The 71,378-nt window shown below is 42.4% G+C and overlaps 5 protein-coding genes across 5 annotated transcripts; 4 read left to right on the top strand and 1 right to left on the bottom strand.

Moving 5' to 3' along the window:
• The first annotated feature begins 1,661 nt into the window (after positions 1 to 1,661).
• Positions 1,662 to 10,022, top strand: srgn (serglycin). The gene is made up of 4 exons (XM_083759675.1): positions 1,662 to 1,925; positions 3,769 to 3,913; positions 7,324 to 7,496; positions 7,844 to 10,022. Exons 1-4 carry the CDS (start codon positions 1,871 to 1,873, stop codon positions 7,909 to 7,911), a joined length of 441 nt encoding a protein of 146 aa, XP_083615801.1. The 5' UTR covers positions 1,662 to 1,870; the 3' UTR covers positions 7,912 to 10,022.
• A 2,179-nt stretch (positions 10,023 to 12,201) lies between these two features.
• On the top strand, positions 12,202 to 28,583 carry vps26a (VPS26, retromer complex component A). The gene is made up of 9 exons (XM_083759734.1): positions 12,202 to 12,294; positions 14,603 to 14,752; positions 16,702 to 16,777; positions 21,671 to 21,827; positions 22,350 to 22,514; positions 22,967 to 23,073; positions 24,460 to 24,561; positions 25,276 to 25,385; positions 26,040 to 28,583. The coding sequence occupies exons 1-9, from the start codon at positions 12,292 to 12,294 to the stop codon at positions 26,154 to 26,156; spliced, it is 987 nt and encodes a 328-aa protein (XP_083615860.1). The 5' UTR covers positions 12,202 to 12,291; the 3' UTR covers positions 26,157 to 28,583.
• A 1,259-nt stretch (positions 28,584 to 29,842) lies between these two features.
• On the bottom strand, positions 29,843 to 32,864 carry saal1 (serum amyloid A-like 1). The gene is made up of 2 exons (XM_083760160.1): positions 32,666 to 32,864; positions 29,843 to 32,374 (listed from the first exon to the last, which is right to left on the bottom strand). Exons 1-2 carry the CDS (start codon positions 32,713 to 32,715, stop codon positions 30,826 to 30,828), a joined length of 1,599 nt encoding a protein of 532 aa, XP_083616286.1. The 5' UTR covers positions 32,716 to 32,864; the 3' UTR covers positions 29,843 to 30,825.
• Positions 32,865 to 33,495: 631 nt separating this feature from the next.
• On the top strand, positions 33,496 to 51,684 carry supv3l1 (SUV3-like helicase). Its single transcript, XM_083792079.1, has 16 exons — positions 33,496 to 33,886; positions 37,937 to 38,014; positions 38,608 to 38,715; positions 38,820 to 38,934; positions 40,193 to 40,361; positions 41,396 to 41,507; positions 42,969 to 43,046; positions 44,407 to 44,498; positions 45,084 to 45,264; positions 45,614 to 45,707; positions 46,585 to 46,704; positions 47,239 to 47,338; positions 47,502 to 47,582; positions 48,174 to 48,350; positions 49,766 to 49,914; positions 50,802 to 51,684. The coding sequence occupies exons 1-16, from the start codon at positions 33,625 to 33,627 to the stop codon at positions 51,244 to 51,246; spliced, it is 2,361 nt and encodes a 786-aa protein (XP_083648205.1). The 5' UTR covers positions 33,496 to 33,624; the 3' UTR covers positions 51,247 to 51,684.
• Positions 51,685 to 52,650: 966 nt separating this feature from the next.
• Positions 52,651 to 69,182, top strand: LOC310854670 (hexokinase HKDC1-like; the record flags this gene model as incomplete). The annotated part of the gene is made up of 17 exons (XM_083759345.1): positions 52,651 to 52,713; positions 53,932 to 54,094; positions 54,444 to 54,601; positions 55,779 to 55,901; positions 56,219 to 56,314; positions 59,252 to 59,351; positions 60,002 to 60,185; positions 60,787 to 60,942; positions 61,774 to 62,007; positions 62,358 to 62,499; positions 64,285 to 64,447; positions 65,703 to 65,842; positions 66,354 to 66,473; positions 67,343 to 67,438; positions 67,708 to 67,807; positions 68,533 to 68,633; positions 69,006 to 69,182. 17 exons carry the CDS (start codon positions 52,651 to 52,653, stop codon positions 69,180 to 69,182), a joined length of 2,316 nt encoding a protein of 771 aa, XP_083615471.1.
• Positions 69,183 to 71,378: the final 2,196 nt, after the last annotated feature.

The raw sequence follows: 71,378 nt of genomic DNA, 5'->3' as shown, positions 1-71,378 counted from the left end.
CACACACACACACACACACACACACACACACACACACACATACACGCAGGGGTTAGATGGTTGCTCCATTATGTTGAAGTAGACAGTCCAAACATCACAAATCAGTGAATCACAGGCTCATAAACTCTGTCACTGCCAACTGTGTGTGTGTGTGTGTGTGTGTGTGTGTGTGTGTGTGTGTGTGTGTGTGTGTGTGTGTGTGTGTGTGTGTGTGTGTGTGTGTGTGTGTGTGTGTGTGTGTGTGTGTGTGTGTGTGTGTGTGTGTGTGTGTGTGTGTGTGTGTGTGTGTGTGTGCGTGCGTGCATGCGGCCGTGTGCGCTTGCGCTTGCGCGACGTGTGTGTTCTCAAACTTTATTATGTCAAAGACCCCCACATTTATATTTGGCTGTGGACCCACATCTCTAAAGATTGTTGGGACCCCCAAAGATTTGAGTTCAAAATGTTTGCTTATAAAATATATATATTCAAAGATTTTTCACAAATGTGCATGATTTTTCAAAATATAAAACCATAACTTTATCTTATTCCAACTCCAAACAGCCAATAATCATTTGCAACCAGCATTTTCCATGCTGTGATGTTGGTGCCATAGGAGAGATAACAAGCAAAAGATAATGAAGTCTGTGTGTTGGTTTGCCTGGATTGTTGAACTCCTACAATGACCATAATGCTTTGGTGCACTTCCCCTCCTTGTGGAGAGGGGGGAGGCTACGTGGAGGTGTGACTTGTAGTCAAGGAAGGAAGTGAGACCACATTTTCATGACAGATTTTGGCATGACTAAAATATCTAAAAACATATATTACACACATACAAACCCCAGGAAAGTGTTTCTTGTGTCCTAAACAATCATTACAATAAGATCAGGTTGCAAAAGTGGTGAAGTGGCCCTTTAAGTAATGCAGATGTTTAGCAATAATTTAACTCTTGAGAGTGTAAAATGGGTTCATTTGGTTTCATTTTACACTCAAGAGTTAAAGATCTATAAGGGTCCATTTGGTTACCAACTCTCCTTCATTTAGTTGGGGACCACCTGGAACCCCCTCAAGGACCACTGGTTGAGAACCACTGCGGCAGCGGTGGCTCAGGGGTAGTGGCCGGATGGTAATTAACCACAAGGTTGCCAGTTCGAACACGGGCTCCCCCAGAGTTAGTGTCAAAGTGTCCTTGAGCAAGACACTGAACCCCTAATTGCTCCTGATGTGCAGGTTGGTGACTTGCATGGTTTCCTTCGGCATCGGTGTGTGAATGCAGAGTGAATGTAATGCACAATCTATGCACAAGCTATTGTACGTCTTTAAATGTTCTGATTAATTGAAAGTGGAGGAGCTATACTAAGAGGATAAAACCAGAAAAAGCACTGAGACTTAATTGTTTACATAAGGGTGACAGTCAGGGTCCTCCATTTTCAATTCATCTGAACATTTAAAGACACAAATATACACTTCTATGAGAAAAAGGAAATCAAATAAAATCATCAAATGACAGATTTGGGGTAAATGTGTTCTTCTTTAAGAGGATGAGGATCTTCATCATTACACAAGAATTTAAGAGATGCCTATCTCTTAAATCCCCGACACAAACTGTTCTACCTGACAGGGGCGGTATAAAAGTTTCCACAAACGGATGTTCACACTTTCTTTCTACCCAAGACGATTTCAGGAAACACTGACGCATTAAGAGAGGGGCTGAGCTATTTAGGGGGAGTCTGGGGGGAGTCCGACTCTGTGCACCAGACCAGAGAACGCATATTTCACACCACAGCAGAAGGGAAAACATCGATTAGAGGAGGGATCGTCTGGGTTTTTTTTTTAATTTTGTGGGCCTGAATTGTCCTTTTCTCATTTTTGGGATAACAAATTATCGTCTAAAATGAAGATGATTTTGTCACTCGCTGTCTTGTGCCTCGTCTTGAATAACGGTCTGGGTAAGTAAGTCATTAACACGTACGCTCATTAAACGTTCCGTTTTATATGAGGGGCGTGTTTCATGTATATAAATATTAGACTATACGGAAGTGTCAAAGAAAATGTTTTGAAGGGACTCTTAAAAACTTTTATTTTTTCTTTTCTCCCCTTTTTATGGGATATATGGCTATGGGGGCTAATTTGGGGCTATATATGTAAATCAGCAAACAGGTCTATAGCCTGTGGCGGTTTGCGTCTGTCATCGTTGTTTTAAGTGAATCACAACTTTACAAGTGAATTTAAGAAAATGTTAGACCTAGGTTTTTCTTTGTTTAAAGCTTTGCAAAATTGCAAAGATTTGTTCTTGAACGTTTTCTTCTTGAACATTTTGTACTGTTTGAGTTTTTGGCTTTTGGCCATATAACACTTGGATGTGAAAGTATAGTTTATGACGCAGAGTCCATATCCATTAGTGTGTGTATGTGTCACAGTGTGTGTGTGTGTGTGTGTGTGTGTGTGTGTGTGTGTGTGTGTGTGTGTGTGTGTGTGTGCGTGCGTGCGTGCGTGTGTGTATAATATAATACAAATGTATAGACTATAGGCTATAGGCTATATTGAGTAGGCAAATTGATAGGACTTGTTTTTACAGTTTAATCCCCAGCTTTGTTATCATGACTTAAAGTTGTGATGCATATTGTGATCTTTGTTTCTTGACTTTGTGTAGTGTAATTTGCATATTTAGCCTGCTTTTAAACCTGAGTTTAGAAGCTTATGGAATTCTTTCTTGTGTAGGCCTATAGGCTACATATACCTAACGAAGAGCATCACATTCACAGCACATTTTAATGTCAATTTGTGGTAGGCCTATAGGCTATAGTCTATATGTAGGCCATTCATCTTCGTCATCAACTTCCTATAGGGGGGAGTTATTCTTATCTCATCAGAATAAACCCATAATTATCAGCATGACAATATGGGTTTGTTATAACTTATAATTAATTCAGAATTAAAGCAATTGGCAAGTTGCCTATAATATCTTGAATTATGGGGGCGATTTTCAAAAACTCAAAAACTGTTCAAAGATCTGGAATCGAACTAGCAGCCTTCAGGGGATTGACGAGAGTGACTTCAAACAGCATTGTTGCAACAATCATTTTACTATCATTTGGCCATAGTCCATGATGAACAAAACCATTTTAAGGCCATTCCACATCAATGTAACTCCTTGCAACAAAACCGTGTTAAGGCCATTCCACATCAATGTGACTCCTTGCAACAAAACCGTGTTAAGGCCATTCCACATCAATGCAAGACTAACTAGGTTGTGCAACAACTTGCAACTAACGGTTACGATTTGCAACCGGTAGTTGCAAGTAGGCTACAGGTAGTTGCAAGGGTACAATTTGCAACTTGCAAAGTAGTTGCAAGGAGTTGCGACGTTGCAAGGTGTTGGTCGTGTGGACTGGCCTTTTTTCTTTTTGGCCAAAAACAGTTTGCATGAGATTGTATTTTAACTGTTTATGTTTATCATGTGAGTGTGGTAATATGGTGTAGCCTATGTAAAATATAGTTTTTGTGTGTGTGTGTGTGTGTGTGTGTGTGTGTGTGTGTGTGTGTGTGTGTGTGTGTGTGTGTGTGTGTGTGTGTGTGTGTGTGTGTGTGTGTGCTAATGTCTTTCCCAAGAACATTTCTTCAGAGTTTGTCAGTTCGATGAATAGTTGCATGACTCTCTAACGGTTAGAGAGTCTGTGTGGTTATAGACTCTAACCACACAGAGCAAAGAAGGTAAACTGAACTAAACAGAACTCTGTCTGTCTGTCTGTCTGTCTGTCTGTATCTCTCTCTCTCTCGCCATCTCTTTAGGTGCTCCACCTCCTGTGGGCAGGTATATGTTTTTGAGGTGCAACCCCAGTCAGGGCAATGCCAACTGTGTCCAGCACAGAAGTCCAGAGATGAAACTGAGTCCAGACCTGCCAGCCAGACTGCCTGCTGCAGCTGCAGATTATATGTATGTACTTGTGTGTGTGCAGTATGTAGGCTACTGTATGCGTACATAGGCTGTCACGCGCAGATTGGCTGTAGACACATTCATTTAACATTGGGAGTGTAACCAAATGGACCCGCTTGTTCACCCAAGACAGCTCGGTTCGCCCCGTTTATGCCGCACCAGGTCGCGAAACTTCTCGTCTTTGCATTGACTTTGTATGTAATCGTGTCACTCTAACCATCCAAGTCTGAACGCACCTTTACACTTTCAAGTTTCAAGTTAAACGAACGCTGAGAGCTTTATTTATTCACTTTATTTATATAGCACATTTTACAACACAAGATTAACAAAGTGCTTTTCAAAACTTTTTAACTAAATACACTAGCTAAAAACACAGAAAAGCAACAGCAAGAACACATAGTAAAAATCACACCCGTGTGAAGTGAGTGGTGCAACTCCGTGTGGGGGTCCCTGGGGGGTCCCCGGTAGTTCAAGACCCACAGGAACGCACACAGGGTACTGGCCCGGCTCCAGCGAGCCGCCCAGTGTCCGAAACGGTTGAGAAATGACAGAGTTACCGTGTGGGGGTCCCCAGGGGGTCCCTGTACTGTACTGTACTGTACTGTACTGTACTGTACTGTACTGTACTGTACTGTACTGTACTGTACTGTACTGTACTGTCACACCCAAAATCATACAGTTAATATGTGTGTGTTGGGCTGCGCAACAGTGACACTTGGTGGTGAAAACCAAACGCTATTTTCGTGTTCGGACACAGCCAGCCAGCCAGGACCCAGGGACCCAGGGACACACATAGCTGTCTGTAGGAGTGGTTGCACCACACAAAAACACAAACTGAGACACATCACTGAAAAATGCAAGACGCAGCAGCGTCAGCAGACAGTAAAACTAAAACACAGACCATAGAAACTCTCAGCCAGGGTTAAAAGCCAAGGTGTACAGTGCACTGAAAATTGGCTCAGTCGAGCAGTATTTGTTTCAGATCTCACTCCATCATTGACGAGTCCAGAAAAACAAAACATCTACTTTAGTGAGTACAGTATATATTCAGATGAAAGCACACAGCCACAGAGTGTCTAAATGACACTGGAGTTGTCACCTTGGTCAGCAGCAAGAATCTAACTACAATGTCGGTGTACACTGTACAGTAGTTAGAGCCTGCGTGAGTGTGTGTGCAAGAATTTGTGTGGTTTGAGGGAGAGACGTGTGATGGGGGTAAAAAAGAAGGGTACTAGTGTGAAAGAGAGGAAGTGTAGAGAAAATGCGAGAGTCAGATAATGATCACAGGATATGAGGGAGAAGTAGAACCAAGGTAGCCTTTAAGCACTGATCAGAAATCAGAATGCTCTTTCTTGTCACTCAAGCTTTCTGATTTTCTTAATTTGTTTGTCCCATGTTTTTGTGAAGATTAGAAGTTGATGACTCATGAGGCATGATCTTGTTATTATATGTCTGGAAAGTAAAAAATGTAGCTTGTAGATCTGCTTCTTTCCCCTTTCTTTCTTTTTTAAGAAAGCACACCATTTTTCGGTAATCGGTATGTGTGAAAACACTGAGAGGAATTTCCCAGCCAAGCATGTAGTCTTCTAATCACACTCTTCCATCTCACTATAATAATGTTTAAAAAAGGCCTTTCTATAGATTATTATTAGATCAAATCAGAAAACGTTATCAGCTTTCCTTGCTGACGTTATTGCGGCAACACATAGATCAGTGTGTTCTTTTCAGTGTCCATGAAAAGAAAAAGGACATCCCTAAATAATGTATTAATAACAGAGCGGACAAAGAAACAACATTTCTGCCTAACCAGCCTTCGTCTGGTATACTGAAGCAGTGTGTCAACTCAAAGTGCAGGGTATAGGGCATTGTCAAGTGGTAGAGCTCACGTCAGTTTGTGAATGAAAAAAAACCCCAGGGTCTCCGCCCTAGTTTGCGGTTATAACTGAACACCCATGGTCTGCGTCAGAAACATCAGCCATTATTCAGATCTCATCTCATGAAAATCATTAATTATATAGAAAATAAACCCACATGCCCACAGACAGTAATTGTCCATAAAAAATATACCAGTCACAAACATATCAGTCAGCTAACCAGCATATGCTAAATTAAAATGCAATTAATAATAAAGACAAGACATGTTACAGGAACGGTTTAAGGTCGAATTAATGTTACAGTGCCCAGCATTGGCCATGTTATTGCGTGAGTGAAATAAGCCCCCTCCCCCTCCTCTCTCTTTAATCTAATTGTAACATGTTAAACCCACACCGTATGAAACCTCCTCCCACATTATACACGCTTAAAAAGCTCCAGACTTTCAACAGTAGCGCTCCCCCTACATTGTAGCCTGCCATGAACAGGAAGCCAGAGGAAGTATTGAGAGGAAGTGGGACGTGACAGCTCATGGCCTGTTGCTCTGCTCCATTGTTCTGTCCTGTGACCTGCCTGTGTGTGTAAAAGTTACTGTAGACTACTAGCCCTATATTCCCACCCAGGACTGAGAATGAACAGATTATGTGTAACAACAGGGTGGATACATAATTCAAATACCAACATTGGCAAATGTGATCTCTTACTCTTGAAACGGTGTCTTAAACCCTACTCAAAAAGAAGGTAGGATGTCCGCCCAACGTTCTAGAGCTCCCAGTAGTATTTTTATTTAGAAGGATTCAATGTTTCGGCTCCTTCGGGTCTTCATCAGGATGATTCCTGATGAAGACCCGAAGGGGTCGAAACGTTGAATCCTTCTAAATAAAAATACTACTGGGAGCTAAGGCTGTCCCCGAACATGCAGGGTTCGAACCTTCGCTCGTTAGGGTTGGCACTCGAATCTTAATTAATGGGCTTGAACCATTCAGGTTTTGTATTTGTTTTAATATTTTTAACTCAAATATTTCTCGTCGAGAAATATGCATAATAAGAGTACTATGTTCATGTTGTGTTTACATTACATGTTTAGATGTTATTAATAATCAGGGGGGCACACAACCGATGCGCCAGTGCGCATACGTCGTCAAAATGTTTTCTGAGCGTAGATCAAAGGCATGCAAGGCGCATTTGCGCACCAACATCTGAGACAGTTATGTAGAGAAATCTGACAGGCATTCAAAAGGAACTCAAATGTGATGTTAATGTCCTGTAAGTAGACTTAGAAATAAAACTAGTGTTGATCACCCTCATTCCGAACATTCTGTTTCAACCAAATCAGTCGATTACAACAACACTGAATGAGAGACACGGCTGAGCCACAACAAACAATTCAGTCCTACCAAATGAAGTATGCATATAAGTCCCTAGTGTGTATCACTCCATACACTTCCTGCCACTGGAAACACTGGTTATTTACAAATACATTTAGACGAAATAAGTATGATTATACTTTATACTCAATTACATGTGTTTTATTCTAGGGAGGCGGAGCCTGTGAAGGAGGACGAGGAGCAGATGACCGAACCAGAGCAAGGTTCTGGTGGATTTGAGGGTTCTTCTGATGGATATCCATTCATGGCAGACCGGGCGTTACCTGAGCCTGAGGCTGGTTCCGGTGGGTCCTTGACGGTGAAGGAATCAGAGCCAAACAAAGGTATGTATACGATTATTATCAATTGGCTATATGTATCACACTGTCTTCTACATTCTCACATCTTCTTTACCGGTCAGAATGCAGACAACAAACACAACCTGCCGTTGTTAGATGAATCTAACGTGTCTGCTGCTATGATGTTGCTTGACAACCATGCAGAGTTAATTGTATACATACTGTAGTACACAGTAAAGTGCTCAGTGTACATTTATCCATGTGTAAAGGTCCCTGCACTTTTTTCGATTTTTTTGCAGCGGTTTTTAGCAGCGGTTTTCCAAAAAACGCGTCCAATCTGCAAGTATCTTAACTCTGAAATTAAATCAACACTCCTTGTTTTTCACTTGTAGTTATGTTTGGGAGGAGGACAGCGATGCCAGCAGCCCAGGAACTGAGGGAGGACAACCTACTACTGTAGAGCGACATGCATGAAAAGTTGAAAACACACACACACACACACACACACACACACACACACACACACACACACACACACACACACACACACACACACACACACACACACGCTCAAAGTTACAAATGGATAAATTAATACTGGGGACTTTACTGTGTATAAACAATCTAAATTGCCTCGCGGGGCAATTGCTAGTTGAGGCAGGTCACATTTATTTGTTATAAATTCGATTAAGTAATCGAATAAATTAGCCCAATTTACCAAAAGCAGAGATAAAGTATATCCCACCAGAGGGAGATATGTCAAAAACAGAGGCATATAGACCCCCCCCCCCTCCAACCCTGTCTGCACAGGCAAAAACAATGTCATACATTTTATGTAGCTGTGAGCTACAGTATTAGTTTTAAGTTGTGACCTGTATTCTCTTTCACCATTGCTGAATGTTGTATAAAGAATATAATGGAATATTCATTTTATAAGTTAGTTATGGAATATGCTTTACCTGTGCAATGAAACGATGTGCCTTTTTTTTCTATACTTTGCTCACTGTGTGCAGCAGTGGCTTGCAGCTACTATTTTCAGAAGAGCCCCCGGCCTAAACTACCCCAGATAGAATTGATCTAACTCACATTTTATGTGAGCAATCACTTTGATTCTCCCACATACCGGTAGGTGGATTAGACCATGTTTTATAATGTACCTTCCGGACAGTAAATGTAATTAATGTCTACAGTAACTTTACTCCAGGGGCTGTAGAAAGGGGCTTGAAAGTGCAGCTTTCCTGACAGAAGTGCATTTCAACGATAATTCAGTCAACTAAAGGCCTTAGCAACTTTTAACTTTCAATGTTTTCAAAAATAACAGACACAAGACACAAATAACAGACACAAGCTTGTGAGCTTGTATGTATATGGGTAATTTGAGCGTCATGATGTGACAGCTTGTAAACTTGGATGTCGGCCATTTTACAATCTGTTGTAAGTATATAGGGCTTATGTGGTATTAGAATGCTTTTAAAGGGATAGTTCAGATTAAGCTGTATGAAATACTTGCCATTAATATAGTGGTTGCAAGTTTGCAACTGTATTCATTGATTGCCAGAGTCCAGTGGTGGGAGTTCTGCTCTGGTTTAGGTGAAATATTAAGTAGTTCCGGTCATTTTGTGGGGTGCACAGGGGGCCACGCATTTGTATTGTTGACATATTTCTAAAATATTAGTCAACTTTCGTTCATTTTTTACCTCTCTATCACACGGAACTATGTTTTTTGTGTCCATATCACTACGCCCAAAAAATAGTTCCATGTGGTAGAGGGGTCAAAGTTGGACAAAAGTTGCGCTAATATTTTAGAAATAGGTCAACATTACAAACGTTAGTTTTGTGAATTAATTTACTTTTACTGCGTGGCCCCAGTGCCCCCCACAAAATGACCGGAACTACTTAATAAAAGAGCAAAACTCCCACCACGGGACTCTGGCAATCAATTAATACAGTTGCAACCACTAAATTAATGTCAAGTATTTCATACAGCTTAAGTTCAAAACATCTGAACTATCCCTTTAATGCCTTTTGACATGAGCATTTTAACTACTCATAGCCTATATAATTAATTTGGTTGTCGTCAAAATAGCCGATATACAACAATACAATGTGTTGAGATGTGACGTGTTGTGCCTATTTTCAGGATCAGAATGCTGTGATCCTGTGGTTAATATTATGGAATATTTAATTGAAAGAATGCTCTAGTAAGTGAATTGCAAATGTGGATTTTAATTCTGAATTGGCCCTTATGTGCCTACAGTTTTATACCTGTATGACTGTGAGTGGTTAGCTTGGAATTGTGGCTTTCATATTGTAGCCCAATGCTTTGTACATTATGGAAGTAGAAATGTTTTTATTGCAGTACTTAATATTGATAAATGGATTGTGTAATCTATTTTTCCAAATAAAGGGAATGTGTTTGCAATGCAAGTAAAAAGTTCAATATATAAGCAATATAATAATACTTTTCAGTTCATAAATTTGACAAATTATCATCCTGCACCTCTTTGTAGATTCTGAGTAGAAAGGAGTATGTGATCGATAATGCAATAAAACATATTTTCATCCTCTTAACTGTAGGAGACGTCATATTTCAGTGGGTTTCTTGTGTACTGTATTGTGTTTGCAATTATACAGTACGCACCAAGACAGTACAGGTAAAATAATTTACAGTCTATGGTCAAGACACAAGTTTTTTATTTGTTATGTCCCCACAAGTGAGAATGCGGATCTCTATATAATGGCAATATTTCGTACCCAGTTGAGTCTATAGCAGCACGCTAATGCTGTACTGGAGCCAAATTCTTCATCGTGCATTTGTTGTATCACATTCATGCTGTGATCTGATCATGGATGAGATAAAAGCCCTGTGGTATGGCTGTGATATACGAGAACCAACAACAGGAAGTCTTACTTCGCAGTAGCAAACCTGGCATGCAGCAGCACAACATGTGCCCTAAAGCAGTGGTTTTTAAACCGTGGTCCGAGGACCACCAGTGGTCCTTGAGGTGGCTCCAGGTGGTCCCCAGCTAAATGATAACCAAATGGACCATTATAGATCTTTAACTCTTGAGAGCGTAAAATGAAACCAAATTGAGCCGTATAAGGGTCAATTGTGGCAACCACACTTTGCAATTTTTCAAAATTGCGACTTTTCTAGTTTTTATTGTCTCCACCAGGCCGAAGGCATGGGGAGAGAGCAGAGGCGTCAGGTTCCTATAACGGCGGTGGGTGCAGTCCCCCCCCCCCCCCCCCCCCCCAGCGGCTGCGTTGTCTTGTGAGTGATGCATAGCATCGAGAAAGTCCATGATTGCACTGTAGTTGGAAAGCACCGCTTGTAAAGACGCAGCTCTCACTGTCCAGGCGTCCAGCGTGTTGGGCACAGAGGTTTCAACGCCGGCGCATCGTCGTCCTGTAACGCCTTAAACGCAGCCAGTCGCTTTGGTGAATTTATGATCAATGTTATTAGGTCACGAATAACTACCATGAAATCACGACACACTTTGATGTTTTCGACAACATCCTGCACTACTAAATTCAGGACATGTGCGGTGCACTGAATGTAAAGAGCCCGAGGCTCCAGCGCCTGCATTCGGGCTTGCAAGCCTGTTTTGGAACCAGCCATGTTCGCTGCACCATCATAACACTGTCCTCAGAGTTTACTTATCGGCAGTGAGAATCTCGTCAACACGTCTTGTAACAGCAGGAAAAGTGCCTCGGATGTTGTGCTCGCCGTCTCGTAAAACTGGGGAAGGGACATTTCAGTGGACAGTGGGTGCATGTACTGCATATTGATATTGGCTTATTATTTTGCCTGTGGGTGCTTCTGCTCCTGAGCACCCGCAGAGTTGACGCCGTTGGGAGAGAGTATGTTTTGCACTCCGTCCATGTGTCCGTCCTTCCGTCCGTTATCATCTCCGGCACCGTTAACCCGGTCGATGCCAAACTTTGCACACACACTCCCTGGATGCCAACGATGAACCTCTGCCCCACATTTTCCAGAACGGCCTGTTATAGTGCCACCATATGGCAGCTTTTCACATTATTTACCTAAAACTGCACCGATCTGCGTGAAACGTTGCATGCACACTCCCTAAAGGCCAAGGACAAACCTTTGACCTGCATTTTCCTCATCTGCCTTTTATAGCGCCACCAGGAGGCCGACTTTTGTATTTTGATATTACTCCTCCAGATTCTGTCCAAAAATCTCACAAATCGTTACACAGTATCTCTATAGTCATGTGCTTAAGTCGGATCTGTCTAATATTTCATATTCCATCCTAATTGGCTGTAATTGGCTTTCAAAGTTAGCAAGATTGTGCAATTTACGTGAAATCTTTCACACATTTTCTTACTAGGCTGAGGAATATATCCCACCCTTTTCACATTGGCCTGTTATAGCGCCACCAACAGGTTGATTTTTGCAAAACACATTTTTGGGATAAAAAGCAAAATGCTTCAAATCATCTAATTGCCATCAAAGGCGTATGAATAAATGGCACCCTTTTCACATTGGCCTATTATAGCGCCACCAGGAGGCCACAACCTGACCTGGCTTGGTGGAGACCTGTGCCCTGAGGGGCACTTTTTCTAGTTTTTTGATGAAATTGTCAGTATAAATTTAGTCTTTAGTTTTAGTCATCATCATGGCTCGTTTTTCCTCAGTGAAAAAAAGACCAATTTTCTTTTTTCCGTCGACGAAATCAGAGCAGAGCCTCCGCCCTCTCATATGACTGAGGTCACATGAGAGTAAAATCTCACTACTGTCACAGCAACACACTGTGACTGGGCTAACGGGGAGGCTAACTGCTAGCTTCAACTGTCTGGACACTGTTCGGCCGACATGGTGAGTCTACGGAGGACAAACAATAACCAATAATAACCAGTGCGATTCGTTTTTATTCTCATTGACACTATACTTGTGACTTTCACTTAGTAGTGTTTAATAATAACACGTCCTGTGGTGTAATGTACCAACTAAATAAGTAGCAGAGACAGCTAGCAGTCACAGGCCGTCTGCTTTTAGCTAGAGCTTGTTGTCATTAATGCACTAATAATCCCTCTTGTTAATTGTTATTGGTAAAATGGATGTCTCACTATTCCATCTTGGTATTGATTGATTGATTGAAAAATTGTATTAACAGTTTGGACTAGAGAATGGGTACAGTTCAAGGAAAGTGCAGGTCATTACAAAATCTGCTAGTAAAACCAGAACAAGCACTATAAGACTTGTTTACAACAGGGTCCTCCATTTTCAATTCATCATTAAATGCTAGTTAAAGTTGCAAATGGTCACAACAACAGCAAATGAATGCGTGTTCTTGTTCAATTGACTGTCTGGGCTTTAAGTAATTTGGCTGATGTAAAGCTGCCTGTCATAGCTCATGATGCGCCACCTGTCATTTTTTAATTTACAGTGTGTATATAGTGTTGGCAAGTTGACATAAAATGTCATCGATTATTAATGGCCGCAGTGACTCAGATAATGACTAATCAATATATATCTCTACAGTACAGTATAAAGCGCACACAACATCTTAAATCAGTGGTTTTCAACCAGTGGTCCGTGGACCACCAGTGCCCAGTGGTCCTTAAGAGGGTTCCAGGTGATGGAGAATTCAGTTGGTAACCAAATGGAACCTTATTAGATCTTTAACTTTAAAGGAAATAAAATGGACACTTATGGGTCCATTTGGATCCTAACCAACAACAACACAATACTCTTAGTTTTTGGAGGCTAAATCTCATCAAATGGTGGTCTGTGGCTCAAATGCCAAAAAAGTAATGGGCCTTATTTGAAAAAGGTTGAGAGTTTCACTCACTGACTGGGAATCACTTACATATACAGCAGTTGGCTCAGGCCGTATTCATTGTCTTCAATTATCCTTTTCCCCTGAATTAATATCTGAGAACCCATAGACATAAAAAGGTAGACGCCTCTTCCAGCTCTGGGGCGCGTGTCTCTGTTGAAGGCAAAATTGTCCAGAGATTCCTTGCGAATATTATTTGGAGGGTGAACTAGTCTCTCAATCATGTATGATTCATACAATCAAGTAATTCAAGTCATTGTCCTGCTTAATTGCTCGAGCGACGAGCATGCATGTGCTTGTCGGCCTATCCCCAAAACAAATGGCTAGTGGGCAATGGGCATGGAGGTGATTGTCATATTAGTAATAGTATACAAGATTCAAGATTGCTTTATTTGTCATTCTTTCCAACTGCAGCAGCAGAAAAAAACGACATTATGTTTCTCCTAGTTAAAAGACAACACAGACTCATACAAGAATAAATATATCAAGTGCAAGACAATACTCTGAATATACAGTCTGACAGACAGTAATAATTATTATAACTGGTTTTGGCAGGGTGTATGTATGGGTGTATGTCTCAACATTATGCTGTTGGTGACTCAAGACAGTTTTGATCTTGTACACAATGTCATTTTTGACTATGGGTGCATTTGGAAATTCGCACTGAGTGCACTGGTGTGCCCTCTTGTCGTTCGTTTATTCAGTTCACTCGGGCCCCTTTTCCACCGGTTGGTTCCCAATGGGAACCGGTTCAGTTCTTTTTGGTTTTTAGTCCATGAGCCAGAGCTCCAAAATGTAAACGTTAATTATGAATTGAGTGGGCAAAACCATACCTATATTAGATTGTTATCACCATGAAACTTCCCCAATTGAGTACTTACACGAAGACAATGATTTATTGTATTACAAATTTTACATTTTTGAATATGCAAATGAGGCATTATGTAGGAAAATATGCAAAATAATCGAAAATATGAAAAAGCTACTACTGTGGAAGGGTTATCATGTATTTATTTACTTGTATTGATCCTATAAACAATTTAATATAGTGTATAGTTCGTCCACAAATGTTGGACCTCTGGCTCATGGACTAAAAACCAAAAAGAACTGAACCGGTTCCCACTGGGAACCAACCGGTGGAAAAGGGGTCTCGGTGCGCTCTATGACGTCACCACCCAGTGCTCTAAAAAAAACTGAGCAACTATATGTTGGAGAGGAATCGAGGATTATAGTTGTGTCCAGTAGACATGCTAGTGAATATTCTACTGTTTTCTATTCTTCTATTCTTCCATAGTTTCCTGGGGGGGTTGTTAGTTAATATACTACTCTTTTCTATTCTTCCAGAGTTTCCTGGGGGGTTTGTTCGGGCCGGTATGTGAGATAGACGTGCTGCTGAATGATGCTGAAAACAGGAAGACCGCCGAGCTGAAGACAGAAGATGGGAAGGTTGAGAAACACTACCTGTTCTACGATGGAGAGTCGGTGTCTGGGAAGGTACAGTACAGTATGTTGGCCCTTAATTACACTGGTTCTGAATGTGGGCCCCTGGGGGCCTCCAGCACTACTCAGCTGATCCTAATGGAATCTACGCGCACACACCATTTTGGAAAGAACTTGGACCCCTTACCTACTTCCTTCTGGTCAAACAGAGTCAGGGTGGCCCGGGATGACCTAGTGGTCCAGGCACCCAGGCTGCTATTGCCTGACAGCATGTCGCAGGTTCGACTCCCGATCCTGACGACCTTTGCTGCATGTCACTCCCCATATCTCTCCCCATTGCCTGTCAACTTACTGTGTAGTAATAATGGCAGAATAACCCTAAAAGAATCTTTAAAAAAAGAAAGAAAACAGAGTCAAGGTGCTCTGCTACACCAGTGGGTCTCAACGTGTCCTTGAGTGGGTTCCAAATGGACCCGTATGGGTGTGTAACTCTTGAGAGTGTACAAATTGATCCAAATGGACCTGTAAAGGCCTATTCATACTCCAGTTTGAGGTGATGGCTTATCACTGCGGTGAAGTTTTCTAAAGGTTAGAAAACTACAACATCACTCGCTGCGGTGACACATCTCTCTGTTTTTACTGTCAGACAAGTCCTTTCACTCTGGGCTATCACCTCGTCCACTGATTGGTCTAGAAGTTGGGTCCCCATGGTTTTGCAGACACAGGGGCATAGATATAAAAAAATATATAGATGCCTCATTGGCCGCTGCAGTTCGTTGGAGCGACCTGTCTCCAACGGGAGGAGGAAGTCAAGTAGAATCTTGAAGGCACATGCCTCTGATTGGCCTACTGAACGTCCCCTTCTGTTCTTCCGTTTTTCTATGCTTCGCAAGGAATCTCAGGAAAGCTTGCCAATGCAATCGCCATTGCCTCCATGTTGCCTTCCTTTGAGATAAAGGCCCTAGAGACCTTTATATGTCTATGCATATTGCGTATTTCACATCTGAACCAGAGGGAGGCGGGTTCAATGCTTAAGGACATCACCGCAAGTATGATGGCCTCGACTCATTATGAAGGTGACGGTGATAGGTGAAGGCGATAACTTATCACCTAAAACTGGTGTATGTATGAGTCTTTAGTCCATTTGGTTCCATTTGTACACTCTCAGAGTTATAGGGGTCCTTGAAATTAAAACGTTTGAGAACCACTTCATTAGTATCATCAGTAACACCTGATTATAGGAAGTAGAGAAGGGGCCCGGAAGTAGGAAGAGTTGTTCTGTGTGCATAGAACATTCCTGTGGAAATGAAGAACATTTAGAACATTTCTGGCGAATGTCTCATGAGCTAGTTGGTGAGCTAGATGCCAAAGGGCCATCCGTCTAAACAGAATTGGTCTGTATCTCCACTCGGCCCCTGCCTATCTGTCTCCACACCTATCAAAGTGCCATTCATTCACACTGCCACATGCGTACAGCGACAATGGAACGACGGATGTGTGGAAGGCTAGTCAAGTAGTCTATTAAATGGTGCTGCCCTTATTACTAATCCTATTCTACGAAAACACCCTGAATTAAAAAGTTGGAACATCAATAAACGCAGTGCTGTTTATTAAAAAATGTCTTCCCAACATTTATTTAACACCAGTACTTTGTTTGGTGATGTTCTATATTGTCTGAATCAGCTTTGTTTGCGTGCTAAAAGACTGACTTTGAGAACCTTTTTTTTGGGTGCCTATTTACTTTCCCTACCCCTTATCCCTAAACGTTTTTTTTACTATTTTGAAAAACAAATGTTAAATAGTTCAAATCGCCGATCTACCAGCCCACAACGTGTCGAAGTATTTTAAAACAGGGAAAATATGTGAGGTGGTCTGTGAGGTTTTTCTTTTTTCTTTTTGAGAAATCCTATTCAGACATGGTTATATTAGCTCTCTGTCTGACAAGAGGGAGTGATATCCTCGTTATTGATAGATTTGATTTTGTGGTTCTGTTGTCCTTGCAGGTCAATCTGAATGTGAAGCAGGGTGGAAAGAGACTGGAGCACCAGGGCATCCGCATTGAGTTTGTTGGACAGATAGGTGAGTTCACACACCATGCATTCAGCCTAGCAACAAATTAGACCTCATCCACACTGCCAGCGATGCGAACGAGGAAATCTCATTAGAAAACATGTTTTTCAATCTCTCACAGAGTCTCTATTTGAGCGAGGTTTCGCGTCCCCAAACACTTTTATTGGTTGTGATCCACACGGCACACGCTATTATTTATTGGTTATTTAATTGGTTCAGGCTACATCGCAACGAACATAATGGGTGACACTCCATATCAGGACAATATTTCGTGTGATATCGCCGTTGGAACGCTGTCATTCGCTCGCTCCTTGCTTGTGCAGAAGAGTGTTAGACCTGAGGCCAAGTTGCAGAGAGACCCAAGGGGTCTCTGCACACTTCACAAAGTCATATACAACAAAACACAGTAGCAAAGAATACACAGTGAAATGTGTCAGCAGCACGTATGGTCAAAGGAACACCATGCGGAAATGGCACTAGTTCTCAAACTTTTTTGTAATTCAAAATGATTAAAAATTCAAAAACACTTTCAAGATCTTTCAAAAATGTATAAAAATAGCAGATGTACAAGCTTGCAGCGTGGCACGAAATGACGAGCTGTGGGCTTGTAGATCTGCAAAATGTTGTAATAGCCAACCCTAAAATCTAAAACGATGCTTTCCCGGTTTTAATGGGTTAAAGTTGACTCTTCGTACAGTTCTAGAAGAACACAGTGCTAACTACGGGTGTGCATGTTTATGCATTTTAAACATTGATAAATGAAAACGTTCACTTTCACTGGGACACATGCTGCATTTATATAGTGCCTTTCTCCATTCATTTACCCATTCACACATTCACATATGGACAGCTGAGAAAACCATGCAAGGCACCAAGCTTCTCATCAGGAGCGGTTAGGGGTTAAAGGGACACTTCACCCTTTTTGCTAAAATATTAATGACGTTTAGAAGATTTAGAACACTTTCCTGGGGGTCTTTGTGTGTGTAATATGTGGTTTGAGATATTTTAGATTTTAACAGTGAGCCCAGTGTCTCTGATGTCATGGACACTGGGCTCACTTCCTTCCTGGAATACAATTCCCATAATGCTTTGGTGCACTGCTCCTCCTTGTGGATAGGGGGAGGGCTGTTTTACTGAGACAACATGTAGTCCAGGAAGTAAGTGAGTAAGTGTCCATGATATCAGAGACACTACTAAAAACTGCTAAAATCTAAAATATCTAAAACCACATATTGCACACATAAAGACCCCCAGGAAAGTGTTCTAAATCTTCTAAACGTCATTAACATATATATTCTTTTGCAAAAAGGGTGAAGTTTCCATTTAAGCGTCTTGCCCAAGAACACTTTGACACACAACCAGAAAAACCCAATCGCCTCCATTCTCTCGCATGTATCCTGTGCACTGCATTGTTTTTGTGTGTAACCAGAATTTGATATATGATCGCCTGGCCATATTGTGATAAGGGCTTCTATCTCTTCATTAGACAATGGCACATTCTTTGTTCACCCCTATATTTAATGCGATTGCATTCACACGTCACCTACGGTGATCCGCACTCTGGTGCACTTTGAATCGAAGTGAAACGGCAGTTGTTTTGATGCACATCAGAATTAGAATGAGCCTTCACACTTGCCCAAACAAAGCGCACTTTCTGACGATACAGTATGCAGCAGAATTTGTTTTAATCGCAGTAAAGCATCCTGGTGTGAAGGCGACCATAGGCTACCTCCTCCTCAGCCACTGGCACCTTCTCTCTTTCCTCTGCAGTGACAGATTGCATTCTAATAGTGGATCATATGGTGTTATTGTCCACTGACCTCATTCCCAGGTTCTCTGTGTCAGCAGACGTACAAAATGCAGTGAAATTGAAGGCGATCGATCAGGGTTTAGTTGTTTGTGTGCACCCTTGACAGGTCATTGTGTTTACTTTTATCCTCGAGAGAAGAAGTCATAAGAATTTATTACAGTTAAATATGGATGGATGGTATGTACGGCAAAACAAGTGTCATTGCTTTAACCTATCTTTAAATATGTCTGGGCAGTATTGATGAAATTAAATATTGCAGTGTTTTGTACCTAATACCTCTATCGATAATATGACATTTTCAAGAAGACTTTTGGTGCACTGAGGTGTTTCCACATCGGCGCTAAAGAGCTCATTATGAAGCAGTGATATTTCTTTTACTATATTGCCGAAAAACTCTAGCCTGGCTTTGCCAGACATATAATGTGGATTCACATGATTCCTCATAGAGGGGAAGAGGTATGATTGATAGATAGATTTTTTATTAAAGTGTCCTACATCATAAGATGCCCAGCCCGCACGGGCTTACAAGACACTCACAAAATTGTACATATATAATAATACATATACACAAATAGACAGTTACTCATGGATACATCGTTCTCCAACATAAAATTTCCACAAACAAAAACTTCATTACGGAACAACCAATTTTACATAAAACACTCAGACATCCAAAACAGATCTGGGTTCTTATCCTGAATTTTTTCAAATAAAACGTTTCTTAAATCATGGTATAGTGGACAATAGAAAACAAAATGAAACTCATCCTCTACAACTCCCAGGTCACAAAGAGCACACAGTTGCTGCTCCTCAGGAAAGCCAGTATATATCTGCCTCAACTGCCAGAGGTAAAGCACCAGATCTTAACTGGGCACAGAGGGACCTCTGTCCTCTTTTTAAATTAAATGCAACATAAGGTTCAGTCATGTAGTCCTCTTTAAATTGAATATAACTTCTTAATTTCGCCTTTTTCACAATGTCCACACTCCAATTCTGCTGATGTAACATTGACAGTTTATATTTGACTGTATTAATGTTACAATGAAGGTTATTTAAAAAATATGTGTTTAAGTCAGAAATTGAGAAAATTGAGGAGACCTCTCTTATCCACGGATGATTACATCTTTTATTTCAATTTAATATCATTTTTGTAAGCCTCTCTTAGTCTCTTCTGGCAGTTGGGTAAGGCGATTCCATAACCTGATCATCTCACATCTCTGCCTTGTCAGGCAGCTTTCCCAACCTGTGTCACCTTCAATGGCCAACTTAGTGGTATACTTATGCACCCCGAGAAAACACCTCAACGCTCTACTCTGAATGTTTTTACATTCGGTAGCCTCCTCAAAGCCCCACACACCTGCTGCATAAAACAGAATGGAAGAGACCATGGCGTCATCGAGCTTGGTAAATGTAGCAAAACCTAAATCAGGGCAAAATTTAATTTTACTTAATATGGCACCTAATGCTCTACCTGCTGAGTCAGCCAATACATTCTTTCCCTCAGAGAAACTCATATATTCATGAAAAACAAAACCTAAGTATTTGTATGAGGGGGAATAAGTCAAAGATATTGACCCGAACATAAAACTGTGGTTACTTTGCTGTACAGCCTTCCTTCTGAAGTGTATGAGTGGATCCACGTTATGTGTCTGGCAAAGCCACGCTAGAAAAACAAGCAACATAGCATGGGTTTGCTCTTGTTTAATTGAACATGTGCTTGTCATGTGCAGCCTGCAGCTTGCCATAGTACTGCTAAACCCACTTTCTGCTAGAATCACTGCATAGGAAATCGGCATTAGCGATGAATGGAAAGACATCTTGGGGTTGGGTACAGACGGACATACTCAGAAGCCCAGTGTGCTTCTGAGAGTCTGATAGGATTTTGTGAAGCTCTATTTGTAGGATCATGTCATGTTTTTGGACATAACACTCTCGTCCATTGTCTGTCTGGGATAGAGACTCCAGAATATTAACTAGAGAAAGTGCCCTTCTGGGCACAGGTCTCCACCAGGATAGGAATGTAGGACATTGCAGCTTGCCTTCATCTGGTGGTTGGATAAAAGGGCAACAAAAGTAAATTAGAGGTAAAAACACTTTTCGGCCAGTTATAGCGCCACCTTGAGGCTGAGTTGAAATTGTTCATGTGGCATTTCTTCCTCGGCCTAGTGGGAATGTGCGTGCACAATTTCACGGAAATCACGCGATGTGTTCATGATTTGCAGCATTTTGTTTGAAACTGAGCACTTTGGAAGCCAATCTTAACCAATCAGGATGGAGTCTGAGAAATCTGAAAGACCCGTTTCGTTGAATGGCTCTAGAGAGACTGTGTACCATTTGCGTGATGTTTGGACAAAATCTGTAGGTGTACTGTGCAAAAACTTGTTTTGCACAAAGCGGCCTCCTGGTGGCGCTATAACAGGCCGTTCTGGAAATTTTGGGGCAGAGGTTCATCGTTGGCATCCAGGGAGTGTGTGTGCAAAATGTGGCATCGACCGGGTTAACGGTGGCCGAGATTAGCTGCTCACGGACACACGGACGGACGGACACACACACGGACGGACGGACGGAGTGCAAAACATACTCTCCCCCCATGCCTTCGGCCTGGTGGAGACAATAAAGACAAGTTTGGTCTAGGTGTGTACAAAATCACATTCAACTCTGCAACATGAGTATTTTCTTCCTCGAGCTGCAATGATACTATGTTGCTTTAGTTGTGCCATTTACTTATCCCCTTGGCTGATCTACAGCCATAGCCATCTACAAGCATTGCCCTTGTAGATGGCTATTTTTGACTAAACCCCAGAATATGGATGCTGGGGTTCAAGTGGTTAACGAGTTGACATTTCTTTAGTAGCCTGACACTAATGATTATTCATTATTATTCATGAATTTATTATTCAGGAACATTATACATTTTTGAGGGGCACTAGTCTCTCCTATGCCCAGCTTTGTGCACGGAATGTGTTGTATGATGAGGGGCACTCTTATGATAATAAGAGTGCCCCTCACTTCATACAAGTGTGTTGCTGTTTTATGGAAATGCTTTCCACTTTGAAAAAAAGAAATATGAGAACCACTTTGCTTTGTTGCAGAGCTCTTCTCTGATAAAAGCAACACCCATGAGTTTGTGGACCTGGTGAAGGAGCTAGCTCTGCCTGGTGAGCTGGCCCAGAACAGGAGCTATGACTTTGAGTTCATGCAGGTGGAGAAGCCCTACGAGTCCTACACTGGAGCCAATGTCAGACTCAGGTATAGTGTATGTATATATATATATATAGTATATTAGCCTTTACAACCACACTGATGTTTCTATGAGTCCTACACTGGAGCGAATGTCAGACTCAGGTATAGTGTGTATGTGTGTGTATATATATATATATATATATATATATATTAGCCTTTACAGTTTACAACCACCACACGCACAAACACATACGCACATATTAACTGTATATATGGTGATTTTGGGTGTACGTACAGTACAGTAGAGGGACCCCCACATGGTAACTCTGTCATTTCTCAACTGTTTCGGATGCGGGGCGGCTCACCGGAATCGGGCCGGTGTGATTTTGTTGAATGTGACATTTTGCAACTCACCAGGAAAGAATATCAGTAGTAAAAATGAAGAAATTTGGTCCTTGGCATAATATATATTTGAATTGGTGTTACTCTGTGTTTTTATGTTCGGAGATAGTGCTGCACGGTTACCTGTGTGACAGGTACGTATATAATAATAATATATAATGTACGTTTCTTCTGTTTCTTCTCCAGGTATTTCCTTAGGGTGACAATAGTCCGTCGTCTGTCTGACCTCGTGAAGGAATACGAGTTGATTGTCCACCAGTTGGCCACCTACCCAGACGTCAACAACTCCATCAAGATGGAGGTTGGCATAGAAGACTGTCTGCATATCGAGTTTGAATACAACAAGTCAAAGTAAGCATTGCTTTACTCCAAGAAAGTGTCATTTCATGTTCTCTTGCTCACCAAATCTGAATTACAAATGTAATTGGATCCAGTGAATCCTTATCGAATCCGTTTTAACAGCGGCAACTGTGACCGATAAAGAATCTCCTAGTGGGCATTCCTGCTGTCATTACCCATGTCCTCGTATAGGTGATATGGTTCTGTGTGGAGGGTAAACAAAGCAGCGTGAATTTGATTGGCTATCGGCGGACGATGTCGTCCAAGGATAAAATATGTTCATGTTTTTGAACAACGTTCCTCTGCCCACTTTTCGACAATCGCCTCTTCACCTGCTATCGGCAGTAGTTGCCGGGTCCCATAGACAAACAACGCACTTCGGAAAATATGCCTGGCTGTCGCCCGCTGTTAAGCCTAAGGATTTTGGGTTTGAGCTAGTATTCTCTTAACTGTGTGTTTTCTAGGTATCATCTTAAGGATGTGATCGTAGGAAAGATCTATTTCCTGCTGGTCAGGATCAAAATCCAACACATGGAACTGCAGCTCATTAAGAAGGAGATTACTGGTATAGGTAAGACTTAAGATGGCTGTATATGTCAAACTTAACATTTAGTTAAAAGTATATTTAACACAGGCATACGTCATTACAACAGATCTCTGGAATAGACATCCAGCTACTGTATAATTAATATAACACTAATCTGGTAAGGTCGGGGAGGGTGATATTTCTCACTGCACATACTACTACAGGTTGACAAGCCAAAACTAGTACAAAGAAATTGGGCTATAAGATCACAGGTCAGGCTGGAGAAATCAACTCTTAATACAAAGAATGCCACCCAGTTTATTCACCTTTGACCCTGAATGAAGCAGCTTGTTGCCGGGTCATTGACATTACTTTCAAATAAACTTTGCATCGGAACTAGATTGCAGTGGCATTCTTTAGACTTTATAAGATGTTTGTGTTGACACAAATTGACGTCACATTTGACCTAATTTCTCCTTTCAATGGCAAATATGAGATGTATGTGGACAAAAGCTGTTTATAGGAGAGGCTAGCGCCCCTCAGAAAATAGATGCCTCATTGGCCGCTGCAGTTCGTTGGAGACGTGTCTTCAGCGTCAAGCGGAAGGCACACTGCATCGCTGCCACTCAAGTGACTACTGTCCAATCACAGCATCTTTATATTCAAACTAAAGGAGGTTTATTGGCATTAGAAAACAAAGGTTTACATTGCCTCCGATTGGCCTACCGAACGCCCCCTTCTGTGGTGCACAATTACGTTCCTTGGACGCATGCAGAAGCTTCCGCTATGCTTCCGTAAAAGCTTCCTTCCATGTTGCCTACTTTCGAAATACACACGCCCCAGAGCCGAAGGAGGCGTCTACTTTTCTATGTCTATGGTGGTGACCACTTCGTTGAAATAGAGGAGTGAGGAGAGGGGAAAAACAACAAACGTAGTAGGTCTCGAGCTAGACTTGGAACATGCACTGCATGTGGTCGATGCACCAGCCCGCTCTAGACCTTGAATTCCTAGCGAGCATTGCAATGATATGAAGCAGTAGGGATGGTATTCCTTCAATTGCTTACTGTACATGTACATGCAAAGAAGACAAATAAGAAACGGAGAAATGAAGAGTGCACAGCCACTTGCAGATGCTGGTCAGTTGCAGCAAAATAAGCTAGTGAAGATGTCATCTTCGTGGCAGCCTACATCTTCAGTTGTTAACAGTCATACACAGGAACGCCTGCCCTGCATTGCTGCGGGCAGGGTAATTGCACCAACGTCATTATTGGGTTTCGTTTTTCCGAAAGACTTGTCCAAGACCCCGTGGTTTCCCTACCCCCTCTGATCAGAGCTTTCGTTTTATGAGTGGAAAGATCATGGGATGAAGACCTGCTTGTTTTTATCTTGATCAAATGAAATAATCACGTGATGTGGGTTTTTTTTGTCCAGGTCCCAGCACTACCACAGAGACCGAAACGGTTGCCAAGTATGAAATCATGGACGGAGCTCCAGTTAAAGGAGAATCCATACCCATCAGGCTGTTTCTGGCAGGTAGGAATTTCTGCATATTTGCACTCTTTCCCTAACCTGACTCCGCCAGATGGAAGACACGCTTTCTTCACAATCATAGCGTATTTCCATCTGAGATTGCATCGCTGAAGAAAGCTGTAAGGCTGTACCCTAGGCCTGTTTTTAGGATTTCGAACGGACCTCCAAACTATCATTTTTAATGAAATTACTAAATTCCGTTCCGAGCGGTTTTAACCAAGCTGCACTTCATTAAAGATCCTGGTAGTCTATCAGTGAAAAAAAGTGTCTGCTCTGTCTTGAAAACGGCTGATCTGCAAGCTCACAGTGCGTCGTAGATGATGAAAACTAACAGTGCTTCCTGAGCTAGCCCAGATGGAGGCTAGTGAACTGAATCAATACTGCCCCCATCTGGCGGAGTCGGGTTACTCTTTCCCTGCCATGCAGTGCCATCAAATTGGACAAAAACTATTTTAGATATCAGAATCTGTTCACTCGTCATGTGGAGTATAATAACATGATTTATTTTTATTTTTTACATTTAGCCACAGAGCACTTAGTATTTTAAATGTAATCTCTGATATCTAAAATCACCAAATGCTTGTTGGGCACGCCTTAAATTGTTATGCAACAATATTGTGTCTTTTCTAGCATCACCATTGAGTGGAGTTTTTCTGGCGCAGTTAACAAATAGGAAAGGCTGATGTGTGATTGTGTATTTGCTCCTTCTGTTGACAGGATATGATCTCACAGCCACAATGAGGGATGTCAACAAGAAGTTTTCTGTTCGTTACTTCCTTAATCTGGTGCTGGTGGATGAAGAGGACAGGAGGTACTTCAAACAGCAGGTAACAGGCAGAGATATTTAAATATTTGTTATAACTTTTGAACTCTTGTGGTTATTGAATGGTTGCACAGGCAGCTGCATCTGTATCAAGCATACTTTTTTATTTTTACCTGAAATATGATGGGTTCCCTGATCTTTCATGTCAGATACATGAAGCTATAGTATACATTTAAACATTTCTTCATTCATTTCTAAGATTTCCCTTTGAGATTCTGATTATGGCAACACAGAGGTGCTCCGATCGGTCACCGATTGGTAATCGGATGATTTTCACTCAAAATGACTCGATCGGCAATTTACCCGATCTGGAGAAACTGATCTTTTATACCATTTTAAGTGGTATAAAAGTGTGTATATATATATATATATATCGTTTTGTGGCAGGCCTAAACATTCTCCCCTTCCTCCCCACACAAACAGTTTTGACAAGCAGTTGAGACGAATAACGGTCCATCATTTATTCTGACCCCTCCCCGAAAAGGCCTATCCGTCCTGACCCCATATCCATCGTTTATACATTATGGATAATTGGTGTGGACTTAAGACTGTTATTCGTCTCAACTGCTCATATAATTTTGGAAATATGCACAAATTATGCACAAGATCTGTATCGGCCGATTGTGAGAAAAACACTCCTCTCTGTCCCTCTATTTAGGAGATTGTCTTGTGGAGGAAAGCCCCAGAGAAGCTGAGAAAAAGGAATTTCCACCAACGCTACGAGTCGCCTGAGCCACGACCCCAACCAGTTACTGCAGAACAGCCAGAGATGTGAGGGTCAGACACCCTGTTGGACTGAGAATACACACCCAAACTCCTCACTGCTGAACAGCCAGATGTGAGCTACCCTCCTGTCCACCCCTGGACTGAGAAACACTTGTAGACATGCATATACATACACATACATGCATATAATACACAGCGACCCAACCCACTGAACAGCCTGAAATAATACACTCTCCTGCCTCCCCATCGACTGAAAAAGCACACACACACGCACACACGCACACACACACACACACACACACACACACACACACACACACACACACACACACACACAGACATATGCATGTCAAGTCATGGAATTATACAAGTCAAGGCTGCTGAAATGCAAATCCAAAACATGAGCTCAAGAAGGAAGGGGGTCACGGGTAGCGACAGGGCAGAGGAGAGGGTTGCATTATGTACTTGACATAACCAGGGAAATTGACAAGACACAATCTGTTTGATATTGCTGACTATATTGAGAATACACTCGCACACACATACACAAATGGGAAAGTTGTAGAATTCCAGTCAGTGTGCTGAAAAATGGAGTGAAAGGGAGAAAAGAGTAGAAATGACTACAGACAATGCACACTAGCTTTCTTCTCTCCTCTCTATTGTGTAAAAGCACTGCAACAGGAGTTTCCATTTCTGTCATCCTGCACAGCAGTCAATCCTCAGTCCACTCTCTTTTACCTGCCTATGTACGAAGGCACTTGTTACAGCCCACTCGGGTCCTGTCAAGTATTGGAGAATACTTTGGCTGTGAGAATCTTTTTACTGAACAGTGGACACCCTGTCCAATTTGGCTGTTTGGAACACAATGCTCAGTGTGAATGTTTGTGCCCCCCCCCCCCCCCCCCCCCCCCCAGTTAAAGCATTTGTGAACACATGACCCCGTTCTTGGTTTGTCCTAGCACAGAGCTCAGAAACTGCCCAGTTTTAGTTGTCTTGAGCATGCTTGAGTGATAATGGCAGTGACTGTGAGGCTTCTTCACCTGCAAAGTGCAGTGCAAAAACAATGTCCATCTGAACAATTAAACCACATGTTCAGTCTTAAAATCTTTTTACTTATAAAGTGAACTGATGTGCCAGTGAATAAAGCATGTGTTTATCCTGCAACTCACTGTAATTAGTTTCACAATTTGAAACGTCTCAGATGCAGTGATTTGCCTTACTTCAAGATTTAGTCACTCATTTTAGGAAATAGATTGGCTCATTTACATTGGTTGACTATTTTCACCTGGAAAAAAAGATTTTAATACTCTACAACATTGAAATGTTTCATGTTTAGATTAATATTTTGTTTCTGTGGTCACTGCTGTTCAAGTTCATCAGGCCACTACAGTTCTGTGTCCATTTCAAGGCTGGGGTTAAATTCACTCAATTCTTTTAAGATTCAGTTAACTTGCTTTTGCCAGGTTGAAAAATGTATGTCCAACCTATGAAGATACAATGCTAATGAATGCTAAGGAACAGCAGTTTCTGTTTGGATATGGAATCATTTGAATGAAAAAGTAAACTCATCCCAGCTGTGATTGATGTACTGTAGTTACTGTATACCTTTTTTTCCATTTCATGTTCAATCCATAGAACAGGATGACATGGTGTATTTTGAGCAATTAGACCGTTGTATTGCTCAACTTTATTACTATAAAGGCATCCTATGGAGCTGCACTGTCTAACTCTAAAACATATACTGTCATATTAAATACAGCAATGTTTCACTGTGATGTTCTGACCACTGGTTAAACTCCTGCTTTGGAAAAAAGAAGAAAATAAATCTATATACACATGTGACATCACATGACCTGTGTTAGCATTGAAATGCTGATTTGTGGTCTGTTTTGCGCTTTCCCCCTCTATTGGTTAAGTTGAGGAAAGGATCAAGGACAACTACTGTACACCTCAGAAATATCACGTCTGTAATGATAACTATACTAGCACGTATATATAATATACTGTATATTACTACTTATTTGGTTATGATGAAGTGTAATACCCACTGTCTGTAATTATTCAATCAGTGCTACCATATTTGTTCTGGGTATTTCTTTGTTTTCAACAGCTTCAATCACTGATACTTTTTTCTTTCTGTAAACTATGCTTGCCTTTTTTTTTACACTTTTCTTTTGGAAACCTTTTCTTAATTTGCTGTTTTGTTTTTCTTTGTCAAAATCATTTTCTCTTTTTCTGAACAACATTACATACTGTACAACTTTTAGACACGGTTTTTCAGTTTGGTTTACAAACATCTAAAGGTAGTTTTTGTTTGGGTGGAAAACAATCAACCCCATTTTACCCACTGCATGTTCATCTTTTTAGTAATGTCCCATCTGCAATTAACTTGTGCGACTGATTTCTGTATATATATTATATACCCCCAGGCCAAATATATAGCTAAAATGAATCAATAAATAAACTTTATACTGAATATTTTTGAAGAATGATCTGTTACTTAAACAGTCTCTAAGTGAGGTTGTTATTGACAGTTCTAGATCATGACCAGTATATGGAATACTGGTCATGATCTATGATCATGTAATTTGAATGATGGTCTTATATAAGGTTTATGCACTGTAGTCTGTTATATCCATGGAAGCTTACTACAGAATCAACTGGCATTTAGTGAAGTGGTATGGGCATCTTCTCATACCTTGCCCCCCTAATTTACTATCTACGCAACTGTCACATTGTGAGTTTGCACTTTGCAGATCTATTTCTGCCAAATGTTCGCCTATTGTATACCCAGAATAGGGACACAGGAGAATTTTGGGCGGTTAACCCCTTTTGGTGTTCTAAACATGTTATAATTTAGCTATTGAAAAATAGCCTATCTACAAGCTCATAGCGTGCCACAGAGTGGCGCGCTACGAGCTTGTAGGTCTGCTATTTTTGAAGAATCGTGAAAGTATTTATTTCAGAAAACTGGAGGATTTAGAAGATTTTTTTTTTAAATTGAGGTCAGGTCTAAATGGGTACATTGAACAGCCCAGGAGCACATAGACAATTGCAATAGAAATCTTTAAAGATGTTATGTGATCACTAGGGGCATCCAAATGTCATGTTAAAGTATATTATGTGATCACTAGGGGCATCCAAATGACATGTTAAAGTATACCAAGTGGATCCAGGTAAATTCAGGGGACTAAATATAGGGCCTTCATGTCTCACTATCGCACAGTGCAGTGATTTTGAATATGCTATATTCATAATACTTTTGGTTTTCTAGGGTGTTCTTTCACACACAACCATCAAATATGACCTGTTCTCAGTTTACATTTTGGGGGTACCCTTGCCCCCAAATGACCCTTTTTAATCCAAACAAAGTCAGCCTTATAAATCATTTATTCATGATTGCAATAATACAGTAACTTTAAAATACATTGACATTATTTTAAACTAAGTAATTAAACCCCTTTCTTTTTTTCTCAACCGTTTCGGACACGGGGCGGCTCGCCGGAATAAGGCCGGCACCCTGGGTGTGTTCCTGTGGGTCTTCCTCACAGCTTACATCCATTACAATCTACATTCGGAAAATCACTTGTCTCTGAACCTCGCTTCGCTTAACATAGTACTCGTTGAACCCCATCCTCTAGTCTACTCCACTATACCAGGATTCCCACGCCATGAGTCCATGACTTACACACACGTTTATTACATTTAACTTTTTACCATTGAACAGTTCGAAGATCGTACAAAAACTCAAAGAACATACAGTACAGTATTAATGGGGGAAATATAAAATCATTTGAAAAACGGTATAACAAGAAAGGTAGTCAGTACTAGTCAAACATACTGGGCACGTAGGACGAGTTGGCACTAGGGAAATGTGGACACTCAGTGGGTACTTTACACTTTTGGGGTGAGAAGAGTGGGCACTAGGGAAATATGGGTACAAAAATAAAGTGGGCGCTAGATCATTAGGGTTAACTGGGTTATGCATGGCATAGTTTTACTGATCTGAGAGTTAGGATTAAGGTTAGACAGTTAAGGTCCTTTCAAACGGGCAGTGATTTAAAGCACCTATAATTTTCAATGAGACTTGCATTTTTGTTTCTGCACGCACAGAAGTCGAAGGGCAACAACGCAAGCGTATTTGTGGGTCGCGGTCCAGTGAAATTGTCAAACTTTTACTAGAAAAAGGGCCCACTCTTCTCACCCAAAGAGCCCGCTTTTCCTGGCGCCCAGTCTGCCCAAAATAATGGTGCCCACTGCCCAGAGTTCCCTACTACCCTAGTGCCCACCTTTCCTGTATTAAGTTTTAATTTAATATATAATATAAATGTTTATGGATGGATTGTTTTAAATGAGTTAGTTAAACATTAACATTAATATTCATAATGGATGGAATTCTTTTTGTATACTGTTGTATACAAAACAATGATATTTGTTTAAAACAAAAAGCTTCATACCCTAACATGTATATAACAATTAATGCAATGTGACATAGCTGTTTTTTTTGGACAAAATGGCAAATTTGACAGAGGTGCCAACTCTTCCTTAGTGCCCAATCTTGTAGTGGCCGTGGCGTGTACATCAACAATGCTTGTGTGTGTGTGTGGCGGGGGGGGGGGGGGGGTATTTGAGGTCACGACTCACGACAAATCTCTCTTTGATCCAAAACTGTCTCTGTGGCGTCACAAAGTTCTTTGAGTTGGGCCGATTGGCCGAGATCAAGTGGACTGGGATCCAGGAAGTGTCTTTCTCCTCAGTGCGTGTACCAACAGAGGATGAGTCTGGGTCAACATGGAGGCCAGGTGTTTCACAACATGGCTGAAGTGTGGCAGTAAGGCTGCTGCCGCACAGCAACAGGTCTTCTCTGTCAGAGAGCCGTCAGTCACCAGCTCTGACAGTTCCTCCTTGGAGATGTCAGAGAGGAGGTCAGCCAGAAACCCTGTGGTGCTTTCTATCAGAGACTGGAGATGCTGGTCTTTGGGTGTTTCATCAACCTCCCGTTGATCCTTCTGCGTTTCAACTTCCTGTTGGTCTTTGTGGGTATCAGCTTCCTGTTGGTCTTTGTGGGTATCAGCTTCCTGTTGGTCTTTGTGGGTATCAGCTTCCCGTCTGTCCTCCTGGAACCGTTGAACCTCCTCAGCTTTGTTCTGCAGCAGCTCGCTGTTATACCGAAGCACGCGTAGCATCACTCCAACCAACGGCAAGTAGGTGTCAGGCCTGGGGTCCAGACAGGAATAAAGCGCTGACAGGACATCCAGAGAGTGGAGCAGAAGGAGCTTCTGTTCCTGGAGGATAAGAGCAGGGTCTCCGGGCTGCAGAAGGTCCTCGACCACCACCGAACACAAAAAGTCCCATAAGGCCCGGCCAGGCCCGTCCGGGGCGGCTAGCACGTGGATGCCTTCATCTGTGGTGGTGAGCAGCTGGAGGACATGGAGGTAAACTTCTAAACCTTCTGGACTCTCAGACCTGAGCTGCTTTGCGGCTTCGAGCAGCGACAACGTCACGTCCACACCACCCCGACCTTCGTTCTCCTCCTCGTCACCACCACCAGGTGGCTCTGTGATCCAGGTCTTCATCAGCTCCTCATCCAGGTCAAACAGCTTATCTAGAAGCTCCCCTACCTTCACTACCAGCTCCACGTTAGTAGAGCTGCTCATAATGAAGGTTAGGTTCGAACACACGGATTTGTGCTGCTGAATTCTCTGAAGCCACAACGAACTGACGTCCTTCTGAGACAGACATGTCACCAGTAACCTGCTCGTCTCCAATAGCGTCCGAGGATCTGTGTCTCCAAGAAGAAGCAACAGCACCTCCGCCAGGTCGTGGTTGTGGCTGAGCGACAGACAGGTGTCGGGAAAGCAAGCGATGTTACCCAGGATTCCTACGCAGATCTCTGTGAGTCGAGGACAGCGGGACTTGGCGATCACTCCCAGTAGGATGTCTGCAGCTTTGAACTCCTGCAGGAAACCGGCCACGTCCCGGTCCATAGCCATGTCCCACACTCGACACAGGCTCTCCTCCTCTTCATCAGTGAGCTGCATGTGAGTGGAGTCTCCTCCGCCTCCCTCCTTCTCCTCTCTGGTGGCAATCTGTATGAGGCGGGTGAGGGTGCCGAACAGCCAGTGCTTGCTGTAGGCCGTTCCAACGATGGCGTCGTCCTCCCCCCCGGCCTCGTCCTCTATGTCGGAGGCGTTGGGGGGAGGGGAGGGGTTGCGGTCCATCAGAGGAGAGCCTTCCTCCTCCTCCTCCTCTGAACACGAGGAAGACCTAGATAGATAGATAGATAGATAGATACCTTCCTTTATTATCCCGTGGGGGGAAATCAGTCACACAGTTAACAACTTACATTAAGTGCAGTATATACAGTGGATAGTTGGATACAAGGCAAAAGGAAAGACAAGCTGCGTCAAAAAACAATAATAATAATAAAATATTACAGAGCAAACAAGGTTAAACAAATAAGGTGTCTAAATACACTCAAAGTGTATCACTGCGTCTTGTCATAAGACAGACAAGAGAAATAAAGTCAACAGTGCAAAGCCAAACAAAAAAGCCAACCTCCCATGATCCTCCTGGTTCTCTGAAGCTCCGTCCACACTACGATCCATAATGATGATGAATTATATGAACAACAAAACAAACTGCTCCTAAATTTGTGGGGACTGTGGACTGACTGCTTCGAATTACTACTATTAGGCATAAACCTTAGAGTATATATTAATTTTGCCGTCCGGTGGCGTCTCTAAAAGACAATCCCTGCTTAAGTATCCTAGTCCTACTATCCTCGCTCGACTTGGACCCTTAAATATGACGTCATGAATGTTGACAGACAGGCAGGACCAGGTCGCAATGTTTTAGGACAAACATTATGCCTGTTGTTATATTAATACATCGCTTTTTAATTTATTTTGGTGTATTTAAAATATTTTTAGCAATAATAAAATGTGATATTTGTGGAAATAAATATGATTCTTCTTAAGGTTTTTCATCAAAATATTTAACGTTCAACATTAATTTCCTTGACAATTACATACCGGCAAGTTACTAGAGCGCTAAGGTGCATGGGGGCCAGGTTTGACGTGTCCGCTTTATAAGCGATTTTGTGCTTGTTTTCTGTAAAAGTGCTTGGCGGCGCAACATAATTATGTATGTCTGCAGAGTCCAGACCCACATCTGAGACTGAAAATACAAGACAAGTTTTGAGTTTTAATTTTTTTTTAATTAAAAATAGCAGATCAAGTTGCGAGCTTGTAGATCTGCTATTTTCAAATAGTCGCTTCTTTTAGGCTTGTTTTCATAGGCCTGGTTCCTTGTTTCTCTCGCAACCTGGCAACACTGATTAGGGTCCTGTCCCACGTTGTTGTGAGGAGGAGGATTAGGAAGGAAGATGTTGAATCATGATGTTGACCGGCTGCCCTCTGCACTTCTCCAGTTAAATAACACCAAATGAACGACATATCTATTCATATCAAACCCAAAACAACAAGGCACCAATATTATCCACAGCACAGACCAAGATGTCAGTACACCGGTGCGTGCATGTGTTCTCTCGCGTCCCACGCAGAATTAACGCGTTGATGACTCGAGGCACCACAGTCTCCACGGCGTGGTTCAAACAGTCGTCGGTTGTCCCCGTGGGTTCATCTTCTTCCAGCCGTCATGTTTCATCCAACAACAACTCGACACCCCTCGACACGTCTCTTTTCGTCCCCCTCCCCATCAAGACGGAAGCCTTGGATGGCGGCGTGGGGGCCGAGTTGACGCAACCTCTGGACAAAAGTGAGCAACGATTGATTGATTGATTGATTGATTGATTGATTGTACAGTTTGCAGAATGGGTACAGTTCAAGGAAAGTACAGGTCAATAACAAAACCGCCAAGAGGATAATACTAGAAAAAGCACTAAGACTTGCTTACCTGGTTGATCGATTGAATACTTTATTAGTTTTGCAAATTGTACAGAGGTATGGTTTACAATGATTGTTAAAAGCATAGCATAAAAAGCCACAAGGCCTTGTTTCCATTGTGGTCTTACATGTGTATTCAATGTATTCATTAATACATTTAAAGACATACAATAATAAACAAGACATGGCTCATACATAATCAACACTAGTTTTTCTTCATTGTGTTAGTGTTGTTACATGACATATCAGTGATAACATGACCAACATTTGTTAGATTAGATTAGATTAGATTCAATTTATTTAGAGTTCAGCAGGGAGACAGCAACAGGAAAGAAGCTGTTTCTGAGCATACTAGTACGGGAGCCAATAGTTCTGTCTTTCACAATACCTCTCGCCCTACGCAGACATCTCTGGCGCTGTAGGTCCTCAATGGAGGGGAGTTGTGTGCCGATGATGTATTGGGCAGTCTTGATTACCCGTTGCAGGATCTTCCGGTCAGAAACTGTGCAGTTGTTATAACACACTGAGATGCAGTTGGTTAATATGCTTTCAATGGTGCAACGGTAAAAGTTCACTAGAATCCGTGGAGACAGGAGAGCCTTCCTCAGTCTCCTCAGGAAATAGAGACGCTGCTGCGCCTTCTTGTACAGGATGGAGCAGTTGAGCCCATGAGAGGTCCTCAGAGAGGTGGACACCCAGGAACTTAAAGCTGGACACCCGCTCCACCACCGCCCCGTTGATTTAGATGGGGGTGTGGTCACAGTGGTTGGCTCTCCTGTAGTCCACAATGAGCTCCTTTGTCTTTGTGGTGTTGAGAGCCAGGTTGTTGCTGGTGCACCACGCCGCCAGGTGCTCGACCTCCCTGTAGGCCGACTCATCGTTGTTTTTGATCCGGCCTACCACCGTGGTGTCGTCCGCGAACTTGACGATGATGTTGGATCCGTGCACAGGAACGCAGTCGTGGGTGAAGAGGGAGTAGAGGAGAGGACTGAGCACACAGCTCTGTGGTACTTCAGTGTCAGGGTGGAGGAGGTGTGGTTATCTAACCTGACAGACTGAGGTCTGTTGGTCAGAAAGTCCAGAATCCAGTTGCAGAGTGAAGTACTGATGCCAAGGTGATGCAGTTTGGTGACCAGTTTAGAGGGTATGATGGTGTTGAATGCAGAGCTGAAGTTGATGAACAGCATTCTTACATAGGTGTTGGTGAGTTCCAGGTGGGTCAGAGCTGTGTGTATTGCAGTGGAAATGGCATCCTCAGTTGACCTGTTGTGACGGTAGGCATACTGATGAGGGTCCAGGGTCGGGGGTAGGCAGGTTTTCATGTGAGCCAGTACCAGCCTCTCAAAGCACTTTGTGATGATGGGGGTAAGTGCCACGGGGCGGAAGTCATTCAAGCTTGTTGCAGTGGAATGTTTAGGTACAGGCACGATGGTAGCGTTTTTTAGGCACACAGGAATGACTGCCTGAGACAGAGAGAGATTGAATATGTCACAGAAAACTCCTGCCAGCTGCTCAGCGCATGCCCTCAACACACGACCAGGGATGCCGTCAGGGACCGCAACCTTCCGCGCATTAACCCTGCTCAGTGTGGTGTATACCTCACTGGTAGAGAGTGTGAGCGGTTGGTCACCTGGTGGAACGCTGGATTTGGTGGCGGTCTCCCTGTTGTCCCGGTCGAAGCGAGCGTAGAAGTGGTTCAGCTCGTTGGGCAGAGAGGAGCTGCTGGAAGAGGGGGTGGAGTTATGGGGTTTGTATGCTGTGAGTGCCTGAATGCCTTGCCACATGCGCCGAGAGACAGAGTTGTTGAAGTGCTCCTCTATTCGCAGTTTATAGGCATATTTGGCCCTCCAGATGCCCTTCTTCAGGTTAGCCCTGGCTGAGCTGTAGGCCTCCGTGTCACCAGTTCTAAAAGCGATGTCCCGTGCCTTTAGTAGTAGACGGACCTCTGCATTCATCCAAGGCTTCTGATTGGGGAATGTTTTTATTTGCTTGTGTGTACTGGGGGCCTGCACTTGATCAGCAGGTATTCTAGATCAGCAGAGCAATAACTCCCAGCCATAGTACTCAACTCAACTCAACTCAACTCAACTTTATTTATATAGCACATTTAAAACAACCATAGCTGCCACAAAGTGCTGTACAGTACATAGGTAAAACAGTAAGTAAACACATAGACTAAAAAACACAGAATACAAAGACACACTAAACACACTAAACAAGAAAAGGAGGGGGGGGAAGCAAGTTCAGGAACAGAGGTCTCATGCTGTGTTAAAAGCCAAAGAATAAAAGTGCGTTTTCAGTGAGGTTTTAAAAATGGCCAGAGAGGGGGCCTGCCTAAGTTGCAGGGGAAGGTCGTTCCAGAGCTTGGGGGCAGCGATTGAAAAAGCTCTGTCCCCTCTAAGCTTCCGCTTCGCCCTCGGGACCTCTAGCAGCATCAGGTCAGCTGACCTGAGGGAGCGGGCGGGAGAGTAGGGGTGGAGGAGCTCAGAGAGGTATGGAGGGGCGAGACCACTTAAAGCTTTAAAAGTCAAAAGCAGAACCTTGAACTGGATTCTAAAGTTCACTGGCAGCCAGTGGAGAGAGGCGAGGATGGGAGTTATATGCTCTCTCTTACGCGTGCCAGTTAGTAGTCGGGCAGCCGCGTTCTGAATTAACTGGAGCCGAGCAAGGGAAGACTGACTGGCTCCAAAGTAGAGGGCGTTACAGTAATCCAGCCGAGATGTAATAAAGGCATGGATTACTATCTCAAGGTGCTGAGTGGTTAAAAAGGGTTTTACCTTTGCCAGTTGTCGCAAATGAAAAAAGCTAGACTTCACCACTGAGCTAATTTGGCGATCTAGCTTAAAGTCGTTGTCCATTTTAAAACCTAGGTTGGAGACTGTTGGCTTCACAAACTGTGCCAGGGGGCCTAGATCAAAGGGAGGTTTTCTTATCATTGAAGCTTAGAAAGCTTAGGGCCATCCAGGCTTTAATGTCATCCAGGCAAGAGAGAAGAGCTTTAGGATCAGCGTCTTTCTTCTTTAGGGGAACATAGTAGTAGCGTCCATGCACCATGTTTTGTTTACATAGATGCAAAGCCCGCCCCCCTTGGTCTTACCGGAGTCCGCTGTTCTGTCAGCTCTGAAGATGTAACGTCCTTCTAGCTCTATCACGCTGCTGGGGATACTGTCACTGAGCCATGTTTCTGTGAAAATCTAAATTTTGCAGTCCATGATCCTTTTCTGTGAGGTGATTCAGAGCCGTAGCTCGTCAATTTTGTTTGCCAGGGACCGAACATTGGCGAGGAGGATGGTAGGTAGCGGTAGCCGATGGGGGTACAGCTTTAGCCTCGCTTGTATCCCACTCCGCTTACCCCTCCTTTGTTTACGGTCTCTACGCCGCCTCCGGCTGCTGCCGGTCGGGAGTACTGAAGGACTGCCCCGCGGTGTCTTCACGATCTCCAGCGGTAGTAGGTTGTCCAATGCAACGTCTGTGCAAAGTAGTCCTATATCCAGGAGCTCCTGTCGGCTGTAAGATGTGAACGCACGACAGTATTGTGCACTCAGAATTAATAGTAGTAGTAAGGTGATCACTGTATTCCAGAATCTGGTCAGACGCTGAGCCTTGCGTCGCGTCGACGCGCCGCCATCTTGCCTGGTAACCATGGCAACCATGTGCTGGTTGGTGCCCACTGGTGACTGGACCTGTATCTCACTCCACCCAATTAGCCTAAGATTTAGAAATGTCAGAATCAATTAAATACATCTACGAGTGTCTAAATCTTACGCTACCACCACCACCCAATACGTAAACACCATGGCTACATTGTGAATGATGGCCAGCCTAGTGCCTGCGCCTCAATTGTACCCCTGAGTTTAAATAAAGCTTATGATGATGATGATGACAGCTGAGCTATCCAGCTTATGATTCCTATCATTGTCAGACGAACTACTGAAAATCCTGAACCGCTTCTACAAGAGGAAAGAGATGCAGAAGCTGGCAGCAGACCAGGGTCTCGATGGTGAGAATTACAATCTGTGTGTTACTTAGGACTGCACAACATTTTTCAAAACATGTTTTTGTTTCCTGAATCAATTACCATTTGAACTTAATTAACCCATTTAGGCCTGACGTCGAAATTAAAACAGTTTTCTGAAATACCTCATGTTTCTGTATCAGTGGTGCTCAATATTTCATGTCAAGGACCCCAAAAATGATGTGAAATTGTCCACCGACCCCCATCTGAAAATATGTTGTTCCAGGGACCTCACCAGAAGCAAAGATTTAAAAACGTTAGCTCTGAAAAAAAATATATATATAATCAAAGATTTGCACTACATTTTCACAAATTTTAAAAAATAGCTTGTAGATCTGCTATTTTTCAATGGCTAAAGTATAACATGATGCTTTAAAACACCAAAAGGGGTTCCCGCCCAAAATGGGTTAAGAACAATCTAATCCATGACCCCTTAAAAAGCAACAGTACTTGACAGTTTGAAAACAGCTTTGGATTTATTTTCTATTAATATGTTGGTAAGTATAGTGCCAAAAACCTTGTTAACCGACATATACCTCTTGGGCTTTGTGTGTGTTCTTGTGCATTTGTGCATGCAGCCCGTCTGTTCCACCAGGCTTTCGTCAGTTTCAGGAAGTATGTTTTGGAGATGACATCGATCACCGCTGAGCTACACATAATCCTGAATGATATCTGCTGTGGGGCAGGTGTGTTTATTTGTCGTATTGTAATGCAAGTGACATTTACAGCAAATTATAATGGAGAGAGAACGATGTTTGAGTCTTAATTTCTGTTGCTTTTTGTTGTCCAGGTCATATAGATGACATCTATCCATATTTCATGCGTCATGCCAAACAGATCTTCCCCATGTTGGATTGCATCGATGACCTGAGGAAAATCTCTGACCTAAGAGTCCCTGCCAACTGGTAGGTTTGTCACGTGAACAACCACAAAGTCACTTCAAACTAAACTATGAATTCACCACTATGCTAATTCCCCTTACAGAAATAAAACGAGCAGGTAGACAGAATAACAATGTCAACCAAAGGATATGCTTGTTTATCATAGGCTGAAACCCTTACCTTGTGGCTCATATATTGGTGTCAGTATGTATGTATTGTGTTTATGTGTGCATTTGGCTTTATATCGGCTTGCAGAGCTGATCTACATTTACTGACGATAATAGTAGACACTTTCATGATTGGCTGCCCCTAGGCTGCCTCTAAGCCAATGGTAGACTTATCCATAAAACCCGTAGTCTGTTCAGACTAGATATTTAAAAAATAGATGCCTCATTGGGCGTTGCAGTTTGTTGGAGCCATAATGTGTGCAAGAGGGGGCGGAAGTGTGCAGGAAGTGTGGAAGGCACGTTACGTCACGCTGTCACTCAAGTGATTACTGGCCAATCACAGCGCATCTTTTCCGGGACTTATCAGAACCGAACATGCGCTCTGTGATGCACGCTCATGCTTCCGCGAGGCTTCGCAAGGAATCTCAGGAATGTTTTGCCCTCCCTTCAGCACATACGCTCCAGAGCCGCAAATGGCGTCTACGTTTATATGTCTATGGTCTGAACGTCATAAAACCCATACTCTGAAGTCTGAACTCTGCAGCGTGGTGGTAACCTGACTCCGCCAGATGGGGCAGCAGAGAGTACCAACAAACGGCCTGGCCAATCCGCGGCAGCTAGAGGCGGGATCAAGGCAGGACTGTGTATGCCTTGATCCTGCCTCTAGCTGCCGCTGATTGGCCAGGCCGTTTGGTGGCCGGAGCATCGAGTCTGCCTGAGAGTTCCCAGATGGGAGCAGGAGGGGGGAACCCAGTGTACTCTCTGGCGGAGTCAGGTTAGCGTGATGGAGGCTGTGTTGTGAATTTGTGAATCAATACCGGCCCCATCTGGTGGAGTCAGGTTATGTATTATCTCCTGAACAGATGACTCATTGTATTACTTGAGTACCATCTATGCTATTGCTGAATTCTGGTTTATTCCGGTTGATCAGGGGCAAAAGCAAACTTGCTGCAAGCAGATATCATATGACTTCAGTAATTTATTGTTTTTTGTCTGTCACTGTATGTCTGTACTGTATGTATCTGTGACTGTATTTATAAATTGTATGTTTTTGTCCACTCTATTGTCAATAGATTATTTTGGGAGCTTTCAAAACGGTGTCTTTTTTTCTCTAGGTACCCAGAGACCCGTGCCATCCAGAGAAAAGTGATTTTCCATGCTGGTCCCACTAACAGTGGTAAAACCTACCAAGCCATTCAACGTTACCTGGCTGCTGGGAGTGGGGTTTACTGTGGCCCACTAAAACTACTGGCTCACGAAATCTTCGAGACGAGCAACAAGGCTGTATGTTTTGATCTCTTCCATCTATCTCTCTCTCTGTCCTGTCTATAATTTAGCTAAAGTTTTTGCTCTATTTTACTATACTGTTGCCATTTCCTCTCGCTCTTCCTTGTGTTTCAATATTTTTTATTAAGCAGAAAAAGACATGGACAATACATGAACTTATGACACATGGGCACAACATACGACACTTAACCCATTCTGGGCGGGAACCCCCTTCTGTAACAGTTTTCTTTCTTCTTTTTCCTTTCTTTGTTAGACACTTGATGGTTCTCTGGGGGTTTAAATCAGAATCTATAAGGCATTCATGAGATCAACCATAATCCCAAATTGTTTGCCAGACACGACATTGCTGTCTTGTTGTTAAATTGTTAGACCTGTGCAACCTATACGTTGTTGTACAGTACTTTTCATTCCGTAGGCTTCCTCTTGGTCTCATTCGTTGTTGCTAAACATTTAGCAACATAATTATTTGTTTTTATTTTTTAATACGAATTTGAAGGTTTTCAGAAACCTTATATATTAGCTTAGATTTTAGAAAGCGTTTTTAGAAGCGTCTAGGTGGAAACAATTCTCAGGCATAATTATTTGCCCTAGTGTGAGAGTTCAAAGATCCAATCTGAAACCTCCCGAGCCGCTTGCACACTTACAGCAGTAGGCTATGGCTCCAGTAGGCTACTGCTGCTGTGCTGTGTGGTGTTCTGCACACAAGATCAAGAATGCCTCCTCCAGAACAGATTCATTCGTCCAAAGCAAACTTTTTAGTTTCGTTATAGTATGCAGTAAAGATGTTTGTTTGACTAGTATTTTGTGTTTGTGTCTAAAACTCTCATACACTATTTAACAATAGGCAGGCTATATCAGCTGTTCTGTGATGCGCACATGCACGCGCGTGCATGTGGCGTCATTAAAACGCTGTGGTACCAGTAAAAAAAACACCATGACACCAGTCACACCACTGACTATCAACTCTGTGCATGTTTCCCTGAGTGTGTCTTTGAATTTGACTGACGTCCTGTATGTTCTGTCTGTTTCAGGGCGTGCCTTGTGACTTGGTAACGGGAGAGGAAAGGACATGTGTGGACCCTGAAGGCAGAGCTGCTGAGCATGTGGCGTGCACCATTGAGATGTGTAATGTCAACACACCGTGTGAGTAGACTGTAACAAACACATTTATAGAAGTCTTAAAGTGCTATTGATGCGGTGAATGATAATGTTGTGGAGGGAAGGCATTAAGACGTATGGCCGAGGTATATCTAATCATCTACCTTTGTCCAGGTAGCCACAGACGTACAGACTGCTTTCGATTAATTCGTGGTAATTCAAAAAAAGAAAAAATAGCACTTTTTAGCTAACCACCGCTAGCGTCCACGTAAAAACTGCCAAAATCCCTGTGCGTACACGCCGTCTTTATTGGCATTATGGATTAAAACAAGATGAAATAGGCATGATTGGCGTGTAATAAATCATTAATCAAGCCTTGCGCTGATGAAAACAGTGTTCGAAGTGCTAGCAGGCTTCACTGGGCCTCTGCAGAGCCCCCTCTCTAGTCTCTATACTAAATCCCCCTTCGAACAAAATCACAGACCACCCCATCTGCACTCATGTTAAAGGTTAAGACCACATTTTTTAAGGTTTGGGTTGTGTAGTTACTTTGCCATGATGCAACTCCAAATGTGGACAAGAAATAAAAAATAACTGCTCCAGTGATTAGAAATTGATAATTCAAAATTTGCTCCTCATTGACTTACATTGTAGCTAAAACAGCTCTCAAAGTCACTCTTTTAGTACGTAAACAAACACAAACAATGTTGATTCAGACAATATAGAGCATCACCAAAACTCATGCTGTTTTATTTTTTCATAAAAATGTTTTCTTCCTGTTGATTTGTCCATTTTATTGGGAAGAAAACCCGGACTGGATCCGTGGATCTGGATCCAGATCTTCAAATAGTAAAATCAACAGGAAGAAAACATTTTTATGAAAAAATAAAACAGCATGAGTTTTGGTGATGCTCTATATTGTCTGAATCAACTTTGTTTGTGTTTGTTTACGTACTAAAAGAGTGACTTTGAGAGCTGTTTTAGATACAATGTAAGTCAATGAGGAGCATATTTTGAATTATCAATTTCTAATCACTAGAGCAGTTATTTTTTATTTCTTGTCCACATTTGGAGTTGCATCATGGCAAAGTAACTACACAACCCAAACCTCAAAAAAAGTGGTCTTACCCTTTAAAGGTTCCCTCTGGCACCTGGTAGCTAAAGCTCTACCGCCCTCTGGTGTCCAAGCTGTTAAGTTTGTTAGTCACATATAGGGAAAACACTTGATTTGAGCAAATTGAAGGAGTGAATCTTAACAAATGAAGCTGTTTGGATCAATAGGGGGATATTGTCTAAAAAGCTAAACAAGTGTACAGTACTTCCGGCTTTCTTTAAGCTGATGTCATGAAATATTGTGCACGATGTACATACAGTATGCACTGTACATCTCAGCATTAACTTTCTCAAGAAGACCTATGACTGACCATCAATAGACTTGAATTGAATGGTTGTCATATTGATTGGCCCAGACATTATGTTGACATTGTTGTACATTTGTGTCTGTAGATGAGGTGGCTGTAATCGATGAGATTCAGATGATCAGGGACCCCTCCAGAGGCTGGGCCTGGACGAGAGCACTGTTGGGTTAGTACACTGATAACATATCTCTTTCTCTCTCTCTCTCAGATGAATTATCCTCTGTGTTTTATGCCTGTCTGTGTCCCACTCAGACTCTCTGGTCTTGTGTCTCACACTGGGTGCGTTCGGAAATGCATGCCGGGAATGTGCTCAGTTTTCTTTAGTGCACTGGGCCGTGATGTCATAGACCACCAGTGTGGCTTATTTACGAACGACCAGTTAAAACGACACACCTTCCTGTAACATTGAATGGTAATTCATAACATTAGCTGTTGATGCGTGTGTAATAATAAAGGGTCGGTCAGAGCGGGCACTCTGCACACCCGGGGCGCAGCTCACTAGATTTCCGAGCGACTACGCACCGAGTGCACTGAATAAACAAAAGACAAGAGGGCACATCAGTGTGCTCAGTGCGAATGTCCGAACGCACCCTCTGTTTCTCACATTCTGTCCATATGTATGGGTCTCTTTTGTTCTCCTTGAATGAAACCCACAGTACTGTTTCCTTGTACGGTACTGTAGGTGCCGTGATCAATGCTTTAAGCACATGAACCATGGTGCCCATATTCTGGGGATGTCATCGTAGGTGAACTTTCCCTGAAAATAGTAGTGGCTTATTGTATCAGCCGGTAACACACCGGAGTCTATCCCTGTTACAATGCACTAGACACCTACCATCAGCTCCCAGTACTTCCCACACGACTTGCTGCACCCAAGCTGTGCTACTCATTCGCTGAGTTGGCGGATCAAACCCATGGACTTGTGGTCCAAAGGCGAGAGCTCTACCGACAGAGCTACCTAGACAAACCTTTGGTGATTTACTCAGATCTATCTATCTGAGAGATCTAGACCTTAGATAGCTTGTAGATTGGCTATTTTCAGTGAAAAGATTTCACCATGCGATACCCCTTATCCCTAAACTTTAAATCTTTGCCTTTTTTCTTCCTTTCTTTTTTTTTTTACAATTTTAAACATTTAAAACATTTAAACATTGTTCAACTAGCCGATCTACATCGACACGTTGTGAGCTTGTAGATCGGCTATTTGAACTAATCAAATTTTTTTTCAAAATGGTAAGAAAGGCAAACAAGTTTCAAGCACTGGTGAAAATAGGGCCACTAGCATAAAGGGGGAAAAAACTGTAGTAGACGGAACTGAAGTTCTGTAGTATTATAGGGTTTAATTGGTTCAGTAGTGAGTCATTTTTAAACATTGGTCCTCGTGTATAAACTTTTTCTTACAGTTTTCTTAGATTTGTTGATAAAGCCCTTTTACTCTCTCTTTTAAATCATTTACCTCATGAAATGTGTGTGGATCCAAATTTACATTTGAGCAATTAAGCTGATTGTTGTGTGTGCTTGTGTAGGTTTGTGTGCAAAGGAGATCCATGTGTGTGGGGAACCTGCTGCCATTAACTTTGTCAGAGAGCTGATGTTCGCCACAGGGGAGGAGATGGAGGTAAGGCTGCATGGACAATGTTCAAACGTTTTTCAACTCGAGATTAGTCTCGCGTTTCCAGGCTGTTGCCTCTCGCAATTGTCAAATGCTTCCGTCATACAGTCTGGAGAACGGAAGCTCTTTTCATGAGTAAGCGATAAAGCAGATGTGACGCTTCCCCTCACTTGGTGCAGAGGCCAAAACAAGTCCTACTCGAAGCACACCAGTTTCCGCGGCCTCGCACAAATTACATGAATCTACCACTCGTATGACTGCATTAGTGAACTGAGGCTATGTTTGAAAATAGGGAAAGTGGTCCCTTGAAGCCCTATTAAAATACCAAATCTATTATAAGATCACATTATTTTCAGTGTTTGATATATATATTTTTTTTTAATTTCTGAAAATATATATTTTAAATATAATTAGAATTTATTAGGAAAGGCTTTAAAAAAAGGTATATTTTCTCACAATCCATAAAAACCGGTCATGATGACTCATGATGTATGATTGAAAAACGTGTTCTATGAGATAAGAGGAGGAATCTGAGTGATGTAATCCAATCTCTCTCTCCTCACATCCCTTCATGGAACTCCCCCTCTCTAGGTTAACACATACGAGCGTTTAACTCCGTTCTCAATCTTGGACCATGCTGTGGAATCACTAGACAACCTCAGACCAGGAGACTGTATCGTCTGCTTCAGTAAAAATGACATCTATTCAATCAGCAGACAGATAGAGGTCCGAGGGCTAGAATGTGCTGTAATCTATGGAAGCCTACCGCCAGGTATGTAAGTGGCGTTTAGTGTTTCTTTCTTTTTTCGAATAAAGTTGTTTTTATTTTGTTGTTACCTCTGTAAAGCCTCACATCTAAAGCGTCTTTCGGTACTCAGAAAAGCGCTATATAAGTTTGAGATATTATTATTATTAAGTGTGAATGGTGTTTGGTTGTGGTTTTTCTTTGCTAGCTTAAATTTGATTGTATAACAATGTCAACGGTGAAATGAAAACATCTACTCTGGCTAAAGGTTAAATCCTTCTTTTGGAAGAAAATACACATTTTAATAAATGAGGCAGATTGTTTTAGTTGGTTGTGTAATGTAAAGAAAAATATTGTGTTCCTCTCTCATTACCAGGCACCAAGCTGTCCCAGGCCAAGAAGTTCAATGACCCTAATGACCTGTGCAAGATCCTGGTTGCAACAGATGCCATTGGCATGGGCCTCAACCTGTAAATACCTTTCTGCTTTTCTACCTTTTTAATTATAAACCTGTAATAACCAGGTGTAACTCAGTATGTGTGTTTCTAATGTGTATGCACATATAGTGTAAATGTGAGGCACAAATGGTTTTATAAAATGTAGCATTATGTAGCATTACTGTAATCTAATGCCTAATTTATGCTCCGTTGTGCGACGGTGTTGTGTGCTGAAATAGCAAATTGGCAAACTCCCAACGTGTTGCAGATGTGACATGGTGTGAGCTTGTAGATCAGCAATTTTTGGCATATGACACTTTACGTGCGATGAAGTATCAATAAGGCTTCAAGCTAGGGTTGTCCCGATCACGTGATCGGAAAATCGGTCATTTTCAAATAATCGGATCGGGAGCAAAAAAAACTTGATCCTAATTTATTATATTATATTCATATCAGGATATTAGACTGGATATTGTCTGTGATTTTTGGAAATATAGAAATATCGTATCGGGAAAAATCTGTATCAAAATCAAATGAACAGAAACGGATCTGGAGCAAAAAACACGTGATCTGGACATCCCTACTTCAAGCCTTTGACTAGGATAGAATTGTTAATTATTGAAAGAAATTGTAATGCTTTTTAAACGCATTATGTGCCCTTTCATTCTTTCTAAAGTGCGACGTGGGGTGCCCATCCGATTTAGCAAAAGAAAACAACGGTTTTGATTTATTTTATTTTTTTCAAGACGTGTACAGACGTCCTGGGCACTGCATGACCTAGGAGGTCTGTGGAGGTCTTGAGGTCACTTCACCGTCCTTCTCTTGCGATGGCCCCTCTTTTGTTCACTGTCCATCTCTTATCTTCTCCCCGTTCTCTTGTTTTATGTGCGTCTTCTGAACTCTTGTCTAGGAGCATAAAGCGCATCATCTTCAACAGTTTGGTGAAGCCCAATGTTAACGAGAAGGGAGAAAAGCACATGGAAACCATCAGCACGTCACAGGCTCTGCAGATCGCTGGACGGGCAGGCAGGTCTGTCTGTGTTCCATATTTGTCATTACCCAGAGACACTAACAGCGCCGTAACTAGACGTCAGTAGTCGGGTCTACTGACAGCATCCCCCCGCCGTGCCGCCGGTGAAAACACCCCAAACGGCATTTTAGTTTATAAACAGCAGGGCACTGTACAGTAGTTGTGTGAACATACCTATCTTGTAAACAGAGCAGCAGCAGCTGGTGAAAACAGCCCAAACTGCCTTTTGGTTCATAAACAGCGGGGCCCTGTACAGTACGTAGTTGTGAACGTACCTGCCACGGTTGTGAACAGAACAGCTCAGCGTAGCCAGGGGAGCCCACTGCACCCTTGGGGGGGGGGTTCCGCCAAACGTTTTTTCAACTCCGCTGTCATTGCATCTCTCGGGTGGACGGTCGATGGCCCCAAAGGCCTCTGGACCCCAACGCAATTGCGTTGTCTGCCCCTGGACACCAATGTTACCTGTCACTTAATGGTGGGTTGTCACAATGCTAACAAGTAATAGTTATTCCTATGATTTCTGTCGTCTCACAGGTTCGCCTCCATATTTAGCGAAGGAGAGGTAACTACAATGCACAGAGATGACCTGCCTGTCCTGAAGGAAATCCTCAGCCAGACAGTACACCCCATAGAGGTTAAGAGACATACACACGCACGCACGCACACACACACACACAGACCTGCTCGACTCCAAAGAGACACTGCCATATGATATATTCAGTTATGGACCAAATGCACAAATGACTGCAATCATACAAACACCGGGGGTATTTCTGACATGTTCTCCTCTGGCTCAGACTGCAGGTCTCCATCCTACTGCTGAACAAATAGAGATGTTTGCCTATCATCTGCCTGATGCAACGCTCTCCAACCTTCTAGTAAGTCTATCCATTTGACTGTCAATCCACCTCCTGTTTCTCATCGCTACATTTACTCAAGTACTGTACAAGGTATTTTTTACTTTTTATACATTTGAAAACTTGTTAAATGGGACATTCCGCATAATGAGTACTTTTGGTACATACATTTACATGTACGTACATTTTGATGCTAATACTTTTGTACATTTTGAATTCATTTTCTTGTAACAGAGTACTGAGTACATTGCGGTATTGATTGATACTTTTACTTAAGTAAAACATGTGAGTACCTTTTCCACCACTGCTGTTTCTAAGCTTTGGTGCAGCAGAGAGCGACGTGAAAGTGCAGCATTAGAATCAAATCATGGATCATTTGATTATAAGAGTAGCAATTACCATTTAAAAAAGATATTTGAATCAAAGACTTTTTTGGGCCAGTCAAGGGATTCAAATCGGTGACCTTCTGCTAACAGAAAGATGACCGCCTGGTCTTATCTTATCTCTTATTTACTTTACACCAGCGTATCTTTCATTCTCTTGCAAAACGAACATCTAAAATTAGCTCATTTCACGTATTGACCGTATTCAATGTCATGCTCTCTCCTCCAGGACATTTTTGTCAGCCTCTCCCAGGTGGACGGTCTCTATTTTGTGTGCAACATTGACGATTTCAAGTTCCTGGCCGACATGATCCAGCATATCCCGCTCAACCTGAGGTCACGCTACGTGTTCTGTACGGCACCAATCAACAAGAAACAACCCTTTGTATGCACGTCTTTCCTAAAGGTAAGGACACGTAGACGTAGAGGGGAGGAAGGGAACTAAGGGATGCTGGGATGGAAGGAGAAGAAAATAAACAGAGAAGGAAGATCAGGCTAAACTCAACTGTTTATCACAGTGCTGCCATCTAGTGTTCTTAGTCCTGCTCCTGCTGGATTTGCTAGGCTTACTGCTAGTTGGGGGTGGACAAAAAAAAATCTTGATTTATATTGGTTATAATTGCATTTTCACCCTAGTTATCAATATGTTATTGAATCGTGTGGTAAGTAAATTGTCCTACCCCTACTGCTAGTCACTACATTATTAATAAAATGCATATCTCTGCTGTTGGCAAGAAACCACCTAACTCCAAAATCCGAAAACCAAGCAATACTGGCTCATCAAAGTTGGTGTTGTGACTTTATATGTTGTCAATTACTCGCATGCGAGGGGGAGAGGTGGTGGAGTTAGCTGCTTTAGCAGACAGTTTGAGGTTCCAATGGACTTAACCCATTTTGGGCGGGAACCTCTTTTTGTGTTTTAAACATTGTTATAATTTAGCTATTGAAAAATAGCAGACCTACAAGCTCATAGCGCGCCACCGAGTGGCGCGCTATGAGCTTGTAGGTCTGCTATTTTTGAAAAAATCGTGAAATTGTGGCACAAAGGATTTAGAAGACATTTTATAGATTTCGAGGTCAGGTCAAAATGGGTTAAGAGGTTTTGTCCAAAGCGCTTTTTACTACTTTTCAAGTTTTCATTGATTCAATATTAAATTGAACAGTATGGTATAACACTTTAAGAGTTTTAAGGACTTGTGGTCAACATTTCAAAACAATGGAGAGTGGGAAAAGAGGTGCAAGCAGATTGGAATGGGTGGAGAAAAGTGTCAGGTGTGATAGGAAAGTATCAGCATGCATGAAAGGAAAGGTGTACAAGACGGCGGTGAGACCAGCTATGTTGTATGTTTTAGAGACAGTCGCACTGAGGAAAAGACAGGAAGCAGAGCTGGAGGTAGCAGAGACTAAAATGTTCTCTCTCAGTGTAACAAGGATGGATAGGATCAGGAACGAGTTCATCAGAGGGACGGCACATGTCAGATGTTTTGGAGATAAAGCAAGAGAGGCCGGACTGAGATGGTTTGGACACGTACAGTACAGAGAAGGGATAGTGAGTATATCGGTGGAAGCATTATGTTGATGTTGGAACTGCCAGGCAGGAGGCCTAGAGGAAGACCAAAGAGAAGATGTATGGATGTAGTGAAAGAGGAAATTAAGTTTAGTTGGTGTGAGAGAAGAGGACGCAGAGGACAGGGTGATATGGAGGCAGATGATTCGCTGTGGCGACCCCTGAAGGGAAAAGAAGAGAAGAACAGTGTGGTTATAACAGGAGTATAGGAATAACAACAGTCAACAGTGTGTTGTAATGTGTCCCCCATGCAGTTCGCCCGTCAGTTCAGTCGAGACGAGCCATTAACATTTGACTGGATCTGTCGACATATCAGCTGGCCTCTGTCTCCGCCCCAAAACATTAAAGACCTCGTCCACCTGGAGGCCGTTCACGATGTACTGGACCTCTACCTCTGGCTGAGGTAACTTTTGTCTTTTATTATTTATTCTTGAGTATTACCTCTGAAAAGCTATGTTAGTGATTTGTATTTAACCTCCATTAAGACCTGGAACGCATCTGTGTCGCCTTAACCACTTTAACCATTATTTAAAATCACACCCGTGTGAAGTGAGTGGTGCAACTCCGTGTGTGTGGGAATATACTGTATATTCTTTCGCAGCCAATGTTTTTAACCGCAATGTTTGCTTCTCGGGGGTCGTTAGAACAACATATTTTCAGATGGGGGTCGGGGGCCAATTACATATACATTTTGGGGTCCTTGACATGAACAGGTTTGAGAACCACTCGCATAGAAACATAGGTTTTTCCGAAAATACATTTTGTAGAATCTGGTCCTCAGGTCAAAACCCTTTTAACAGACTTACTGCTTGTGACGTAACGCTCCGCCATAAGGAATGTAATTACCTTCCGCTCCTGGCGGAATGCTCCATCAGATAAGCTTTATTATCAATTTCAAACCGGATCACTGATTTGAACTTTTTCATTATTATTTTGGCTCGGCCTTTCCTTCTTTAGTGATCCTAGACCGGGTTGCGCAACGGTCCCACCTCCCATTATACAGGCTGACTAAAAGCTGAATAACTCCTAATCTACGGAGATCTCCATGGTTTGGATAAAACGTGCAATGTTCGCAGGTCTTTGCTGATTATCCGGTGGTCTAGATGGAAACATTGGCGCTTTCTAGAGCAAGGATGGCTATAGTTTAGCTCGCTAGCATTGAAGCTATTTATTAGCATAAAGATGGACGCCCACAACATCCGTTCTAGTGCTGTGTGTGCCCCCTCAGCAGTCTGAGGTTGGCTTTGTAAACCCTTTTAAAACAGTAATATTGTGAGTCTCTCCCGCCAGCTATCGTTTCATGGACATGTTCCCGGACACAGCCCTGGTCCGGGCCATCCAACATGAACTCGATGACATCATCCTGCAGGGAGTCCTCAACATCACGCGCCTCATCCGAGCCACGGAAGCAACCGCCGCCGCCAAGCCGGCACTGGCAGCGCCGCTGACGCAGCGCCGACAGGGCAGAGGTCTCGGCAGAAACTCAGCGATCTTGGCGGTCTCTGCTAGCGGCGGTCAAACGGTACACGAAGCAGAGCAAGCGGCGGGAGGCGAGACGACGAATGCCAGTTCTCTCGCCAGTCGCCTGGTACTCGAAGGACTGTTGACCTCTGACATGCTGAGACAGCTGCAGAGGGAGTGGTCTAAAGAACACAGCGTCTCACAGGAGGACCTCGCCGATCAGAAGGCGCTCAGACTGAGAGGTTCCAGTAATAAAGGGAAAAAGAAAAAGTAGACGGAGGAGGACTAGATATTTTTTTGTAACTTATTTAATTTTTATCCAGTGGTTCCAGAGGCCTGTTCAACAAAACGTGTCCCATACTGCATTTACATTCAAAACCAGGACGGTTTTATGGTCCCTATGGGAAAGACACTATCTCAGCAATTACAGGACCATATAAACTGAGCTGAAGCAGAATTGTGTGGTTATCGCGGACGACCGAGTAGTGAGTGATTCATTACGGTCATTGTTTCAGCGTGGTTATAATATCGGTTGCCTTGCCTTTGTTCATATTTTTATTGCTTGTTGCCAGTAAAATTTACTTGGCAACTAAATTATTCCGTCCCCACTCCCCACCATTTGTTGAGCATGGTGGAAAATAATGCCGCACAAAAGGCCTGTGACGTTAATTGTCGGACAATAATATACCCACAGGCAACGGCCATTTTTCAAGATGTACCCTTGTCTTCATGCCTTAGTACAGTGTTCTTCTTCTACTCTATGTGGATGTGTGGAAGTCATATATATTTCAATTGAGGATCACATGCTTTCACAAGGATTAAATGCCGTTTCTTGAAAACTCAGAAAGGTTATTAGCAAGTGAATAAAAATTTAAAAACCAACTAATCACAGACCTACGTACCAGTGCATACATTTAGTGTACATATTCCATATTTTTCAGTTTTAGGTTGTAGGATGCTAATCAATAAATGTTTTGATTTATGTTAAGTCTTGGCTTGCCGCTTAAAGTGTATGCCCTCATTACTGCATTCCTCTAGCTAGGGATTATCTCCATAGTCACCCCACACACCAGGAACGCAACTCAATCTGCTGCAGACCAAATAAAACATTGCTTCTTTCGAAAGATTGACACTCCAACTGGAGTTATGGTCTAGGCCTGGGGGGGGGATAACCCTAACCCCATCTGGTATAATTGTATGCTATTAAAAGTTAGAAAATAGTCAGGCGATGTGTGTCATCACCGGAGAACAAATATAGACAGAACTGTACCAAGACATGAGGGAAATATTGACGGGGAGGGGGTCGTCAGGAAACAGGAGAATGGGGGGTTTGGCTTGTTGGTTAATCATTGAAGTCAGAACAGGCGCTGGTCAGGATTTAACTGCCAAGCCAGCCATTCATTCAGTTAGCTAGCAGCAGGTAAACGAGACGTTGACCGCCTAACTCTGAGATAGGCAATGAAGAGCTGAAAAAACTCCAAAGACGCACACTGGAATTGTACATTTAGGAAATAGATTAATAGCTGTTGATCAACTGAATGTTCGCTGAGAGAGAAGACTTAAATCTGCTATTGCAACAAAACAAAAACAATTAAATCCCTGTCTTTATATATATTGTGTTAGTTGCACTAACAGTCTTGAAACAAGACTTGCATGGTGGAGGATTACTTTAGTCAAGATGTTTGCTGTTCATCTTCTCTCCTTTTACTTCTCCAAACTACAGGAGGACCCCACAAAGAAGGTAAGAAACACTGCTGTATAACATTTATTACTGACAAACAAAACTTGCAGTGAAGTTGTAAGAAACCTCTCTTGTCTTATATAGAGTAGAGAGGAAACTATTTCACTGATTGGTCCAAACGGAAGTAATAATTCATGAGATGTATACAGTATGAACTATTTTATGAAATCAATGGCTGATTTAACATCTCTCATCTGTGTGACTGATGTGACTGGTTGATCAAGAGTAGAATTCAGAGATAAGATTGTCTTTGCTGAGTTACGGAATGATTAACGTCCTTCCGACGCAATGCCATTACTCATTTTTAGGATAGGAGGGGGACACCCACCCTCTCACACACACATTGGCACTGAGTCAGGTGTTTGACCAAAAGGACCTTGTCCCCTAAAGGTGTCACTATGGTGACAGTTTTAAGTGTGTGTGTGTGTGTGTGCGACACACGTACATGTGAGAATTCATCAGTATATCTAGCTCCCTCTCTTGTTTCTGTGCGCGAGTGCGTCATCCTTCATGTATGATCAGTCCACACTCCCCAGTTACATTTTTTTCAGATTAAAACATTTTTGTGATTGTTATCACACTTTCATCAGAACGGCTAGAGAATCTATGTAAAGCGCCTTGGATAAAGGTGCCATATAAATGCACCATTTACCATTTAAAAGACTATAGGTAAGACTAGACTTAAGACTAAATAGGACTAAGACTAAATGATGTGCAGTGTTAATTCTTTCAGCTGATTTTGATTTTGTCCTTTGAATAACACCATTTAGTCTTAGTCCTATTTAGTCTTCTGAAACTGTTTAGTCTTAGTCTAGTCTTGACTACATATCAAAAACCTTAGTCTTTTAGTCGTAGTCAACACAATTAACACTTATTCAAAAGACTAAATCACTAAGAAAAAACACTGCATTGGATACTCTCCCTCTGTCTGTCTCTCTCTCTCTCTCTGTTCATTCATTTAACCCATTTTGGGCAGGAACCCCTTTTGGTGTTTTAAACATGTTATAATTTAGCTATTGAAAAATAGCAGATCTACAAGCTCATAGTGCGCCACCGAGTGGCATGCTACGAGCTTGTAGGTCTGCTATTCTTTTTTTATCGTGAAAATGTGTCGCAAATCCTGACAGAAGACAGATTTTGAACACGATTCATAAATTTCGATGTCAGGCCTAATGGGTGCCCTCTGGAGTCCAGCTTTCATGTGATGTTTTTCCTCAGGTGGACAGGTTTCTGTACTCCATGCGTCTCAGTGATGACCAGCTCATGGACATCTCCACTCGTTTCTCAGGTGAAATGAAGAAGGGGCTCTCTGTGGAAACCAACTCCACGGCAACGGTCAAGATGCTGCAGACACACGTCCGCTCCACGCCTGATGGCTCAGGTGACTTTACTTACCAGAGAGAGGAGCAATGACCCAAACCGATTGTTTTGCTTATTTATAGCTTTGATTGGCCCAAATAGCTTTTAATTATATAACAAGCTAGCAGTGGTGTAAGGTAACAAAGTACATTTACTCAAGAGCTGTAGTTAAAGTAAAAATTTGAGGTATTTCTACTTAAATGAGTATTTCCAATTTCCATTTTCTTCTACATCTCAGAGGCAAATATTGTACTTTTCTCATCGTCAGGCAAACGTCTCAACTCCCATGAAAGGATACATGTGTGTAATCGGTAAATACTTTACTGTCTGTAAAGTCTGACTGTCTCTGTCTTATTATCTCTCTCTGTCAGAGAAAGGAGAGTTCCTAGCGCTGGATCTAGGAGGCTCCAGGTTCAAGGTGCTCCAGGTTAAAGTGAGAGAGGACGCAGGGAGTAGGAAGCGAGGGGTGGAGATGGAGGAGCAGATCTTCCCCATGCCCAAGGAGCTACTCAACGGGAAGGGAACTGAGGTGAGGCGTAGAGACTGGATAGACTGACCTGGGAGTGGATTTACACATCCCACTCCCACAGAAAGAAATCCCATCCCGTACCAATCCCGAGCCAGAGCAAAAATAAATAAATTAAAATTCGCACCCGCGTGAAGTGAGGGGCGCTCTCATCATCATACATCATCTCATTCTGGCCAATCACTATTTGCGTCCTCACTTTTGTCGCCAATGTTTGTGTTTACACTGGCCTAATGTGCACAAACACTCAAAAATAGTCATAGGCGGTGGTAGCAAAATTATGTTTGTGTTTACACAAACCCTCAAAGCTGGACATAGGACCCTCAAAAATCCCATCCCGTCCCACTCCCACAAAAAAAATGTATTAATAAATTTGTCATTAGGACATACAATTGATTTTGTGTCCTTTTTTAGATTACTTTCATGCAGTCTTTCATGCAGTTTTAATTCAAAAGATATGGTGACCAGGAACAGTTAATCTTTGGTAATATAATGAGGCTAATTGATGTCATTCCTGCTCCTGCCTGCTCCCGTTGACTTTTCATTCTCATCCCGTCCCAATCCCGGCCCTCCTGTGATTAATAACAAAATGGAATCCCATTCCATCCTCCAAAAATGTCAGCCTCTGGTGAGGAGTGAGGACAAGGATGGAGGAGGAGAGTATAGGGAGCTGAGAGGGAGAAAATAGAAGGATGAATGGAAAAAGTGGTTACCGTTTCCTCACAGCAAGAAGGATCAAACCCAAACCCGGACTGGGGCCTTTCTGTGTGGACTTTGATGTCTTTGATTGAGAATGGCTACCCACTGCTCCTAAATAATAGTTTGGTATGTGTGTGCATGCGTGCGCGACGCGTGTACATCTGTGTTGTACATCTGCTATTTTTGAACATTTTTGAAAAATCTTGAAAGTGTTTGGGGGTCGATCCTTCCTTGGCATGAACAAGTGTGAGAACTACTGATTTAGAGAACATTTGTAGAATGGGCCTCATGTCTTAATTATTATTGTCTGTTTATCCTTCCATCTGTCTTTGGGGTCAGTTATTTGACCATGTGTCTGTCTGTCCTTCCATCTGTCTTTGGTGTCAGTTATTTGACCATGTGTCTGTCTGTCCTTCCATGTGTTTTGGGGTCAGTTATTTGACCATGTGTCTGTCTGTCCTTCCATGTGTTTTGGGGACAGTTATTTGACCATGTGTCCGAGTGTCTGAAGGACTTCCTCCATCAGAAGAACATCAGCCTGGAGGACAAGCATGCTCTGGGCTTCACCTTCTCCTTCCCCTGTCAGCAGTCAGCGCTGGACCAGGTAATGTGACACTACATGGCAGGCACTTTGCGAGCGTGCCGTGCACACATAGACATCAAAGGGGGTTGAGTCCCTGCCCTTTTACCCGTCCGTAAAAAAAAAGGTGCCCTCTCCAGAGTCCAGACCATGAATGCAGCATTCACTATGATGAAGGAAATGCAAATGCCCCCTTTCCATGACATGCCCGAGCGCAGCATTCAGGAGAATTGCTTTTTCCTGAACTTTAACGCAGCATTTTACATTGAAAGAATTTGTCCTCCGTGGAGAAATCCATGCCGTAAGCCGAATAAATATTTCCACTCTTCCCTTCTTTATAGGGAGTCTTGCTAAACTGGAGTAAAGATTATCGTGCCCGGGGTCTCCAGGGAAAAGATGTGGTGCAGGCCCTCACAGAAGCAATCAGCAGGACCGGGGTATGCATGGGGCGTCACTGCTGTACAAGACCTATCACTACATTACCCATAACTCACCACAACACCCAGCAAAACTACAACATAATTATTTACATTTTAGGTCCCTCACTGGACATGTTTTTCGGAATTTTAGCTGTGTTTCTCCATCGGTTTTCCGAAAAAGGTGTCCAGTGTGCAACCACCTTTACAGCTACACCTATATAGAACCTATGAAAAACCAAGGGGTCCGTGTATTTTACAGCCATTTGAATTCAAATTTTGTATTTGACAAACAGTATTCAGCATACGGTTTGGTGTTCTGAAAACTGTTTGTCAAATATATAAATGGTAAATTAAAACATAGAATATGGTTCGTTTTCTGAATACTGTTTAGAAATTGTTAAATGGGCCCTAAGAGATGCAGAAATTAACTTGAAAAAGTGCCCTTCTGGACACAGGAGTAATGTGTGATGTTTGGCAAAATGTTTAGGAGTAATTTAAACGTGTGTGTGTGTGTGTGTGTGTGTGTGTGTGTGTGTGTGTGTGTGTGTGTGTGTGTGTGTGTGTGTGTGTGTGTGTGTGTGTGTGTGTGTGTGTGTGTGTGTGTGTGTGTGTGTGTGTGTGTGTGTGTGTCGCAACTTGGCCTGTTGTAGCGCCACCATGAGGCTGATTTGAAAACTGTCAAGTGGCATTTCTTCCTCAGCCTATAGTGGGAATATGCATGCACGGCCTGGGAAGCCGTGGATATGCACGGCTTGGGATACACTGCCATGTCTTCCTTCTCAGAATGCATTTCTTTCATGTGGATTCCAAGGGATTCGATTTCCCAAAAGTTGCGTAACTGATCTGACAGTGCCTGTTCCTTTCCGACGCTGATGTGCATCACTTCAATGTCCACAACTTCAGTTATGATATTTAGCGTGCGTGACTTCTCCTTGCACCAGCCATCCAAATACACTTTCCAGTGCAACTAGTCCTTCATTCAGTCTCTCATTTTTTCCTGTGACCATTTTCCAATATTGGTCTCCGCCAATTAGGACTCCTAATTCCACTGCATCCATCCCTATGATGGGTACATCTGCTATGGGCATTCCTTTTGCTTCCAAGTCCCTCCTTATCTTTCCGTTTGGCGTTTAATCATAGAAGAGCTGAACTTGGGTGTTTCCAATAAATGGACATCAATGCTTTGATTGTTCTTAATATTTCTCAAACGAGCCTTCACTTTCCTGCAGGTAATTCTCTGGGGTGTTTTGGAACCAAACACGTGTATATTCAACGTTTCTTTACCTATAACTGGCAGGTTAAGTGCTCTGGAGACTGGAAATATCCTCTTTAATGAAACTGCGGGTGCTATACCCCCATCTAATAGGCACCACTTGGCTTTGCGTTGGTGCATCTATCCAAATGGTAGCTATCTGCAGTAATACTGTACTATTGTCAGAGTTGCTAACTGCATCTGCAACACTGTGGTCAGCCTGTCTGTCGTTGCCGTGGTCGGCGCGTCTATCATGCGCTGTATATTGACTGGCTTTGCGTTGGTGCATCTTTTCAAATGGTAGCTGTCTGCAGTAATACTGTAGGCTACTATTGTCAGAGTTGCTTGCTACACTAGCCTACTAACTTAACTGCATCTACAACACTGTGGTCAGCCAGGTGCTTGCCCGTTTTTCCTCCCGGAATTGTCACCAGTGAGGGGGATAACTTTGTAATATGCTATTGGCTGTTTGTATTCTTTTTGGAAAAATATAAAAAGATACTCCTGTAGAAAGGCTATATTATTTTACTTATATTGACCCTATAAACAATTTAGTATTATTTAGTATATGTAAGGTTTTGCACACTCAAATGGTCCACGGCTTCCCAAGCCGTGGATATCCACGGCTTCCCAAGCCGTGCATGCCTATTCCCACTATAGGCTGAGGAAGAAATGCCACTTGACAGTTTTCAAATCAGCCTCATGGTGGCGCTACAACAGGCCAAGTTGCGTCTCACACACGTCACACACACACACACACACACGCGCACACACACCACACACCACACACACACTGACACACACACACACACACACACACACACACACACACACACACACACACACACACACACACACACACAAACCCAAACAAACATGTTTAAATTACTCCTAAACATTTTGCCAAACATCACACACTCTCCTATCCTCCTGTCCTCCTGGTGGAGACCTGTGCCCAGAAGGGCACTTTTTCTAGTTAATTTCTGCATCTCTTAGGGCCCATTTAACCATATAATGCGCATGTTTAATCAGTGGCACCGTTTCCATTAAGGTTCAATCATCCAGAAGATAAAGTCATATAATAACATCAGTGCGTTAAAATGTGATCTAAAAGCACGCCAATGTGTTTAAATAACTAATAACTATAATAAAGGATACATTAAATATAATATCACCTGGTGCGATCATCAACAGCGCTGCCTGTGTCTGCTTGCAGTAACAGCAGCACAGCCTGCCTGTCACTCAAGACGGCCGTGGCTACGCCTCCGTCCCCTTTTAAGGGAAAGGGAGGGTCGTTACAGCAGAGAAATGAACCAGAGAACACAGTACAGGTCGCGGTGCGTCTCGTTTTGAATTCTTAATTCTGTTTCGAACGACAACAACGGAAATCTAGAATGAACAATTTCTAAACAGTATTCAGAAAAAGAACCATATTCTATGTTTTAATTTACCATTTATATATTTGACAAACAGTTTTCAGAACACCAAACCGTATTCTGAATACTGTTTGTCAAATACACGGACCCCAAGGATACAGAGATGAAAAACCAAGGATACAGAGATGAAAAACCAAGGATACAGAGATACAGCATCACTGTTGGATTGTACTTGCATACAAGTTTGTACATATACTGTATGTATACATGCACTACAATATAGGAACAATGCAATCTCTCTCTCTCTCTATCTCTCTCTCTCCCCAGGATATGGACATAGAGGTGTTAGCCCTAGTGAATGACACAGTGGGGACTATGATGACCTGTGGGTTTGACGATAAGCATTGTGAAGTGGGTCTCATCATTGGTTAGTAGTGTCACTCTTTGGAATGGCTAAAATGTATAGGGCTGAAGTGGCTAATTTATGTTTTGTAATAATCAAAGTAACTACAGTAGTAACTAAAGTTTTCAAATAAATGTAGTGGAGTAAACGTACAATATTTTCATCTGAGATGTAGTGGAGTAGAACTAAAACTATTGTAAATTGAAAATATTTAAGGGACAACTTTAGTTTTTTTCAACCAAGGTTCATGTTTTAGGTTGTTATTAGAAAAGTAAAAGATGAGTGTTATTTTTTTTTCCATTTGCTGCTTTCTTTCGTTTTTGCGATTTTAGCTATTTTTGACAGGGGTTAGGTTAGGGTTAGGGTATTCGAACACGGAGCTAAATATGTTTTTTTTTTTTTACGAAAACAGCATTCAAGAGGATTGCCTTTTCTTGAGTCTCCTGAACTTGAACGCAACATTTTGCATTGAACTAATTTGTTTCGGAATCCATGTCTCAGCGTTGAGAGCTTGTAGATCTGCTATTTTCGCATTTTTTTGTCCAAAAGTGCCCTCTTACGGGGTTTCAGCCCCTGCCTCTCTAACACTCTCTGCACGTCCCTGGCGCTATATATAAATGCACCATTTACCATTTGTGCGCGTGCCGTGCATGCGTGCGTTTGTTTGTTTTTAGGTACGGGTACCAATGCGTGCTACATGGAGGAGCTCCGTCACATTGAGCTGGTGGAGGGGGACGAGGGCAGGATGTGTGTGAACACAGAGTGGGGGGCGTTCGGAGACGACGGGGCGCTGAATGATTACATCACAGAGTTCGACAGGGAGATCGACGCAGCCTCCAGGAACCCTGGGAAACAACTGTAATGTTTCATTTATCACTCAATTTAACAGCGTGACACGACACGTATCACGATACATGGTTGATGTTACGATACATGGACGATGTTGGTTCATTATGGCGATACGATACGATTCAACGATTTAAAATCAATACAGTAACTAAATATTTAGCAAAGAAAAAGTGTGAAACATTTGGATAGTGCAGTTTTTTTAAGGATTTTTTTTTTAATATGGATATAAATAAGTAAACATTGATTCTCTGGCAAATACATAAATTATACAGTATGTATGAACACAGAGAATCCACACATTTATCGATAGACCAAGTGTAGCGATATTGAACAGGTACTTAGTATTGATACAATCAATTATTTGCATTGCAAAATGATATGATACGATACAAAGTCAATGTTGCTGTTTACATTTCCATATACTGTACTTTCTTTAAATTAAAATTGATTTTTCGATTGTTACTTATCGTTACACCCCTATGCTCTATGACTTGCATACTACTAGTATAGCATTTCATTGCCAAATAATATCACAAATTAATTTCTTTGCAACACAATATATAAAGTAACTGTCGTTATGTATTCCTGTCCGTTTCTTTGGTTTCTGTAGCTTTGAGAAGCTTGTCAGTGGCCTGTATATGGGGGAGCTGGTCAGGCTGGTTGTGCTGAAGATGGCCAAACTAGGACTGCTGTTTGATGGATATGTTTCTGACGCTCTGAGAACAAAGGGGAAAATAACCAACACACACATTGCAGCTGTGGAACAGTAAGATTTATATATCTGTCTGTCTGTCTGTCTGTCCGTCAATGCGTCCGTCTGTCCTCCTGTCCAGTGTTCTTCAGTACTGTAGTACCACCTGTATGGATGTTTGTCTGCAGCCCTGAAGCCACAACTGCTGCAACAACTGAACATTTGTTCAAAGATTGTTGGACAACCACTTCAGAGACTATATACATCCACGTATGATAACAGGCAGCATCCTACGGTTGGCAAAGAATATCACCTCAAACACTAGCCATGTGTTGTATGGAGAATATAGGAGAATATAAGTTCCTACCTACCTACCTTCAGGAAGGAGATATGGGACGGCCTATTTTTGCCTACCCCTTATGCCTAAATTATTTGCCTTTTTTGACTACTTTGAAAAACATTTTTGAATAGTTCAAATAGCCGATCTACAAGCTCACAACGTGTCGATGTAGATCGACACGTTTTCAAAATAGTAGAAAATGGCAAAGTTTGTCCCTAAAGAAAAGTTTAGTGTTAAGGCCAAGGGGTAAGGCACTGGCGAAGATAGGGCCCATGGCCGGGTGTCCCAGCATACAATAAGGTTAGACTGAAGAGGTCCTTTGTCCTTTGCGGCTTATCAGGGGTTTGGCCAGGGCTGGGTGGTGGACATTTTTCTTGTCTGCATGTCTTTATGTATGTAATCTTGTTTTGGTTCTTTGCACTGTCAAATGTGTGTATGTGTTCTGCATACATGGCTGCTGGGTTGCAAGACAAATTTCAGTGTGAACTGACAATAAAGTACTATATCAATGTATCAATCATGAATTGTACTGTAGGCCACCTGTCTTATGGGCTTGTCTTTCTCAGGTATAAAGATGGGCTCAGAAACACCAGAGACATTCTTCTGGACCTCGATTTGACGCCATCGTCCGACGACTGTGTCGCGGTGCAGCACGTCTGCACGGTAGTCTCCTTCAGGTCTTCAAATCTAGTCGCCGCTGGTCTGGCGGCCATTTTGACTCGGGTCAGACAGAACAGAAAGCTGAAGACCTTGAGGATCACAGTGGGCGTGGACGGAACCGTCTACAGGACACTTCCGCAGTAAGTCGTCTTCACAGAAACACCTCACATGCATCAGAACTCTTACAAAGAGGTCAACATATGTCGTATGGATCAGAGTAAAGAGAATGAAAGCAGGGCCTTGATTTTAAACTGATGTTTAACAATAAGTACCAGAATCTTACGCCTAATAGGCACGTGAACGCACGTGAATGCAAACATGGATGGAAATGGCGACAAATCGAATCATACATTTCCCCTATCGTAGCTACCTCTTCAAAGAAATATTACAATATTATAGAGAGAACAGCATTAAGTTAGTAATACTGGAAGTTATACTCTATTATATGGTGATAACATTTTTACTAATGTGTAATAATGAATAATTTCAGGTATGCTAAACGTCTCCACAAGGTGGTGCGCCGGCTGGTTCCTGACTGTCACGTCCGGTTCGTTCTGTCAGAGAGCGGCAGCAGCAAGGGAGCTGCTGTGGTCACGGCTGTGGCCCAGAGACTGGCATCACAGAGACAGCAGGTTAGAGACTGGCATCACAGAGGCAGCAGGTTAGAGACTGGCAACACAGAGACAGCAGGTTAGAGACTGGCATCACAGAGACAGCAGGTTAGAGACTGGCATCACAGAGACAGCAGGTTAGAGACTGGCGTCACAGAGACAGCAGGTTAGAGACTGGCATCACAGAGACAGCAGGTTAGAGACTGGCATCACAGAGACAGCAGGTTAGAGACTGGCAACACAGAGGCAGCAGGTTAGAGACTGGCATCACAGAGACAGCAGGTTAGAGACTGGCGTCACAGAGACAACAGGTTAGAGACTGGTGTCACAGAGACAGCAGGTTAGAGACTGGCATCACAGAGACAGCAGGTTAGAGACTGGCATCACAGAGACAGCAGGTTAGAGACTGGCATCACAGAGACAGCAGGTTAGAGACTGGCAACACAGAGGCAGCAGGTTAGAGACTGGCGTCACAGAGACAGCAGGTTAGAGACTGGCATCACAGAGACAGCAGGTTAGAGACTGGCCTCACAGAGGCAGCAGGTTAGAGACTGGCATCACAGAGACAGCAGGTTAGAGACTGGCGTCACAGAGACAGCAGGTTAGAGACTGGCATCACAGAGACAGCAGGTTAGAGACTGGCAACACAGAGGCAGCAGGTTAGAGACTGGCATCACAGAGACAGCAGGTTAGAGACTGGCGTCACAGAGACAACAGGTTAGAGACTGGTGTCACAGAGACAACAGGTTAGAGACTGGCATCACAGAGACAACAGGTTAGAGACTGGCGTCACAGAGACAACAGGTTAGAGACTGGCCTCACAGAGACAGCAGGTTAGAGACTGGCGTCACAGAGACAGCAGGTTAGAGACTGGTGTCACAGAGACAGCAGGTTAGAGACTGGTGTCACAGATACAGCAGGTTAGAGACTGGCATCACAGAGGCAGCAGGTTAGAGACTGGCAACACAGAGGCAGCAGGTTAGAGACTGGCATCACAGAGACAGCAGGTTAGAGACTGGCATCACAGAGACAGCAGGTTAGAGACTGGCATCACAGAGGCAGCAGGTTAGAGACTGGCATCACAGAGACAGCAGGTTAGAGACTGACATCACAGACACAGCAGGTTAGAGACTGGCGTCGCAGAGACAGCAGGTTAGAGACTGGCGTCACAGAGACAGCAGGTTAGCTGGCTGTGGATTTCATGCACTATAGAGCGGGGGGGGGGGGGGGGGTTCAACTGATTTTGACCCAGGGACCACCATCCTGACTAAAAGCAACCTGGGGACCACCACTATTGTGTTGGGTAGGCTGACCACCCGTCCCACATCTCACGGGACAGTCCTGCAGGGATCTCCATATATGGGCATAGAAGGGACAGACATATGGATAAATTATGGGACGATCGGTCAGACGTTCATCAAGATAAGTGGGGAAAACACATACTCGCTCAAAGAGATTCGGTGCATTTATAGATGGATAAAATAACTGTAAAATATATATGGTAATTTATTGGATTCATGCTAAAATCAGACCAGAGGTTTATTTGAATTTTTTTTTTTTTTTTTTATATGCAAATTGCACTGACTATTCTTAAGTCTATGCTAATAGTACTGATGATGTTTAAGGTGTATGTTAATGTAACGCCCGGGATTCGAACTCGGGTCTCTTGCGTGAAAGCCCGATATCTTAACCACTAGACCAAATATATCCCTATGGACCAGGGGAAGTCATCTGGCTGAGGCTGTGAGCCACTCTGCACTAATTCCATTGGCTTGTTGTGTTTTTATACCATTTTGTAACTTGCAGGTGGACAAGACGCTGTCCTCCTTCAAACTGTCCCCAGAGCAGCTCGGATTGGTCAAGGCCAGAATGAGGGTGGGGTTAGAGGAGGGCTTAAAGAGTAACGGCGCCTCCCCCTCGGCCTTAAAGATGCTGCCGTCGTTTGTGTTCCGGACCCCCAATGGCACAGGTTAGAGCCGTAGTTCAACACACTCACAACGATGGCGCAGGTTAGAGCCGTAGTTCAACACACTCACAACGATGGCACAGGTTAGAGCCGTAGTTCAACACACTCACAACGATGGCACAGGTTAGAGCTGTGGTTCAACACACTCACAACGATGGCACAGGTTAGAGCCGTAGTTCAACACACTGACAACGATGGCACAGGTTAGAGCCGTGGTTCAACACATTGACAACGATGGCACAGGTTAGAGCTGTGGTTCAACACACTGACAACGATGGCACAGGTTAGAGCTGTGGTTCAACACACTGACAACGATGGCACAGGTTAGAGCTGTGGTTCAACACACTGACAACGATGGCACAGGTTAGAGCTGTGGTTCAACACACTCACAACGATGGCACAGGTTAGAGCTGTGGTTCAACACACTGACAACGATGGCACAGGTTAGAGCTGTGGTTCAACACACTCACAACGATGGCACAGGTTGGAGCCGTGGTTCAACACACTCACAACGTGCCGCTTCGCACCGCGTTATGAGCTTGTAGATCTCTTAAACATTTGTTGTTTGTAATTTATGGAATTTCTTAAATTTTTCATTTTTTTCATTGAGTTTTGTTTTCAATGAATGATTTGTTTTTTGTTGCCTTTTTTGTAAATGTTTTGAAAAACAGCATTTGTCATCTTAAAATCGTCTCATATAAGAATTGTGGTCCAAAAATAAACAAACTGTCTTGGCAATATTGACAGGGAGGTGTCTCTGTATCTCTATCTGTGTCAGTCACTCATATTTTGAGATGATGATATTTTCCAAAACATTACACGAAATATGTAACATAAGTCATTATTCACCAAACGTAGTTGCAGCCTAATGTGTACCGGTACGTGACAGAAATAACAATCTACAAGCTCACAACGTGCTGCAGTGTGATCCTATGCCCTAGGATAGGAATGTGTAGCAAAACATTTGGAATAGAATTATAGCATTCTATATTGGCCTATGCTTTATTTTTGCTACACTGCCTGTCTTCGGGCATTGTACTTTTGCTCGACACTCTCTTCTGCCTGACAATGAAATGAACTAGGTTTATTTAGGAACAAACTAAATACAGCTGCTAATGTCACTTCTTGTTGTGAGGGAAAAACTATGAGATGATATTTTCACTCTGTCCGTAACATTATGGGATGGATAAAATCAGCTGTGCTCTGAGGAGGTTAATTAATTGGTTTAACCTTTGTGTTCATGTTTTGTTTTTCCTAGAGCATGGTAAATACCTAGCCTTGGATCTGGGAGGAACCAATTTCAGAGTTCTGTTGGTGAAGATTCGAAGTGGTTCTGTACAACTCTACAACAAGATCTACCCCATACCACTGGAGATCATGCAAGGCACAGGAGAGGAGGTGGAATTAAATAGACTTAATTAGAATTAGAATAGATTTTATGGACTATTATGCAATTTACAATTTAGATATTTAACAGACGCTTTTAATCCAGAGCTATTTACATGCTAAACATCATCAGTACTATTAGCAAGACATGGTAATACATCAAATACATAGTAATAGTCATCAAGGATCATTAGCAAGCTAAGAATCTAACATCCATCTAACAGTAGAATATCTGTACAATGAAACTTTGAGTATACACCATGTGTGCTGTCTAAATAAAATGCTATCTAAATGACATAAGTTTAGCCTTTGCATACACCTGTAAGGTGTACGAGGCTAGTGCAAGTTCTACGGCAAGTGCACTGCACCCAATTGAATTAACATTAAGTATTATTTGTGAACTGATAACATTAGAGTAAATTATTATTTACTTTAGGTATTAGGAGGTTTAACCTTAATGATAAAATTTAATTAAATTGGTAAATTGACAATTGTTTTGTTCCTCCCCCCTCTCCCTCTCTAGTTGTTTGACCACATAGTCCAGTGCATCAGTGACTTCCTGGACTACATGGGGATGAAGAATGCTCGTCTTCCTCTGGGTTTCACCTTCTCCTTCCCCTGTCAGCAGCAAGCCATTGACTCGGTACAGAGTCACAAGCTCCTGTTATATGTTAGAGTAAAGTGTGTGGACTAGTTTGAGTGCAATTAGTTTTAGGTTTAGCTTGTTGTATCTTCAGTTTCCTTACAATTTATATTGGCAGAGGCAAATGGTAAAGGTATGCAGCAATATAAATTTGCATGCATGGCTTTCTTTTTTTTCCACTTATTTTTTTTATTGAAAAGAAAGGATTTCAAGGACAGACACAAGAAGACAGAAAGAAAAAAAATGTACAAAACACACAAAAAACAAAAACATTACAAGAATGGGTAAAAGAAGAAATTTTCAGATATTACAGATTCATATTTGAATTCCTCATACATTGACCATGGGCTGGAGGAAGAGATCCCACTTTTTGTGAAACTTATCCTCTTAAGTAGTCTGAGTATGAATGTTAGTTTTTCCATGACGTATATTTCCCCTGTAATGTCCATCCAATTGTCTTTGGTTGGTGGGACATGCATGACTGTCTTAATGGTCATTAATAAAGATTGCACCAAATGTTAGTTCTAGGCTAGCATAACAGCAATAATCTGTTATTAAATAAATCTGTTCTTGATTGAACACACATATTAGCACTGGCAGAACACAGAGAACATACTCTGTAACTGTACTGTAACTTATTTGAAGGAAATTGTGAACATTGTCTAATGTTCTTCTAAAATGATTAATGGTTAAATGAATACGTTTTTTCAGACGAGGTGTATAAGTTGGTCGTAACGAAATCCTGCCTGGCCAATTTCGCCTACTAGAAACAGACCAGCTCCTGGCCTGAATAGGCCTCGAAATTAATACTCTTGCCATCATCCCGCTAATATCCCAATATCACCGAATGTTCATTGTTTGCTTTGCAGGGAACGTTAGTGAGCTGGACGAAAGGCTTCAAGGCCACAGACTGTGAAGGTCATGATGTGGTGGACATGCTGAGAGACGCCATCAAGAGACGCAATGTAAGTCACATACAACACTCCCAACACCATGGAGATGATGAGTGCAGCCAAGTACAAGGCTTATTTATTCAGATGCTGCCTCACCATACTGTAGAAACATTTGTCATCTAGGAATTGGACTTGATAGTGTGTGTGTGTGTGTGTGTGTGTGTGTGTGTGTGTGTGTGTGTGTGTGTGTGTGTGTGTGTGTGTGTGTGTGTGTGTGTGTGTGTGTGTGTGTGTGTGTGTGTGTGCGCGCTTGTGCGTGCGCACACGCTTTTCTCCAACAGGAGTTTGACTTGGACATAGTTGCAGTTGTAAATGACACAGTTGGAACCATGATGAGTTGTGCCTATGAAGACCCACATTGTGAGATTGGACTTATAGCTGGTAAGCATAAAAAGCAACTTAACAAGTGCGAATCAGAGATAACAAACAAACAGCAAGGTTGGTAACTATAGTCACAAAGTGTGCGAAGAAAACAATGTAGTGCTTCAACAAAACTAGGATACCAGGTAAACATCGAACCTCCTTTCTAAACAATGTGCATTCTAAATGACATTCTTAAACTGTTCCTAGGGATTGGGTATTTAATTGCTTTTATGGATGGTACAGTACATGTCTGTCATTGTTATTTTCCTGTATTTGTTAAGTAATTGACCTATTATTTGCCTCCTCTCTTGGCCAGTTCAGGTTCGCAAAGACGCTTCCATCTCAATATGTTTTTTTTACTCGTTAAATAAAGGTTTCAAAAATCACACCCGTGTGAAGTGAGGGGCGCTAATTTATTAAAGTCTAACTCGTGTTGATTAGGTGCATGGTGATGTAAAACAAACGGTGCAAACACAAACATTAAACGCCATTAACAATAAAGAGACAATATGACGTAAATGACACATTATGACGTACATTTTCCCTTATTGTCAATGCATTTACAAAACAAACATTGAACTAAAGACAAACATTAAACCTGTGTATAGGAGGGGCTAGCGCCCCTTAAAAACAAAACAAAGAATATATGTGGTCAAGGAAAAAATAATCTAAATATCTGCATAGTAAACTAGCAACAACCGTGGCTCTTCTCCAGAATGTGACTGCAGTGTTGTGTTCCACAGGCACGGGCAGTAATGTTTGTTACATGGAGGAGCTGAGGAACATTGAGAAGGTTGGCAGAAAGCCGGAGGGAAAGGAAAGGATGGAAGGAGGAGAGGAGAAGGTATTTTACTAGACAAAGTTGTTATCCACACCCACACTCTATTATGCGTTTAAAGGTCAAACTCGGGTTTGTTTTAACCATATCAATTACGTACATTCACAGTTTCACACACATTCACCTCACAAGCTCTAATCATCTCTGCCTGACAGACTATTCTATTCTGGTTCGATTACGGGCCGGCCGAGACATTCGCTGCTTGTCACTCCCCTACTACCCCCCCCCCCCCCTCTCTCTCTCTCTCTCTCTCTCTCTCTCTCTCTCTGTTCTGTCTCTCTCTGTTCTGTCTCTCTCTCCACTGTATACCTGTCAAATAATGTCAACTAAAGCCCCCACCAGATAACATTAAAAAGGGATATTGCATTGTGCTCTCAGAAGGAAGGCTGTACAGAGGGAGAGAAGGAGAAGCAGAGGATGTGTGTCAACACAGAGTGGGGGAGTCTGGGAGAGGACGGCTGCCTTGGTGACATCATCACACAGTACGACAGCCAGGTGGACCAGCAGTCGTTCAACCACGGCAAACAGAGGTTAGTGACATCATCACCCAGTTAGTGACATCATCACTTAGTATGACATCATCACCCAGTACAAACAGAGGTTAGTTAGAGAGCACTGGTTCCCAAACAGTGGGTCGGGACCCATTTGTGGGTTGCGGACTAATTTTTATGGGTCCCTTTATTTTTGGTTTCCTATACATTTAAAAAAGATTCTTAAAGTTTTAATTAAAGTTTTAATAATTATTAATCAATGATTTCTTTCAGTCATTTCATGAAGAAATAACAGAAAAACTTTCATAAATTGGAAAACACATACAGCCGATGTACAAGCTCAACGCGGTGCAAAGCGATGTGTTGTGAGCTTGAAATGTCTCTTTTGGGTCACAGGCTAAAAGGTTTGGGACCCACAGAGATAGAGAGTCTCGCTGGAGCTGTATAGTATACTGTGAAACAGTGTTGATTCTGTCGACTAAAAATGTTCGTCGACTACCTTTTTTACTGACCAAAACTAAATGAAAAACTAAGCCATGATGACCAAAACTATGACTAAATAGTAATACACTGACAATTTTGTCAACAAATAAAAACTAGACTGAAATGTTAGGGAGGGACAAAAAATGATCTCCAGTGGTATGGGGTAGATCTTGTTGTAGAGTTGTACAGAATCTCTGAAATTGGTTCCTCCCAGATCCAAAGCTAGGTATTTACCATGCTCTAGGAAAAACAAAACGTGAACACAAGCTTGTAGATCAGCTAGTATAAAATGATTAAATACGTCGGTATATGTTTAAGTTATGTTGTCATATCTGCCCTGTGCAATTTTTTAATATGAAGCCTAGAAAGCAAACAGAAATTTAATTTGTATTCACATTTTCCAATGTTCAACAAAAAACACAATTAAAACGTTAATCACAATTAGTTGTATAATAATTAATTGTGTGTGTGTGTGTGTGTGTGTGTGTGTGTGTGTGTGTGTGTGTGTGTGTGTGTGTGTGTGTGTGTGTGTGTGTGTGTGTGTGTGTGTGTGTGTGTGTGTGCGTGTGCGTGTGCGTGATTGTGTATCTGTCTGTGCATTTGTCTGTGCAGTGGGTGTCAGTCTTTGCCTCTCCTGTAAGTTAACAATGAGAGCTTTCACACACACACACACACACACACACACACACACACACACACGCACACGCACACGCACACACAACCTGTGAGTTCCCCATAACTGTTGGTTCAGGACAGCTGAAATATTGGTTCTACAAATAGGTCCACATAATTATGTGAATAATTTTGTTCTGGTCTGTTTCATTGCGTTCTGTTTGGATCGGACCAGTTGTCTTTTTGGCTGTATTATAAGCACTTATTTGTCTTTTATTTTTTAATTTCTTTCCCAAGAAGAGAGGCCATCATCACTGTTTTGTTGTAAAGCAGGGGGGGGGGGCAGCACACCACTCTGCTCATGGCTCTGCACAGAGGATGGAGGCTGCGATTGGAACCCATTCGGACCCCATCAGTGCACGGTGGTGTTACCACCAGTAAACCAACACACCTCGATGCCCCAAAGCACTGGCGACATGGACTCCGTCAGCGTCTCACCTGTTGGACAAGGAAGTCTTCATCAGCAGAGGTAATAATAAGCAGTCTACTGTAACTGGTCAATTTGACACGAACACATTATCAGCACAACAATCCAGTGAGGAACTGGCACTGGGATTAGCATCAAGACCTGAGGCCCATTCTACAAATGCCCTCTAATCAGCAGTTTAAAGAAGATTCAAACAAGCTTGTATAGTGAGCTTGTATGTCTGCTAATTCAAACTGGGACACATTTGAAGCTGCTGAATGGCGACGGGGAACTAATGTGTTTTTATGAGATACAATTTTAACCTAAAGATAAATACAATTCTACTATAACATTGTGACATGTCTGAGCAAATGATAAGTGAAGCTGTGCCTTGACAAAGTTGACATTGGTGCGTCAGTATGTTTGCTATGTGTGACATTATAGATACAGTACAATCTAACTAATCTGTTACAACACATGTAGATACTACATTTGAATGACTATGTTTTACAACACAGCAGCATGCAAATAGTTTGGTTCTCATCCTTTTGTGCATCACGTGGGCCATGTGAGCATGTCTTTATCTCACACACATATTTAAATATTTACATATGATTAATATATGTTATGCTAAGAAGTTCCATGCATAGCACATGCATGGACGCGCATGTGGGCACGCACGTACAGTACGTACGTACC

Source organism: Protomyctophum parallelum, assembly GCF_964188405.1.
Source record: "Protomyctophum parallelum genome assembly, chromosome: 2".
In the NCBI taxonomy this organism is placed as follows: Eukaryota; Metazoa; Chordata; class Actinopteri; order Myctophiformes; family Myctophidae; genus Protomyctophum; species Protomyctophum parallelum.
Note: the sequence above shows the minus strand (reverse complement) of the source record. Positions and strands in the feature narration are given on the sequence as shown.

What these genes read in the sequence shown, in the direction of transcription:
- srgn (XM_083759675.1), top strand. Translation starts at nt 1,871, where the DNA reads ATGAAGATGATTTTGTCACTCGCTGTCTTGTGCCTCGTCTTGAATAAC. An exon ending in CGTCTTGAATAACGGTCTGG is followed by an intron (nt 1,926 to 3,768) that starts GTAAGTAAGTCA and finishes CCATCTCTTTAG; the next exon opens with GTGCTCCACCTCCTGTGGGC. An exon ending in GGAATCAGAGCCAAACAAAG is followed by an intron (nt 7,497 to 7,843) that starts GTATGTATACGA and finishes TTTCACTTGTAG; the next exon opens with TTATGTTTGGGAGGAGGACA.
- vps26a (XM_083759734.1), top strand. An exon ending in TTTGAATACAACAAGTCAAA is followed by an intron (nt 22,515 to 22,966) that starts GTAAGCATTGCT and finishes TGTGTTTTCTAG; the next exon opens with GTATCATCTTAAGGATGTGA. An exon ending in GGAGGTACTTCAAACAGCAG is followed by an intron (nt 25,386 to 26,039) that starts GTAACAGGCAGA and finishes CCCTCTATTTAG; the next exon opens with GAGATTGTCTTGTGGAGGAA.
- saal1 (XM_083760160.1), bottom strand. Translation starts at nt 32,715, where the DNA reads ATGGATCGTAGTGTGGACGGAGCTTCAGAGAACCAGGAGGATCATGGG. An exon ending in AACCAGGAGGATCATGGGAG is followed by an intron (nt 32,375 to 32,665) that starts GTTGGCTTTTTT and finishes CTATCTATCTAG; the next exon opens with GTCTTCCTCGTGTTCAGAGG.
- supv3l1 (XM_083792079.1), top strand. Translation starts at nt 33,625, where the DNA reads ATGTCAGTACACCGGTGCGTGCATGTGTTCTCTCGCGTCCCACGCAGA. An exon ending in GACGCAACCTCTGGACAAAA is followed by an intron (nt 33,887 to 37,936) that starts GTGAGCAACGAT and finishes TATCATTGTCAG; the next exon opens with ACGAACTACTGAAAATCCTG. An exon ending in CTGGACGAGAGCACTGTTGG is followed by an intron (nt 43,047 to 44,406) that starts GTTAGTACACTG and finishes GTGCTTGTGTAG; the next exon opens with GTTTGTGTGCAAAGGAGATC.